At 39.6% G+C, this 72,089-nt stretch overlaps 1 protein-coding gene and 3 non-coding genes across 4 annotated transcripts; 2 read left to right on the top strand and 2 right to left on the bottom strand.

Annotated features, from left to right (window-relative positions):
• The first annotated feature begins 5,554 nt into the window (after positions 1-5,554).
• On the top strand, positions 5,555-5,662 carry LOC130949627 (small nucleolar RNA R71). The gene has a single exon (XR_009073428.1). It is a non-coding gene; the product is annotated as a small nucleolar RNA R71 (small nucleolar RNA).
• Positions 5,663-25,384: 19,722 nt separating this feature from the next.
• Positions 25,385-25,492, bottom strand: LOC130948551 (small nucleolar RNA R71). The gene has a single exon (XR_009073094.1). It is a non-coding gene; the product is annotated as a small nucleolar RNA R71 (small nucleolar RNA).
• Positions 25,493-34,355: 8,863 nt separating this feature from the next.
• On the bottom strand, positions 34,356-34,808 carry LOC130980831 (uncharacterized). The gene has a single exon (XM_057904474.1). The coding sequence runs from the start codon at positions 34,806-34,808 to the stop codon at positions 34,356-34,358; it is 453 nt and encodes a 150-aa protein (XP_057760457.1).
• An 18,618-nt stretch (positions 34,809-53,426) lies between these two features.
• LOC130949904 (small nucleolar RNA R71) lies at positions 53,427-53,530 on the top strand. The gene has a single exon (XR_009073485.1). It is a non-coding gene; the product is annotated as a small nucleolar RNA R71 (small nucleolar RNA).
• Positions 53,531-72,089: the final 18,559 nt, after the last annotated feature.

Below are 72,089 nucleotides of genomic sequence, written 5' to 3' on the forward strand. Positions count from 1 at the left end.
TCAGGCACGCATTCATAAGTGAGAATGATGATGAGCGTCACATAATCATCACATTCATCAAGTTCTTGAGTGCGAATGAATATCTTGGAATAAGAACAAGCTGAATTGAATAGAAGAACAATAGTAATTGCATTAATACTTGAGGTACAGCAGAGCTCCACCCCTTAATCTATGGTGTGTAGAAACTCCACCGTTGAAAATACATAAGAACAAGGTCTAGGCATGGCCGAATGGCCAGCCTCCCAATGATCTAAGAACTAGACGTCCAAAGATGATCAAAAGATCTAAAGATCCAAGGATGAAAATACAATAGCAAAAGGTCCTATTTGTAGAGAACTAGTAGCCTAGGGTTTACAGAAATGAGTAAATGACATAAAAATCCACTTCCGGGCCCACTTGGTGTGTGCTTGGGCTGAGCATTGAAACTTTCATGTGTAGAGACTTTTCTTGGAGTTAAACGCTAGCTTTTGTGCCAGTTTGGGCGTTTAACTCCCATTCTTGTGCCAGTTCCGGCGTTTAACGCCGGGCAGTTTTGAGCTGATTTGGAACGCCGGTTTGGGTCATCAAATCTCGGGTAAAGTATAGACTATTATACATTGCTAGAAAGCCCAGGATGTCTACTTTCCAACGCAATTGAGAGCGCGCCAATTGGGCTTCAGTAGCTCCAGAAAATCCACTTTGAGTGCAGGGAGGTCAGAATCCAACAGCATCTACAGTCCTTTTCAGCCTCTGAATCAGATTTTTGCTCAGGTCCCCCAATTTCAGCCAGAAAATACCTGAAATCACAGAAAAACACACAAACTCATAGTAAAGTCCAGAAAAGTAAATTTTAACTAAAAACTAATAAAAATATAATAAAAACTAACTAAAACATACTAAAAATATACTAAAAACAATGCCAAAAAGCGTATAAATTATCCGCTCATCACAACACCAAACTTAAATTGTTGCTTGTCTCCAAGCAACTGAAAATCAAATAAGAGAAAAAGAAGAGAATATGCAATGAATTCCAAAAACATCTATGAAGATCAGTATTAATTAGATGAGCGGGGCTTTTAGCTTTTTGCCTCTGAACAGTTTTGGCATCTCACTCTATCCTTTGAAATTCAGAATGATTGGCTTCTATAGGAACTCAGAATCCAGATAGTGTTATTGATTCTCCTAGTTAAGTATGATGATTCTTGAACATAGCTATTTTATGAGTCTTGGCCGTGGCCCAAAGCACTCTGTCTTCCAGTATTACCACCGGATACATACATGCCACAGACACATAATTGGGTGAACCTTTTCAGATTGTGACTCAGCTTTGCTAGAGTCCCCAATTAGAAGTGTCCAGGGTTCTTAAGCACACTCTTTTTGCCTTGGATCACGACTTTATTATTTTTTTCATTTCTTTCTTTTTTTCTTCTTTTTTTTCGTTTTCTCTTTTCTCTCTTTTCTTTATTTTTTTGAATATTCACTGCTTTTTCTTGCTTCAAGAATCAGTTTTATGATTTTTCAGATCCTTAGTAACATGTCTCCTTTTTCATCATTCTTTCAAGAGCCAACATTCATGAACAACAAATTCAAAAGACATATGCACTGTTTAAGCATACATTCAGAAAACAAAAATATTGCCACCACATCAAAATAATTAATCTGTTATAAAATTCAGAATTCATGCAATTCTTCTTTTTTTCAATTAAGAACATTTTTTTAAGAAAGGTGATGGATTCATAGGACATTCATAACTTTAAGGCATAGACACTAAGACACTAATGATCATAAGACAGAAACATAGATAAACATAAGCATGAAAATTCGAAAAACAAGAAAATAAAGAACAAGAAAATTAAAGAACGGGTCCACCTTAGTGATGGCAGCTTGTTCTTCCTCTTGAAGATCTTATGGAGTGCTTGAGCTCCTCAATGTCTTTTCCTTGCCTTTGTTGCTCCTCTTTCATGATTCTTTGATCCTCTCTAATTTCATGGAGGAGGATGGAATGTTCTTGGTGCTCCACCCTTAGTTGTCCCATGTTGGAACTCAATTCTCCTAGGGAGGTGTTGATTTGCTCCCAATAGTTTTGTGGAGGAAAGTGCATCCCTTGAGGTATCTCAGGGATTTCATGATGAGTGGGATCTCTTATTTGCTCCATCCTTTTCTTAGTGATGGGCTTGTCCTCATCAATGAGGATGTCTCCCTCTATGTCAACTCCAACCGAATAACAGAGGTAACAAATGAGATAAGGGAAGGCTAACCTTGCCAAGGTAGAGGACTTGTCCGCCACCTTATAAAGTTCCTAGGATATGACCTCATGAATTTCTACTTCCTCTCCAATCATGATGCTATGAATCATGATAGCCCGATCTATAGTAACTTCGGACCGGTTGCTAGTGGGAATGATTGAGCGTTGGATAAACTCCAACCATCCCCTAGCCATGGGCTTAAGGTCATGCCTTCTCAATTGAACCGGCTTCCCTCTTGAATCTCTCTTCCATTGAGCGCCCTCTTCACAAATGTCTATGAGGACTTGGTCCAACCTTTGATCAAAGTTGACCCTTCTAGTGTAAGGGTGTTCATCTCTTTGCATCATGGGCAAGTTGAATGCCAACCTTACATTTTTCGGACTAAAATCTAAGTATTTCACCCCAACCATTGTAAGCCAATTCTTTGGGTCCGGGTTCACACTTTGATCATGATTCTTGGTGATCCATGCATTGGCATAGAACTCTTGAACCATTAAGATTCCGACTTGTTGAATGGGGTTGGTAAGAACTTCCCAACCTCTTCTTCGGATCTCATGTCGGATCTCCGGATATTCACTCTTTTTGAGTTTGAAAGGGACCTCGGGGATCACCTTCTTCATGGCCACAACTTCATAGAAGTGGTCTTGATGCACCTTGAGATGAATCTCTCCATCTCCCATGACTCGGAGGAGGAGGCTTTTGCCTTCCCTTTCCTCTTTCTAGAGGTTTCTCCGGCCTTAGATGCCATAAATAGTTATGGAAAAACAAAAAGCAATGCTTTTACCACACCAAACTTAGAAGGTTTGCTCATCCTCGAGCAAAAGAAGAAAGAAGAGATTAGAAGAAGAAGAAATAGAGGAGATGGAGATGGCTTTATGGTTCGGCCAAAAGGGGGAGAAGTAGTGTTTATGTTATGTGAAAATGAAGGATTGAAGATGGGTTTATATAGGGGTGGAGAGAGGGGTAGGGTTCGGTTATGAATGGGTGGGTTTGGGAGGGAAAGTGGTTTGAATTTGAATGGTGAGGTAGGTGAGGTTTTATGAAGGATGGATGTGAGTGGTGAAGAGAATAGTGTGATTCGATAGATGAGGGGTTTTTGGGGAAGAGTGGTTGAGGTGATTGGTGAATGGGTGAAAAAGAAGAGAGAGGGATGGTGGGGTAGGTGGGGATCCTGTGGGGTCCACAGATCCTGAGGTGTCAAGGAAAATTCATCCCTGCACCAAGTGGCGAGCAAAAATGCTCTCTATGCCAATTCTGGCGTTAAACGCCGGGCTGGTGCCCATTTCTGGCGTTTAACGCCAGCTTCTTACCCTTTCCTGGTGTTTAACGCCAGTCTGGTGCCCCTTTCTGGCGTTAAACGCCCAGAATGGTGCCAGACTGGGCGTTAAACGCCCATTTGCTGCCCTTATTGGCGTTTAAACGCCAGCAAGACCTTCCTCCAGGGTGTGCTATTTTTCTTTCTGTTTTCCATTCTGTTTTTGCTTTTTCACTTGATTTTGTGACTTCCCATGATCATCAACCTACAGAAAACATAAAATAACAAAGGAAAATAGATTAAATATAACATTGGGTTGCCTCCCAACAAGCGCTTCTTTAATGTCAGTAGCTTGACAGAGGGCTCTCATGGAGCCTCACAGATGCTCAGAGCAATGTTGGAACCTCCCAACACCAAACTTAGAGTTTGAATGTGGGGGTTCAATACCAAACTTTGAAGTTGGTTGTGGCCTCCCAACACCAAACTTAGAGTTTGACTGTGGGGGCTCTGTTTGACTCTGTTTTGAGAGAAGCTCTTTATGCTTCCTCTCCATGGTGACAGAGGGATATCCTTGAGCCTTAAACACAAAGGATTCTTCATTCACTTGAATGATCAATTCTCCTCTGTCCACATCAATCACAGCCTTTGCTGTGGCTAGGAAGGGTCTGCCAAGGATGATGGATTCATCCATGCACTTCCTAGTCTCTAGGACTATCAAATCAGTAGGGATGTAATGGTCTTCAATCTTTACCAGAACATCCTCTACAAGCCCATAAGCTTGTTTTCTTGAATTGTCTGCCATCTCTAGTGAGATTCTTGCAGCTTGTACCTCAAAGATCCCTAGCTTCTCCATTACAGAGAGAAGCATGAGGTTTACACTTGACCCTAGGTCACACAAGGCCTTCTTGAAGGTCATGGTGCCTATGGCACAAGGTATTGAGAACTTCCCAGGATCTTGTCTCTTTTGAGGTAATTTCTGCCTAGACAAGTCATCCAGTTTTTTGGTGAGCAAAGGAGGTTCGTTCTCCAAAGTCTCTTTACCAAATAACTTGTCATTTAGCTTCATGATTGCTCCAAGGTACTTAGCAACTTGCTCTTCAGTGACATCTTCATCCTCTTCAGAGGAAGAATATTCATCAGAGCTCATGAATGGCAGAAGTAAATCCAATGGAATCTCTATGGTCTCATTATGAGCCTCAAATTCCCATGGTTCCTCATTAGGGAACTCATTGGAGGCCAGTGGACGTCTATTGGGGTCTTCCTCAGTGGCGTTCACTGCCTCTTCTTCCTCTCCTAGTTCGGCCATGTGGATCATGTTAATGGCCTTGCATTCTCCTTTAGGATTCTCTTCTGTATTGCTTGGAAGAATACTAGGAGGGAGTTCAGTAACTTTCTTACTCAGCTGTCCCACTTGTGCCTCCAAGTTTCTAATGGAGGACCTTGTTTCAGTCATGAAACTTTGAGTGATTTTGATTAGATCAGAGACCATGGTTGCTAAGTCGGAGTGGCTCTGCTTAGAACTCTTTGTCTGTTACTGAGAAGATGATGGAAAAGGTTTGCCATTGCTGAACCTGTTTCTTCCACCATTATTATTGTTGAAACCTTGTTGAGGTCTCTGTTGATCCTTCCATGAGAGATTCGGATGATTTCTCCATGAAGAATTATAGGTGTTTCCATAGGGTTCTCCCATGTAATTCACCTCTTCCATTGAAGGGTTCTCAGGATCATAAGCTTCTTCCTCAGATGAAACGTCCTTAGTACTGCCTGGTGCAGCTTGCATTCCAGACAGACTTTGAGAAATCATATTGACTTGTTGAGTCAATATTTTGTTCTGAGCCAATATGGCATTCAGAGTATCAATCTCAAGAACTCCTTTCTTCTGATTTGTCCCATCTTTCACAGGATTCCTTTCAGAAGTGTACATGAATTGGTTATTTGCAACCATTTCAATGAGTTCTTGAGCTTCTGCAGGCGTCTTCTTCAGATAAAGAGATCCTCCAGCAGAGCTATCTAATGACATCTTGGACAGTTCAGACAGACCATCATAGAAGATACCTATGATGCTCCATTCAGAAAGCATGTCAGAGGGACACTTTCTGATCAATTGTTTGTATCTTTCCCAAGCTTCATAGAGGGATTCACCTTCCTTCTGTCTGAAGGTTTAGACTTTCACTCTAAGCTTACTCAATTTTTGAGGTGGAAAGAACTTTGCCAAGAAGGCATTGACTAGCTTTTCCCAAGAGTTCAGGCTTTCTTTAGGTTGTGAGTCCAACCATATCCTAGCTCTGTCTCTTACAGCAAAAGGGAATAGCATAAGTCTGTAGACCTCAGAGTCAACCCCATGGTCTTGACAGTGTCACAGATTTGCAAGAATTCAGCTAAAAACTGATGAGGATCTTCCAATGGAAGTCCATGGAACTTGCAATTCTGTTGCATCAGAGAAACTAATTGAGGCTTAAGCTCAAAGTTGTTTGCTCCAATGGCAGGGATAGAGATGCTTCTCCCATAGAAGTCGGGAGTAGGTGCAGTAAAGTCACCCAGCACCTTCCTTGCATTGTTGGCATTGTTGTTGTTTTTGGCTGCCATGTCTTCTTCTTGTTTGAAGATTTCTGTTAGGTCCTCTACAGAGAGTTGTGCTTTAGCTTCTCTTAGCTTTCGCTTCAAGGTCCTTTCAGGTTCAGGGTCAGCCTCAACAAGAATGCTTTTGTCTTTGCTCCTGCTCATATGAAAGAGAAGAAAACAAAAAAATATGGAATCATCTATGTCACAGTATAGAGATTCTTTGAGGTGTCAGAGGAAAAGAAAAATAGAAGGAGGAGGTAGAAGAATTCGAACTTATCACCAAAGACAGAGTTCGAATTGTGCATTGAGGAGGAGTGTTAGTCCATAAATAGAAGGATGTGAGAAGAGGGGAAGAAATTGTCGAAAATTAAGTAAAAGATTTTAAAAACATGTTGAAAAAAACTAATTGATTTTCGAAAACTAAGAGTGGAAAAGAAATCAAGTGATTTTTGAAAAAGATTTTGAAATTAGAAATTAAAAAGATATGATTGAAAAGTTATGGTTTTTTTTGAGAAGATATGATTTGAAAAACAATTTAAAAATATTTGATTTTAAAAATTAATGACTTGGCTAACAAGGAAAGATATGATTCAAACATTAAACCTTTCTCAACAGAAAAGGCAACATACTTGAAATGTTGAATCAAATCATTAATTGTTAGCAAGTATCTTTGAAAAAGAAAGAAATTGATTTTGAAAAAATATGATTGAAAAGATATGATTTGAAAAAGATTTGATTTTGAAAAATTTTGAAAACTTGAAAAAAATTTGAATTAAAAACAGAATCTTCCCTCTTGTGCCATCCTGGCGTTAAACGCCCAGAATGGTATCCATTCTGGCGTTTAACGCCCAAAACACTACCCTTTTGGACGTTAAACGCCCAGCCAGGTGCCCTGGCTGGCGTTTAAACGCCAGTTTTCTTTCCTTACTAGGCGTTTTGAACGCCCAGCTTTTTCTGTGTAATTCCTCTGCTGAATGTTCTGAATCTTCAATTCTCTGTATTATTGACTTGAAAAGACACAAATTAAAATTTTTTTTGGATTTTTAATAATGAGGAATAATCAAAATGCAACTAAAATCAAATAACAATGCATGCAAGACACCAAACTTAGCAGTTTGTTTACTACTGACACTAACAAAATGAGAATGCATATGAGAAACAACAAAACATTCAAGACAAGAGAATTTTAAAGATCAGAGCAATGAAATCATCAAGAACATCTTGAAGATCACTTAAGACACATGAATGAACGCAAGAAGAACAGAAACATGCAATTGACACCAAACTTAACATGAGACACTAGACTCAACAAGAAACATACAATATTTTTGGTTTTTTTTTTTGATTTTGTAATTTTTTTTTTTGTAAAGATATCAAAATTCTTAATGAGAATTCCAGGAATCATGCAATGTTAGTCTAAAGCTTTAGTCTAAAGGAATTAGACATGGCTAGCCAAGCTTCAGCAGGACATTGCATTCAAGAGCTAAATTGATGAGAATCAATCAGCTTTGGTGATGATAAGAACATCACCTTGAAACACTAGAATTCATTCTTAAGAACTCTAAAGAAAAAAATGCCTAATCTAAGCAACAAGATGAACCGTCAGTTGTCCAAACTCAAACAATCCCCGGCAACGGCACCAAAAACTTGGTGCACGAAATTGTGATCATCAATGGCGCCATCAACATGGTACGCTTAATTGCAATCTCAACTCTTTATCACAACTTCGCACAACTAACCAGCAAGTGCACTGGGTCGTCCAAGTAATAAACCTTACGCGAGTAAGGGTCGATCCCACGGAGATTGTTGGTATGAAGGAAGCTATGGTCACCTTATGGATGATTTATGAATAAAGCATAAAGATAGAGATACTTATGTAATTCATTGGTGAGAATTTCAGATAAGCGTATGGAGATGCTTTGTCCCTTTCGTCTCTCTGCTTTCCTACTGTCTTCATCCAATCCTTCTTACTCCTTTCCATGGCAAGATGTATGTTGGGCATCATCATTGTCAGTGGCTACAGTCCTATCCTCTCAATGAAAATGTTCAACGCACCCTGTCACGGCACGGCTAATCATCTGTCGGTTCTCAATCAGGTTGGAATAGAATCCATTGATTCTTTTGCGTCTGTCACTAACGCCCAACCTTCAGGAGTTTGAAGCTCGTCACAGTCATTCAATCATTGAATCATACTCAGAATACCACAGACAAGGTTTAGACCTTTCGGATTCTCTTGAATGCCGCCATCAATTCTAGCTTATACCACGAAGATTCTGATTAAGGAATCCAAGAGATAAACATTCAAGCCTTGTTTGCTTGTAGAACGGAGGTGGTTGTCAGGAACGCGTTCATAAGTGAGAATGCTGATGAGCGTCACATAATCATCACATTCATCAAGTTCTTGAGTGCGAATGAATATCTTGGAATAAGAACAAGCTGAATTGAATAGAAGAACAATAGTAATTGCATTAATACTTGAGGTACAACAGAGCTCCACACCTTAATCTATGGTGTGTAGAAACTCCACCGTTGAAAATACATAAGAACAAGGTCTAGGCATGGCCGAATGGCCAGCCTCCCAATGATCTAAGAACTAGATGTCCAAAGATGATCAAAAGATCTAAAGATCCAAAGATGAAAATACAATAGCAAAAGGTCCTATTTGTAGAGAACTAGTAGCCTAGGGTTTACAGAAATGAGTAAATGACATAAAAATCCACTTCCGGACCCACTTGGTGTGTGCTTGGGCTGAGCATTGAAACTTTCATGTGTAGAGACTTTTCTTGGAGTTAAACGCCAGCTTTTGTGCCAGTTTGGGCGTTTAACTCCCATTCTTGTGCCAGTTCCGGCGTTTAACGCCGGGCAATTTTGAGATGATTTGGAACGCCGGTTTGGACCATCAAATCTCGGGCAAAGTATGTTCTATTATACATTTCTGGAAAGCCCAGGATGTCTAATTTCCAACGCAATTGAGTGCGTGCCAATTGGGTTTCTGTAGCTCTAAAAAATCCTCTTCGCGTGCAGGGAGGTCAGAATCCAACAGCATCTACAGTCCTTTTCAGCCTCTGAATCAAATTTTTGCTCAGGTCCCTCAATTTCAGCCAGAAAATACCTAAAATCACTGAAAAACACACAAACTCATAGTAAAGTCCAGAAAAGTGAATTTTAACTAAAAACTAATAAAAATATAATAAAAACTAACTAAAATATACTAAAAACATACTAAAAACAATGCCAAAAAGCGTATAAATTATCCGCTCATCACCCTTTTACCAATCAAAACCACCCTTTACCCCTTCATAGCTAATAATTGACCACTTCATTATAATTCCTCGTGAGACAACCCGGAGTCCAAAAACTCCGGTTAATTCTTATTGGGGTTTGTACTTGTGACAAAACCATAAATTTAATTTGATTTGAGAATTGACTATCGGTTTGGACTATACTAACAATGAAATTATTTTGTAGAATTCCGAACTGGTATCATTTCTTGCAATCAGAGGCCGAGCACGGCTTTCAAGGGCATTCAATAAGGCAGCTCGAATGTCTAAATTCTTGTGATGCAGGATGATGTCTAGTATTATTTCCAACCTGTATAACTTGAAGATGTCCTGCACATAAAAATCAATGTTAAAAAACTACTTTTAGGCACTGGTCTTGACCTGTGTATAAAAAATATGGTAATAAGGTATATAGGTTTAGAAGCTCACATAATGCCAGACATCTAGTTTCCCGTCTTCTTTCCAGTACTCCGTGTATTTTATTGCATACACACCACGGTCAAATCTAAGTGAACGGAAAAATGCAATTTTATTAGTGGAACATCTCAATGTAACTAAACAATTAATACATTGCGAGATTTTGGAGGGAAGAATCACCCATTTGGTTGTATTGGAACAGAGGCATAAGTGCAAGGCATCCTTTTTAGAGTAGACTTATAAGTCGGGATAGCCACCTGTGCAATCTCTTCAATGAGCCTCGCCTAAGACACAAACGACTAAAGTTAAATGGAATACAATAAAAATGGTTAAATAGAGCTTAATAGTGATGAGCTGTTGTGGTACCGCATATGAATCTAGCCTGCTTCGTGCTGTATCAGGTTTACTGTGTATGCTATCCAGTATGAACAGCCTTTTTCCAGAGACATCAAATGCATATACCCACAAGTGACGAGTGATACATACAGGGAAAAACCACTACACAACCAATAATTATAACTAGGTATATTTCTTGCATTTGCAAAGAAATATAAATAATCTATTGTGATGATCCTATGATTATAGTAACATATTACACTGCAAACATATGTACCCATTTTCTATTTGAAGCAATCTCTTTGTCAAAAAATCTAGTATCGGCACCAAAGTGTTGACCCAATCCGACATACGCTGGATTCGGTCCATCTTGAAAGTTTAGAAGATTCTTTGGGACTAATACCATCTCCTATACAATTACGAATTATCAAAAGTTCATAAACTTTACTGTAAACAACCCACAAAATACAAATTCAACGTGCGAATAAAAAGCTCATATAAACATTTCCATAAGAGCTAAATGTTAACAAAGGCCAGACAAATTATATAATAAAGTTGTACCAATGCAGTTGTCTGCTAGGTGAATCAACAATCAACCAAGTATTTAATAAAAAAACACAGACATCTCAATGCATTGCTCAAAATAAATACTCATTCTCAAATGAATTTGTTGCTTTGGGTGTGACATGAAAGTGCACCACAAGACACATTAAGCTACTATGAACAGGACACATTAAGCAAATTAAACTAGGAAAAAAATTAGGAAATATTGCTAAAATGAACAAGACACATCTGAGCCTAAGTTGGTGTCCATTCAACAAAAAATTAAGAGACCCACAAAATACAAATTCAATGTGCTAATAAAAAGCGCATATAAACATTTTCATAAGAGCTAAATGTTAATAAAGGCCACACAAATTATATGATAAAGTTGTACCAATGCAGCTGTCGGCTAGGTGAATTAAGAAGCAACCAAGTATTTAATAAAAAAAATGCAAACATCTCAATGCATTGCTCAAAAAACAATTCTCATTCTCAGATGAATTTGTTGCTCTGTGTGTCACAAGAAAATGCACCACAGAACACATTAAGCTGCTATAAACATGATGATGACCGGAATTCACAACTTTCAAAATTTTGATTATGAACCCGTTCTTTTGGCAAGCGCACCAAAATTATCGTCAAGTAATAACCCACAGTGGAGTGGGATTGTATCCACAAAGATTGGTAGATTTGAGCAATTTTAATCCACTGGTGAATTAGTCAAGATGAGAAATATAGAGTACGATTGTAGAATTGTAATTGAACAGGAAAGTAAATGACTCAAAAGTAAAGAGAAAGAGTAAAGTGCATAAAGGGAAATGGCAGTAATGTAAAGTGTAGAATCATAAATGACTTAATTGTAAATGGGAATGGGGATTAACATAATTTTAAAGAAGAGCTATAAAGAATGTGGAAAATAAGAATAGGGGAATTCATTGAGATTGGGAGATATTGTTCTCTTTGGATTAAATCCAGCTCATCTCATCTTCAATCATGCAACTCATTGACCTCTTGGCAATCATGATTGATTGAGCCCCAATCCCTTGGTGACTCAATCTCTCAAATCTTGATAATCAGCCAATTCCTTGGTCTAATTGTTCATGAAGAGAGATATGCTTGGCCCCTGATTATACCACACATCCTTGTAGATCCAGAATAGAGGGTGGATTATATGTCACCATATTCAATCACCAAAACCCAGATCTACTCATATGTGAGAAGGGATTTCAAGCATGGTTCTTTATTTCCTTTTCCTAGGTTCCCATGAAACCTATTTTGCATTCAACCTCTTTCCCAAGATGATTGAACACTAGCTTTAAAACAAAATTCCTTCTAGCAAATTAAGGAGAAGATGAAGAGAAGAAGAAATTCACTATCATTAATCCATCAAGTACAACAGAGCTCCCTCTATCAATGAGAGGAAATTTAGCTACTCATAGCTTAGAGAAGGTACACGAGATGGGAGAGATGATGTGAAAGTAAATCTAACTATTACTTTTACAAAACTACTTCGTAATCCCCCAATAACCACCCCCTTTCTCAGTACTTCCAGGGTTATTTATACTACTCCTACTACTAGAATTAAAAAAATACAAAAATAAAACAAAATTACAATGGGAGGGAAAAAGAAAACACAATAAACGTGACCTCCAGTGGCTGGCGTGTGACTGGCGCTTCATTGGCGTGCCACGCCCAGCTCAAATTTTGGCATGGCGTGCCACACCCAACTCTTTAAGTGGCACACCCCTAACATTGGTATCCTTAGCGTGCCACACCTTCGAGCTCAAGTGGCACGCCCAGGGTTCTTTATAGAAGCTCACATAATGCCAGTCATCTAGTTTCCTGTCTTCTTTCGAGTAATCCATGTATTTTATTGCATACACACCATGGTCAAATCTAAGTGAATGGAAAAATGCAATTCTATTAGTGGAACATCTCAATGTAACTAAACAATTAATATATTGCGAGATTTTGGAGGGAAGAATCACCCATTTGGTTGTATTGGAACAGAGGCATAAGTGCAAGACAGCCTTTTTAGAGTGGACTTATACGTCGGGATAGCCACCTATGCAATGTCTTCAATGAGCCTCGCCTAAGACACAAACGACTAAAGTTAAATGGAATACAGTAAAATTGGTTAAATAGAGCTTAATAGTGATGAGCTGTTGTGGTACCGCATATGAATCTAGCCTGCTTTGTGCTGTATCAGGTTTACTGTGTATGCTATCCAGTATGAACAGCCTTTTTCCAGAGACATCAAATGCATATACCCACAAGTGACGGGTGATACATACAGGGAAAAACCACTGCACAACCAACAATTATAACTAGGTATATTTCTTGCATTTGCAAAGAAATATAAATAATCTATTGTGATGATCCTATGATTATAGTAACTTATTACACTGCAAACATATGTACCCATTTTCTATTTGAAGCAATCTCCTTGTCAAAAAATCTAGTATCGGCACCAAAGTGTTGACCCAATCCGACATACGCTGGATTCGGTCCATCTTGAAAGTTTAGCAGATTCTTTGGGACTAATACCATCTCCTGTACAATTACAAATTATCAAAAGTTCATAAACTTTACTGTAAAAGACCCACAAAATACAAATTTAACGTGCTAATAAAAAGCTCATATAAACATTTCCATAAGAGCTAAATGTTAACAAAGGCCAAACAAATTATATAATAAAGTTGTACCAATGCAGTTGTTGGCTAGGTGAATCAAGAATCAACCAAGTATTTAATAAAAAAACATAGACATCTCAATGCATTGCTCAAAATAAATACTTATTCTCAAATGAATTTATTGCTCTATGTGTGACAAGAAAATGCACCATAAGACACATTAAGCTACAATGAACAGGACACATTAAGCAAATTAAACTAGAAAAAAATTAGGAAATATTGCTAAAATGAACATGACACATCTGAGCCTAAGTTGGTGTCCATTCAACAAAAATTTAAAAGACCCACAAAATACAAATTCAATGTGCTAATAAAAAGCGCATATAAACATTTTCATAAGAGCTAAACGTTAATAAAGGCCACATAAATTATATAATAAAGTTGTACCAATGCAGTTGTCGGCTAGGTGAATTAAGAAGCAACCAAGTATTTAATAAAAAAATGCAAACATCTCAATGCATTGCTAAAAAAAAATTCTCATTCTCAGATGAATTTGTTGCTCTGTGTGTCACAAGAAAATGCACCACATAACACATTAAGCTGCTATAAACATGATGATGACCGGAATTCACAACCCTCAAAATTTTGATTATGAACCCGTTCTTTTGGCAAGCGCACCAAAATTATCGTCAAGTAATAACCCACAGTGGAGTGGGATTGTATCCACAGAGATTGGTAGATTTGAGCAATTTTAATCCATTGGTGAATTAGTCAAGATGAGAAATATAGAGTACGATTGCAGAATTGTAATTGAACAGGAAAGTAAATGACTCAAAAGTAAAGAGAAAGAGTAAAGTGCATAAAGGGAAATGGCAGTAATGTAAAGTGTAGAATCATAAATGACTTAATTGTAAATGGGAATGGGGATTAACATAATTTTAAAGAAGAGCTATAAAGAATGTGGAAAATAAGAATAGGGGTATTCATTGAGATTGGGAGATATTGTTCTCTTTGGATTAAATCCAGCTCATCTCATCTTCAATCATGCAACTCATTGACCTCTTGGCAATCATGATTGATTGAGCCCTAATCCTTTGGTGACTCAATCTCTCAAATCTTGATAATCAACCAATTCCTTGGTCTAATTGCTCATGAAGAGAGATATGCTTGGTCCCTGATTATACCACACATCCTTGTAGATCCAGAATAGAGGGTGGATTATATGTCACCATATTCAATCACCAAAACCCAGATCTACTCATATATGAGAAGGGATTTCAAGCATGGTTCTTTGTTTCCTTTTCCTAGGTTCCCATGAAACCCATTTTGCATTCAACCTCTTTCCCAAGATGATTGAACACTAGCATTAAAACAAAATTCCTTCTAGCAAATTAAGGAGAAGATAAAGAGAAGAAGAAATTCACTATCGTTAATCCATCAAGTACAACAGAGCTCCCTCTATCAATGAGAGGGAATTTAGCTACTCATAGCTTAGAGAAGGTACACGAGATGGGAGAGATGATGTGAAAGTAAATCTAACTATTACTTTTACAAAACTACTACGTAATCCTCCAATAACCACCCCCTTTCTCAGTACTTCCAGTGGTTATCTATACTACTCCTACTACTAGAATTAAAAAAAATACAAAAAGAAAACAAAATTACAATTGGAAGGAAAAAGAAAACACAATAAACGTGACCTCCAGTGGCTGGCGTGTGACTGGCGCTTCATTGGCGTGCCACGCTCAGCTCAAATTTTGGCATGGCGTGCCATGCCCAGGTTTTCTTCTTGTTGATTGGTGGTGCTGGCCTGCCACGCCTGAGACTCAAGTGGCACGCCCAAGTATGAAATGATAGCTGGCGTGCCACGCCTTCGACACTAAGTTGCACACCCATATGGTTGGCCTCCTATCTCCCTTTCTGGAAAATGTAACTGGTGTGCCATGCACAGGGTCTGGCGTGCCACGCCCACTGTGCCTCTTCGTTCCAGTAGATGGCGTGCCACGCCCAGCATTCAAGTGGCACGCCCAGATAAACCATGAGGGATGGCATGCCACGCCTTGATACTCAAGTGGCACGCCTTAGTGAAGATGAGAGCTTGGCATGCCACGCCTTCGATCTCAAGTGGCACGCCAAGTTTTACTTTGCCTTCTCTAGTCATTAGCGTGGCATGCCTGGGTCCTCAAGTGGCACGCCCAAGTGATGGTTGGGAGCTGGCGTGCCACGCCTTCAACATCAAGTGGCACGCTGATGAGCGGATAATTTGTACGCTTTTTGGCATTGTTTTAGTATGTTTCTAGTAGGATTTAGTTAGTTTTTAGTATATTTTTATTAGTTTTTAGTTAAAATTCACTTTTCTGGACTTTACTATGAGTTTGTGTGTTTTTCTGTGATTTCAGGTATTTTTTGGCTGAAATTGAGGGACCTGAACAAAAATCTGATTCAGAGACTGAAAAGGACTGCAGATGCTGTTGGATTCTGACCTCCCTGCACTCGAAGTGGATTTTCTAGCGCTACAGAAGACCAATTGGCGCGCTCTCAACGGCGTTGGAAAGTAGACATCCTGGGCTTTCCAGCAATATATGATAGTTCATACTTTGCCCAAGATTTGATGGCCCAAACCGGCGTTCAAAGTCACCTTCAGAATTTCCAGCGTTAAACGCTGGAACTGGCACCAAAGTGGGAGTTAAACGCCCAAACTGGCACAAAAGCTGGCGTTTAACTCCAAGAAGAGTCTCTACATGAAAATGCTTCATTACTCAGCCCAAGCACACACCAAGTGGGCCCGGAAGTGGATTTTTATGTCTTTTACTCATCTTTGTAATTCTTAAGCTACTAGTTCCCTATAAATAGGACCTTTTACTATTGTATTTTACATTTTCGGATCTTCTTGATCTTAGGATCATCTTTGGACATCTAGTTCTTAGATTATTGGGAGGCTGGCCTCACGGCCATGCCTAGACCTTGTTCTTATGTATTTTCAACGGTGGAGTTTCTACACACCATAGATTAAGGTGTGGAGCTCTGCTGTACCTCGAGTATTAATGCAATTACTATTGTTCTTCTATTCAATTCGCTTGTTCTTGTTCCAAGATATCACTTGTTCTTCAACTTGATGAATGTGATGATCCGTGACACTCATCATCATTCTCACCTATGAACGTGTGACTGACAACCACCTCCGTTCTACCTTAGATTGGGTGAATATCTCTTGGATTCCTGATACACGACGCATGGTTGATCGCCTGACAACCGAGCGCTCGCCTGACAACCGAGCCAGCCATTCCATGAGATCAGAGTCTTCGTGGTATAGGCTAGAACTGATGGCGGCATTCAAGAGAATCCGGAAGGTCTAAACCTTGTCCGTGGTATTCTGAGTAGGATTCAATGATTGAATGACTGTGACGTGCTTCAAACTCGCGATTGTGGGGCGTTAGTGACAAACGCAAAAGAATCACTGGATTCTATTCCGACATGATCGAGAACCGACAGCTGGATAGCCGTGCCGTGACAGGGTGCGTTGAACATTTCCACTGAGAGGATGGGAGGTAGCCACTGACAACGGTGAAACCCTTGCATAAGCTTGCCATGGAAAGGAGTAAGAAGGATTGAATGAAGACAGTAGGAAAGCAGAGAGACGGAAGGGACAAAGCATCTCCATTCGCTTATCTGAAATTCTCACCAATGAATTGCATAAGTATCTCTATCTTTATCTTTATATTTTATTCATCATCTATACCCATTTGAGTCTGCCTGACTAAGATTTACAAGGTGACCATAGCTTGCTTCATACCAACAATCTCCGTGGGATCGACCCTTACTCGCGTAAGGTTTATTACTTGGACGACCCAGTGCACTTGCTGGTTAGTTGTGCGAAGTTGTGTTTATGCCATGGTATTGAGCACCAAGTCTTTGGGGCCATTACTAGGGATTATTTGAGTTGTGAAAAGTAGTGATCACAATTTCGCATACCACATGCCCAGCCTTACTTGGCCTTCTCTAGCATTGACGTGCCACGCCTGGGTCTTAAAGTGGCACACCCAAGTGATGGTTGATGGTCCTGGCATGTCATGCCCATCTTGGCGTGCCACGCCCCTCTTGTGGCTTCTAGCATTGCTCTCTGGAAAAGTGTACCAGCGTGCCACGCCCATGTACTTTCATGGTATTTGCCCCAAGTGGCACACCAGTTTCACACGCCTAGCTTTGTTTTGTTGTTTTCTTCCCTTTTTGTTGCACTTTTTACCTGAAATTCAGCACAAACCCATTTCATAGCAATGTACCATAATACTTATCATTTAGCTCATGAAATTGCATTGAAACAATGAATATGTGCTTTTTTTATGGTCCTTTTGCATAGGTAAAAAGGGTAAATGATGCAAGTCATCACAACACCAAACTTAAGCTTTGCTTGTCCCAAGCAAATCAATGTGAGTTTTTCTTAAATGAATTGAGACTTCAACCATGAATAAGTGCATTCATTACCAAGAATAAGGCTAAGTATTAATACATGCCTGAGTATTGTTGTTTCAATGCCACAATGAACTCCTAGACTCTTAAAGATTTTTCAAGTGTTTCTCTTAAGTGCCCTTTTTATTGATTGTCACCTTGAAGTAGCAAGAGTTGCTCCTTTTTCTTTTCTTTTCAATTGACCACAACTCTAAGTGTTTTGTCTCAAGACGACCCTTTAAGTTAGGCTTTCAATTAGCACTCCCAAACCAGTTGGCTTTAGGGTACTAGGTGTTGAAACACCCCTAAGAATTTACTTGCCCAGGTCTCTCTTCTTGACACATCTTCACCACAAGCATCTACTAGGATCTTTGATTCTTTTTAGTTAAATGAGTGCCTCCTTTTATCCTAGTAGGTGATGCTCAGAGTCTTGGGTCTTTTTGTTGCTTACTACTTCTTGGTTCTATAGATATTCAAGGGATATCCTTAGCTTTTACTTGTCACTTCCTCTAAGTCTAGTTACTTATCATGACTCATTTTCTTTTTAATTCATTCATGGTACTGCACTTAGTTTCTTTATCTCTTGGTTTTGAACACCCTTACTTGGTCTTAATCTCTTTTACTCTTATTTTTGCAACAACTCACCATAGACTCTTATGGAAACAAACTACTTCTTTTATTTGATGGTTCTAAAACTTAACAACATTGCATTTTCTTTCTTGAAAACATAAAAGACTCATAAAAGAAACTTCAGGGAAAAAAACTAAGCATTAAACATAAACTATCCTAACATTGCAACTTATTATCAAACAGAAATTTAAACATAAAGAGAACTAAACAGAATTCAGAAATTTAAAAGGAATGTCAACCATGGGACTTAACAACCTTGAACAGCCTCAGTTCATTGGCCATTTTCCCTTGTCCTTCTTCTTGGAAGGGGAAGAGTCATCACCATTCTTCTTGGAGGATCCTTCTTGTGCCTTTGTGTCCTTGGGCTTCCAAAATCCCAGCCTCCTCATGTAGTTCCTTTCATCCTCCTTATGCTTAGCAAGAATTTCCTCTTGTCTCACGCTTAGCTCCTCCATTCCTTGCATGAATGTTGGGTATCCAGGGTTCAAGGCTGCCACATCATTACACAAGTGATTCAGCTTTGCTTGTGTGTTGATACCATATTGCCTCCTTGAAATAGTCCTAGCATCATAAAGATGCCTGAACTCAGAAAGGTTCCTCTAATGCCATTTGTTTTGCTCCACTATTTTGTTGAGTGCACCTTATATTTCACCCCAGTCACATTGTTCTTGCAGCTCTTTCATTGACTTCATGCTTCCTTGGAGTTGTTGTATGCTCTCATTCACTTGGTCCCATTGTTGTTGTTGCTATTTGAGTTAGTTGACATCCTCTCTCAGGTGGTGTATGTCTCCTTTCATTTATTGTATGTCTCCTTGCAACTGCTCCCAAATGACTCCTTCAGAAAATTGTTGGTAATGGTGGTATGGTGGTGGTTGAAGTGCTAGGTAAAGTGGTTGATCTTCAGCCTCTTCTTTTTGTTGTGGTTGCCCTTGTGGTTCGTGAGCATGAGCTCTATGCTCACTGGCCCTTTGAAAAGGGTTAACAGCTACCACCTTGGCCATCTTCTTGGCAGTTATTGGCTTGTCTTGCTCCACTAGCACCTCATCAATGATCTTCTCAACCCCTACTTCATCACATAGCCTTTGGATGATGCTGGGAAATGCCAACCTTGAGCTATCTTTGGTACTTTTCAGTATTTTGTTGATGTTATTGGCAATCATCTCCCCAACATTGACATTTTCTCCCTTCATTATGCTGTATATGAGCACAGCCCTTTCTTTAGTTACCTCTGAAGTGTTGGATGTGGGAATTAGAGACCTTCTCACAAAGTCCAGCCACCCTCTAGCTTGGGGGCTCAAATCTCTTCTCCTCAGCTGGTTCAGCCTTTCATCTTTGTCATTAATCCACTGCACATTCAGCACGCAGATCTCATTGAGGATTTCATCAAATCCTGGGTCCTATTGCTTTATCCTCTCTTCAAAGCTCCAGGTGGATCTTGTTTGCTTCACCATCAACATCCTGTCTATGTTGGAGGGGTTGTAATCAATGGGCTTCTCCCTAACATAGCTCAGATAGCCATAAGGTTGCCCAGGTTAGGACACTGCATTGGCATAAAACTCTCTGACCAAGCTCTCCACCACCTTCCTTGGGGGGATGCATAAGAGTGCCCATCATCTGTTGTTGATTTCCCGATTGATCTCGGGGTGCTCATTCCTTCCAAGTTGGAAGCCAACTTCGGGAATGATTTGCCTCTCACTCACCCAACCATAAAATTGGTTTTGGTTGAATAATGAGAGAAACTTGTATTCATTGTAGCTTGCAGAGGATCCTGAAGTTGGTTCCTTGGTCTTTCTCTTCTTTGATAATGATGCTCTTGGTGGTGCCATTGGGTGAGAAAAGAAGTGTGAATGGTTAAAGAAATTGGAAGAAGGGGTAGCTGATGTGTGGAAAACGATCCAACACAAAACTCACCGGCAAGTGTACTGGGTCGCATCAAGTAATAAACTCACGGGAGTGAGGTCGATCCCACAGGGATTGAAGGATTGAGCAATTTTAGTTCAGTGGTTGATTTAGTCAAGCGAATCAAGTTTTGATTGAGTGATTTTGTATCCAACAGTAAGTAAATGACAGAAAATGTAAAGGGGAAGGGAAGAATTGCAGAAATTAAAGAAAACTGAAAGTAAAAGAGCCGAATCTTAAAGAACAAGAAATTAAATGACTGAAACTTAAAGTGCAAGAAATGTAAATTGCAGTAACTTAAAGTGCAAGAAATATAAATTGCTTGAATGAAAAAGGGATTTGAGGATTGGGGATTCAGAATTTGAGCAAAGGGAAATTGAATTGCAACAATTAATAAAGCAGAAGTTGAATTAGAAGTAACTAGAATTCAAATAGGAAGGAAATTGAATTGCAGCAGGGGTTCACAGAAGAACCAAAAGGAAAATGGGATCTCAGGACTCCAGAGACTAGATAGCAAAGTTTAGATCTCAATTGCCTTCCCAGATCCAAATTCACAAAGCAATTAACAAGAAATTAAAGAGGAAGCAGTAAAGGAAATTGGATTCAATTCAATTATGCAGTGAGATAATCAAAGGGATCTTAAATGGAGATTGAGACAGAAATTCCTCAATTCTTCACACTCAAGATTCAAACAAGAAAAATAAAAGTGCTCAATCAAGAACGAGGAAGAAGAGAGATCAATTCTCCTCCGCAATTCTCTGAAATCTCAGTTCCTAGCTCTCAATGAAGTCTCAAAATTTCAAAATCAAAAGAAGCTCTCAATTCAAAAGTGAAAAGAAAGGTTCCTAATTACATCAAACTAACTCCTATTTATACACTTTCTATTCTTGGATTTTGGAATTTGGATGGGCTTTTGATTTGGTGAAGAAAATGAATTTAATTGGATTTTTAATCCAATTTCAGCCCATGAAGAAGTAGCTCCCAGGAGGCTGCCCTGCCCTTGTGGAGGGCAGGGCAGGAAATGGTGCGTGCGGCCCTTGTTGCGTGCGAGTTTGGTGCGTGTTGTGCTGCAGGATGCTGCCCTGCCCTTGTGGAGGGCAGGGCAGAGTTTTCTTGGTGCGCCAGATTCTGCCCGCGCGCGCTGCTGCTGGCCGAGACTTCCCTGGTGCGTGCGTGTTGGTGCGCTGGCCATGCACCACAAAAATGCTGCCCTGCCCTTGTGGAGGGCAGGGCAATGTTGCCAATGGTGAGGTTCCAAGTTCGAAACTTGGTGGAGGCACACGCTGCTTCTTTTCCTTGGTTTTCTTGGCACCAAAGTAAGGCCTAGTTCCTTGCTTCCTCATGGTGCCGTGTTCGATCCTGGGAGAATGAAAGCAAGCTAATTTTTGCTTGATTTTATTGTGCTTGAGCGCTACTCCTTTCCTCTTTGTCCTTGGGTTCGAAACCCATAGGAAGCATTATGAAGCAATTCCTTTTGAATTTTTCTTGGTTGAAGCCCGATATTGCTCTTGAGGAGGGCAGGGCAGAGTTTTTGTTGGTCCTTGGCATCAAATTGTGCTCTGCCCTTTTTGTGGGCAGGGCAGTGATGCTTTTCAAGGTTTGGCTCATAATGTTGCTCTCCTGGAGGGCAGTGTGCCCTTGTGGAGGGCAATGTTTGCTTCCTCCCTTCCATGCACCACACTTCTTCTTCCCTTAGGCCACGCTTTCTTTAAGCCACTGATGAGCGGATAATTTGTATGCTTTTTGGCATTGTTTTTAGTAGGTTTTTGGTATCTTTTAGTTAGTTTTTAGTATATTTTCATTAGTTTTTAATTAAAATTCACTTTTCTGGACTTTACTATGAGTTTGTGTGTTTTTCTGTGATTTCAGATATTTTCTGGCTGAAATTGAGGGATCTGAGCAAAAATCTGATTCAGAGACTCAAAAGGACTGCAGATGCTGTTGGATTCTGACCTCCCTGCACTCGAAGTGGATTTTCTGGAGCTACAGAAGCCCAATTGGCGCGCTCTCAACGGCGTTGGAAAGTAGACATCCTGGGCTTTCCAGCAATATATAATAGTCCATACTTTGTCCAAGATTTGATGGCCCAAACCGGCGTTCAAAGTCACCCTCAGAATTCCCAGCGTTAAACGCCGGAACTGGCACCTAATTGGGAGTTAAACGCCCAAACTGGCATAAAAGCTGGAGTTAAACGCCAAGAAGAGTCTCTACACGAAAAATGCTTCATTGCTCAGCCCAAGCACACACCAAGTGGGCCCGGAAGTGGATTTTTATGTCATTTACTCATTCTTGTACACCTTAGGCTACTAGTTTCTATAAGTAGGACCTTTTACTATTGTATTTTCATCTTGGTTCTTCTGGTTCCCTCTCTGGGGCCGAAACCAATGATCACTTTTGTTCTTATGTATTTTCAACGGTGGAGTTTCTACACACCATAGATTAAGGTGTGGAGCTCTGCTGTACCTCGAGTATTAATGCAATTACTATTGTTCTTCCATTCAATTCCACTTGTTCTTTATCCAAGATATCACTTGTTCTTCAACATGATGAAGGTGATGATTGACGCCCATCACCATTCTCACCCATGAACAAGGTGACTGACAACCATTCTTGTTCTATAAGCATCTGAGGCTTAGTGAATATCTCTTGGATTCTTCGGAGTCTTCGTGGTATAGGCAGGACCTGATGGCGGCATTCAAGAGAATCCGGAAGGTCTAACCTTGTCTGTGGTATTCTGAGTAGGATTCAATGACTGAATGACTGTGACGTGCTTCAAACCCTGAGGGCGGGGCGTTAGTGATAACGCAAAAGAATCACTGGATTCTATTCCGCGCCTGATTGAGAACCGACAGATGAATTCCGCTATGCTGTGACGGAGCATATGCAATCGCTTTCACTGAGAGGATGGGAGGTAGCTGCTGACAACAGTGAAACCCTACACGAGCTTGCCATGGAAAGGAGTAAGAAGGATTGGATGAAGACAGTAAGAAAGCAGAGAGACGGAAGGGAAGGCATCTTCATACACTTGTCTGAAGCTCTTACACCAATGATATACATAAGTATCTCTATCTTTATCTTTTATGTTATTTTCGTTCATCACTATATCCCTTTGAGTCTGCCTGACTGAGATTTACAAGATGACCATAGCTTGTTTCATACCACCAATCTCCGTGGGATCGACCCTTACTCGCGTAAGGTTTATTACTTGGACGACCCAGTGCACTTGCTGGTTAGTTGTGCGAAGTTGTAGTGATCACAATTTCGCGCACCAAGTTTTTGGCGCCGTTGCCGGGGATTGTTCTTGTGTATGGACAACTGACGGTTCATCTTGTTGCTTAGATTAGGTATTTTTTATTTTTCAGAGTTCTTAAGAGTGAATTCTAGTGTTTCAAAGTGATGTTCTTATCATCACCAAAGCTGATTGATCATCATCAATTTAGCTCTTGAATGCAATGTCCTGCTGAAGCTTAGCCGGCCATGTCTAATTCCTTTAGACTAAAGCTTTAGACTAACATTGCATGATTCCTGGAATTCTCATTAAGAATTTTGATACCTTTATTTTCCTTTTCACTTAATTTTCGAAAAAGCACAAAAAATTTTACAAAATCATAAAATCCAAAAATATTTCTTGTTTGAGTCTAGTGTCTCATTTTAAGTTTGGTGTCAATTGCATGTTTCTGTTTTTCTTGCATTTTTCGAATTTATGCATGTGTCTTCACTAATCTTCAAGTTGTTCTTGATGATTTCCTTGTTTTGATCTTTGAATTCTATTGACTTGAGTGTTTTGTTGTTTCTCATATGCATTCTCATCTTGTTAGTGTCAGTAGTATACAAACTGCTAAGTTTGGTGTCTTGCATGCATTGTTATTTAGTTGCATTTTGATTATTCCTCATTATTAAAAATCCAAAAATATTTTTAATTTGAGTCTTTTCAAGTCAATAATACAGAGAATTGAAGATTCAGAACATACTGCAGAGGAATCACACAGAAAAAGCTGGGCATTCAAAAATGCCCAGTGAAGAAGACAGACTGGCGTTTAAACGCCAGCCAGGGTGCCTGGTTGGGCGTTTAACGCCCAAAAGGGTAGTAGTTTGGGCGTTAAACGCCAGAATGTGCACATTCTGGGCGTTTAACGCCAGGATGGCACAAGGGGGAAGATTTTGTTTTCAAATCAAATTTTTTTCAAGTTTTCAAAGCTTTTCAAAATCAAATCTTTTTCAAAACCATATCTTTTCAAATTGTTTTCAAATCATATCTTTTAAAATTGTTTTCAAATCATATCTTCTCAATCACATCTTTTTAAAACCATAACTTTTCAATCAAATCTTTTTAATCACATCTTTTTCAAAATAGTTTTCAATCAAATCTTTTTAATTTCTAATTTCAAAATCTTTTTCAAAAATCACTTTACTTCTTTCCCACTTTTGTTTTCGAAAATCAATTAGTGTTTTTCAAAATGTTTTCAAAATCTTTTACTTAATTTTCGAAAATTACTTCCCTTCTTCTCACATCCTTCTACTTTTGGACTAACACTATCTCTTAATGCAAAATTCGAACTCCATCTTCTTTGATAAGTTCGAATTTTCTACTTCTGTCTTCTACTTTTCTTTTCCTCTGACACCTCAAGGAATCTCTATACTGTGACATAGAGGATTCCATATTTTCTTGTTTTCTTCTCTTTCATATGAGCAGGAACAAAGACAAAGGCATTCTTGTTGAAGCTGACCGAATTCTTCAAAGAAGAAGAACACATGGCAGCCGAAAACAACAACAATGCAAACAATGCAAGGAAGGTGCTGGGTGACTTTACTGCACCTACTCCCGACTTTTATGGGAGAAGCATCTCTATCCCTGCCATTAGAGCAAACAACTTTGAGCTTAAGCCTCAATTAGTTTCTCTAATGCAACAGAATTGCAAGTTCCATGGACTTCCAATGGAAGATCCTCATCAGTTCTTAGCTGAATTCTTGCAAATCTGTGACACAGTCAAGACTAATAGGGTTGACCCTGAGGTCTATAGACTGATGCTATTCCCTTTTGCTGTAAGAGACAGAGCTAGAATATGGTTGGACTCTCAACCTAAAGAAAGCCTGGACTCTTGGGAAAAGCTAGTCAATGCCTTCTTGGCAAAGTTCTTTCCACCTCAAAAATTGAGTAAGCTTAGAGTGGAAGTCCAAACCTTCAGACAGAAGGATGGAGAATCCCTCTATGAAGCTTGGGAAAGATACAAACAATTAATCAGAAAGTGTCCTTCTGACATGCTTTCTGAATGGAGCATCATAGGTATTTTCTATGATGGTCTCTCTGAACTATCCAAAATGTCTTTGGATAGCTCCGCTGGAGGATCTCTTCATCTGAGGAAGAAGCCTATGATCCTGAGAACCCTTCAATGGAAGAGGTGAATTACCTAGGAGAACCCTATGGAAACACCTATAATTCTTCATGGAGAAATCACCCAAATTTCTCATGGAAGAATCAAGAGAGACCTCAACAAGGTTTCAATAATAGTAATGGTGGAAGAAATAGGTTTAGCAATGGCAAGCCTTTTCCATCATCTTCTCAGCAACAGACAGAGAGTTCTAAGCAGAATACCTCTAACTTAGCAACCATGGTCTCTGATCTAATAAAGACCACTCAAAGTTTCATGACTGAAACAAGGTCCTCCATTAGGAATATGGAAGGACAAGTGGGTCAGCTGAGTAAGGAAGTTACTGAACTCCCCCCTAGTACTCTCCCAAGTAATACAGAAGAAAATCCAAAAGGAGAGTGCAAGGCCATCAACATGGCCGAATTCTGGGAGGAAGAAGAGGCAGTGAACGCCACTGAGGAAGACCTCACTGGACGTCCACTGGCCTCCAATGAGTTCCCCAATGAGGAACCATGGGAATCTGAGGCTCAAAATGAGACCATAGAGATTCCATTGGACTTGTAGAGAATGTTTTGGTTAAGATTGAAGACCACTACATCCCTACTGATTTCATAGTCCTAGAGACTGGGAAGTGCATGGATAAATCCATCATCCTTGGCAGACCCTTCCTAGCCACAGCAAAGGCTGTGATCGATGTTGATAGAGGAGAGTTGATCATTCAAGTGAATGAAGAATCCTTGGTGTTTAAGGCCCAAGGACATCCATCTATCATCATGGAGAGGAAGCTTGAAGAGCTTCCCTCAAATCAGAGACAAATAGAGCCCCCACAGTCAAACTCTAAGTTTGGTGTTGGGAGGCCACAACCAAACTCTAAGTTTGGTGTTGAACCCCCACATTCAAACTCTAAGTTTGGTGTTGGGAGGTTCCAACATTGCTCTGATCATTTGTGAGGCTCCATGAGAGCCATCTGTCAAGCTACTGACATTAAAGAAGCGCTTGTTGGGAGGCAACCCAATGTTTATAGTTAACTATTTTGTTATTTTATCTTTTTTGTAGGTTGATGATCATGAGAAGTCACAAAATCCATTGAAAAAGCAAAAACAGAATGAAAAACAGGAAGAAAAACAGCACACCCTGGAGGAAGAACTCACTGGCGTTTAAACGCCAGTGAGGCTAGCAGTTGGGCGTTTAACGCCCAGTCTGGCACCATTCTGGGCGTTTAACGCCAGAAAGGGGCACCAGACTGGCGTTAAACGCCAGAAAAGGGCTAGAACCTGGCGTTAAACGCCAGGAATGGGCACCAGCCCGGCGTTTAACGCCAGAAATGGCTCAAAACGTGGATTTTGATGCTATTTGGTGCAGGGATGACTTTTCCTTGACACCTAAGGATCTGTGGACCCCACAGGATCCCCAAACAACCCCACCACTCTCTCTTCTTCTTCACCCATTCATCAATCACCTCAACATCTCTTTCTCTTCACCACTCACATCCATCCTTCATAAAACACCACTTCTTCCCCTCTTTGGCCTAACCACAAAGCCATCTCCCTCTCCTCCATTTCTTCTTCTTCTACTCTTCTTTCTTCTTTTGCTCGAGGACGAGCAAACCTTTTAAGTTTGGTGTGGTAAAAGCATTGCTTTTTGTTTTTCCATAACCATTTATGGCATCCAAAGCCGGTTCAACTGAGAAGGCATGACCTCAAGCCCATCACTAAGAAGAAGATGGAGCAAACAAGAGACCCCTCTCATCAAGAGATCCCTAAGATACCTCAAGGGATGCATTTTCCTCCACAAGACTATTGGGAGCAACTGAACACCTCCCTAGGAGAATTAAGTTCCAACATGGGACAACTAAGGGTGGAGCATCAAGAACACTCCATCATTCTCCATGAAACCAGAGAAGATCAAAAAATCATGAGAGAGGAGCAACAAAGACAAGGAAGAGACATTGAGGAGCTCAAGCACTCCATAGGATCTTCAAGAAGAAGAAAGAGCCGCCATCACTAAGGTGGACCCGTTCTTTAATCTCCTTGTTCTTTATTCTTCTGTTTTTCGAATTTTAGTGCTTTATGTTTATCCATGTTTGTGTCTTATGATCATTAGTGTCTTAGTGTCTATGCCTTAAAGCTATGAATATGAATCCATCACCTTTCTTAAATGAAAACTGTTTTTATCACAAAAGAACAAGAAGTACAGGATTTCAAATTCATCTTTAAAACTAGCTTAATTAGTTTGATGTGGTGACAATACTTTTTGTTTTCTGAATGTATGCTTAAACAGTGCATATGTCTTTTGAATTTGTGGTTCATGAATGTTAAAATTGTTGGCTCTTGAAAGAATGATGAAAAAGGAGACATGTTACTGAGGATCTAAAAAATCATAAAAATGATTCTTGAAGCAAGAAAAAGCAGTGAATACAAAAAAAAAAAAAAGAGAAAAAGAAGGAGAAAAACGAAAAAAAAAAGGGGAGAAAGAGAAAAAGAAAGAAAAAGAAAGAAATAAAGTTGTGATCCAAGGCAATAAGAGTGTGCTTAAGAACCCTGGACACCTCTAATTGGGGACTTTAGCAAAGCTGAGTCACAATCTGAAAAGGTTCACCCAATTATGTGTCTGTGGCATGTATGTATCCGGTGGTAATACTGGAAGACAGAGTGCTTTGGGCCACGGCCAAGACTCATAAAATAGCTGTGTTCAAGAATCATCATACTTAACTAGGAGAATCAATAACACTATCTGGATTCGGAGTTCCTAAAGAAGCCAATCATTCTGAATTTCAAAGGATAAAGTGAGATGCCAAAACTGTTCGGAGGCAAAAAGCTACTAGTCCCGCTCATCTAATTTGGAGCTTAGTTTCATTGATAATTTGGAGTTTATAGTATATTCTCTTCTTTTTATCTTACTTGATTTTCAGTTGCTTGGGGACAAGCAACAATTTAAGTTTGGTGTTGTGATGAGCGGATAATTTGTATGCTTTTTGGCATTGTTTTTAGTAGGTTTTTGGTATCTTTTAGTTAGTTTTTAGTATATTTTCATTAGTTTTTAATTAAAATTCACTTTTCTGGACTTTACTATGAGTTTGTGTGTTTTTCTGTGATTTCAGATATTTTCTGGCTGAAATTGAGGGATCTGAGCAAAAATCTGATTCAGAGACTCAAAAGGACTGCAGATGCTGTTGGATTCTGACCTCCCTGCACTCGAAGTGGATTTTCTGGAGCTACAGAAGCCCAATTGGCGCGCTCTCAACGGCGTTGGAAAGTAGACATCCTGGGCTTTCCAGCAATATATAATAGTCCATACTTTGTCCAAGATTTGATGGCCCAAACCGGCGTTCAAAGTCACCCTCAGAATTCCCAGCGTTAAACGCCGGAACTGGCACCTAATTGGGAGTTAAACGCCCAAACTGGCATAAAAGCTGGAGTTAAACGCCAAGAAGAGTCTCTACACGAAAAATGCTTCATTGCTCAGCCCAAGCACACACCAAGTGGGCCCGGAAGTGGATTTTTATGTCATTTACTCATTCTTGTACACCTTAGGCTACTAGTTTCTATAAGTAGGACCTTTTACTATTGTATTTTCATCTTGGTTCTTCTGGTTCCCTCTCTGGGGCCGAAACCAATGATCACTTTTGTTCTTATGTATTTTCAACGGTGGAGTTTCTACACACCATAGATTAAGGTGTGGAGCTCTGCTGTACCTCGAGTATTAATGCAATTACTATTGTTCTTCCATTCAATTCCACTTGTTCTTTATCCAAGATATCACTTGTTCTTCAACATGATGAAGGTGATGATTGACGCCCATCACCATTCTCACCCATGAACAAGGTGACTGACAACCATTCTTGTTCTATAAGCATCTGAGGCTTAGTGAATATCTCTTGGATTCTTCGGAGTCTTCGTGGTATAGGCAGGACCTGATGGCGGCATTCAAGAGAATCCGGAAGGTCTAACCTTGTCTGTGGTATTCTGAGTAGGATTCAATGACTGAATGACTGTGACGTGCTTCAAACCCTGAGGGCGGGGCGTTAGTGATAACGCAAAAGAATCACTGGATTCTATTCCGCGCCTGATTGAGAACCGACAGATGAATTCCGCTATGCTGTGACGGAGCATATGCAATCGCTTTCACTGAGAGGATGGGAGGTAGCTGCTGACAACAGTGAAACCCTACACGAGCTTGCCATGGAAAGGAGTAAGAAGGATTGGATGAAGACAGTAAGAAAGCAGAGAGACGGAAGGGAAGGCATCTTCATACACTTGTCTGAAGCTCTTACACCAATGATATACATAAGTATCTCTATCTTTATCTTTTATGTTATTTTCGTTCATCACTATATCCCTTTGAGTCTGCCTGACTGAGATTTACAAGATGACCATAGCTTGTTTCATACCACCAATCTCCGTGGGATCGACCCTTACTCGCGTAAGGTTTATTACTTGGACGACCCAGTGCACTTGCTGGTTAGTTGTGCGAAGTTGTAGTGATCACAATTTCGCGCACCAGCCACGTTTTTCCTCTTTTCTTCCTTTCTTCACCTACAAGAAACCAAAACAACCACTCAAAGTATCTCTAAACTCATAAGGTTTATAATTCATTAAAAATCAATTAATTCTTGCTTAAACCTCATGATTTAGCATCAATTTAATGGTGGTTGCTTGACTTAAAGAAGTTATGCATTTTCATTCCAAATTACTTACTTAGGATGCAAGAAAGTGTATAAAAACTAGTAGAACAAGTGAAATTAGCTTGAAAAATGGGTATATGATGACCTGTCATCAGTAGCGAACAAGGAGCAAAGCAAGGGTTTGCTCCACAACACCAAACTTAGGACTTGATTGTCCCTAATCAAGTAGAAGAAAAGAGAAAGAAAAGAGAGAAGAGGGTTCTTTCGCGTGTGAACTTTAGGGTGGGTTGAAGTGTGAAGAGTGGTGGGAAGTGTTTGGCTTTTATAGTGGTGAGAGGTGCTGCCTCGAAGGGAGGGTTGTGGTGGGATTTAAAAGCAATTTATCTTTTCCCACTTGGGAAGTGGTGCCTAGCGTGGGAAAAGGCACCAACCCTTCTTTTCTTTTGATTCTCTGCATGTGTTAAGTTCCAAAGTGCAAGTACACTTTGACTCTTTCCTTGATGAGCTATCAATCATGTGGGCCCCATCCTCTCTCCTGAAAGTGAAAACCAAAACACCATAAGTGAAAAGAACCTCTTCATATTTCTTTTCGTAACATATAATTGAAATGCATTCGATGAGTGTCCCTTGGGATACCAAACTTAATTTCTTTGCATCTAATAAATTGGGTTTATCATTAGGTCTTTAATGCGTTTATAAAGGTGAGATAAATTCATTTCTTTCACATTCTTTAACTCCTTCTGAACACATTAAAGTCACCTTATATGCTTAGCCAATTTACTTAATACGTTCAGATTAAGAACATGTTGGGCTTGCTATGTGGACATCATATGGTGGTGGCCACACCAAACTTAATCTCTGGGCTTACTCTCAAAATTAATTCATTCAAAGGGTTGTAATCTTAGATTAAGTGGGTTAGTGACCACACCAAACTTAGCTTTTTAGCTAGTTTTTGGCCCAATCATTCATCATCAATAAGTGTGTTCATCAAATTGCATTTTCAGAAAAAGAAAACAAAGAAAAAAAACAAATTAAAGAATTAATAACTGTCAGGCATTTGAGTGATATTTAAACTACCTAATCTATCACTTATAATCTACTCTTAGAAAGCAGAAGAAACAAAAGTATTAAACTGGAACTTAAACTGTCTAATTTGGAAATTCTGAAGCTACTTCTAGAAAGGAAGAGATCAAAAGGATATAGAGTGTTAGGGTGCCTCCCAACCAGCGCTTCTTTAATGTCATTAGCTTGACATTCCTCCATCTTTAGTTGAGGTTGTAGCTCACTCTCTGCTCCTCCAAAGAGTTTTCCAAGTAATGTTTGAGTCTATGGCCATTTACAGTGAAAGTTCTCTGAGTTTTTCCCTTCATGAGTTCTACATGACCATAGGGGGGATACTTTAAGGATGGTAAAAGGTCCTGACCATCGAGACTTAAGTTTCCCTGGGAAGAATTTAAGTCTTGAGTTGTATAGTAGCACCTTTTGACCTTCTACAAACTCTCTTCTTGCTATCTTTTGATCATGCCACCTCTTAGCTTTTTCCTTATAGATTTTGGCATTTTCATATGCTTGAGATCTGAGTTCTTCTAATTCTTGCAGTTGCAAGATCCTTTTCTCCCCAACAGCATTACTATCAAAGTTTAGTAGCTTGAGTGCCCAAAAAGCTTTGTGTTCAAGCTCAAGGGGTAGGTGACATGCCTTCCCATACACCAGCTGATATGAGGTCATCCCTATTGGTGTTTTGAAGGTTGTCTTATATGCCCAAAGAGCATCGTCCAGCCTCTTTGACCAGTCCTTTCTTGACGCTCTCATAGTTTCCTCTAGGATCCACTTTAGCTCTTTGTTGGATACCTCTGTCTGCCTACTTGTTTGAGGGTGATAAGGTGTTGCAACCTTATGTTTCACTCCATATCTCAAGAGGAGGGCTTCCAATGGTCTGTTGCAGAAGTAGCTCCCTCCATCACTAATAAGAGCTCTAGGGACTCCAAATCGGCTGAAGATGTTCCTCCTAAGGAAGTTCATGACTACCTTGTTATCATTTATCAGTGCTGTAATGGCCTCTACCGACTTAGATACATAGTCCACTGCCACTAGAATGTACTTGTTTGAGTATGAGGTAGGGAAAGGACCCATGAATTCAATTCCCATACATCAAACAACTCAAGTTCTAAGATAAACTGCTGTGGCATCTCATTTTTCTTGGGTAGATTGCCAGCTTTTTGGCATTCATTGCACCTTGATACCAATTCCTTAGCATCTTTGAATACTGTTGGCCAAAAGAATCCACATTGGAGCACCTTTGCTGCTGTTCTTTCTCCACTAAAATGGCCTCTATATGCAGATCCATGGCATTGCCACAACACCTCTTGCCCTTCTTCTTGTGAAATACATCTCCTCAAGATTTCATCAACACCCTTTTTGAACAAGTATGGCTCATCTCAGATGTAGTGTTTAGCATCATTGAGTATCTTCCCCCTCATGTGTTTGTTGATGTTGGTGGGCAACTCCCCAATAGCCTTGAAGTTGGCTATGTCAGCAAACCAAGGGCTTTCTTGAATCATCATCAACTGCTCATCAGGGAAGCTTTCATTCACTTCAAATTGTTGTGCTTCATCTTCTTTTTGTAGAATTCTTGAGAGGTGGTCAGCCATCTTGTTCTCTGCCCCACTTCTATCTTTTATCTCTATGTTGAATTCTTGAAGTACCAAGACCCACCTAATCAACCTAAGCTTGGATTCTTACTTGGCCAACAAATATTTGAGGGCTGCATGATCAGTGAAAACAGTAACTTTTGAGCCAATAATATATGATCTAAACTTATCAAAAGCAATAAACAGTAACTTTTGCATCACACATCAATTCAAAGGGTAGATCCCAGCTAGGTGGTGCTATAATAGGTGCAGAGGAAAGTCTATTTTTTAGTTCATCAAAGGCTAACATACACTCTCTATAAAAAAACAAAGAGAGTATTTGAGACAAGTAGGTTGTTGAGGGGTTTAGCAATCTTTGAAAAATCTTTTATAAACCTCCTATAGAACCCAGCATGTCCTAAAAAGCTTCTAATTGCCTTGACATTGCAAGGTGGAAGCAAATTCTCAATTACTTCCACCTTTGGCTTGTCTACTTCTATGCACTTTTTAGATATCTTATGACCAAGAACCACCCCTCCAGTTACCATGAAATGGCACTTCTCCCAATTTAAAACCAGGTTGGTTTCTTGGCATCTCTTTAGCACCATGGCAAGATGATGTAGGCAATCAGAATATGAATCCCCAAACATAGAGAAGTCGTCCATAAACACTTCAATGAACTTCTCAATCATGTCTGAAAAGATGGAGAGCATGCACCTTTGGAATGTTGCAAGTGCATTGCACAATCCAAAGGGCATTCTCCTATAAGCAAAGACTCCATAGGGACAAGTAAAAGAGGTTTTCTCCTGATCGTTTGGGTCTACAACTATTTGGTTGTAGCCAGAGTAGCCATCCAGGAAGCAGTAATATTCATGTCCTGCGAGTCTTTCAAGCATCTGGTCCATGAAAGGTAGGAGAAAGTGGTCTTTCCGGGTGGCTTCATTAAGCTTTCTATAGTCAGTGCACATGCGCCATCCGGTCACTGTTCTTATAGGTATTAGTTCATTCTTCTCATTTGGTACAACAGTGATCCCTCCTTTCTTAGGAACCACTTGGACAGGGCTTACCCAAGGACTGTCTGAGATAGGGTAAATCACCCCTGCTTGCCATAGTTTCAACACCTCCTTTTGGACTACCTCATTCATTGTTGGGTTCAGCCTTCTCTGTTGCTGCCTTGAGGGCTTAGCACCTTCCTCAAGTAGGATCTTATGCATGCACATTGAAGGACTAATTCCCTTTAGATTCGCAAGTTTCCAATCTATAGCATCCTTATGTTGTTTCAGCACTTGGATTAACTCTGCTTCTTGTTCCTCTTTCAGGTTTGAGTTAATGATTACCAGGTATGTGTTGTTATCACCCAAATAAGCATATTTCAAACTTGGGGGTAGAATTTTCAATTCCAACTTTGGTGCCTCCAAGTCCATCTTGCTTGGCCTATCCATCATGACTGATTTGTCCATAGCCTCCAGTGGTAGCTCACCACAGGAGACTTGTTGATCTTGCTCCTAGGTTTCTTCACATTGTTCTTCCTCCAGGACTCCTTGAACCAAGTTTTCAATGGTATCCACGATCATGCACTCATTAATGGCTTCCTTGGGGTAGCTCATTGCCTTGAAGACATTGAAAACTATCTTCTCTTCATGTAATCTCAAGACTAGCTCCCCTTTTTGAACATCAATTATGGCTGCAACAGTAGCTAAGAATGGCCTTCCTAAGATGATTGATGTGTTGGCTTTTTCCTCCATGTCAAGCATAACAAAATCAGCTAGGAAGATGAATTCCCCCATCTTCACCAATAGATCTTCCACCACACCATGTGGGAATTTAAACGTTCTGTCAGCCAATTGGAGTGACATTCTTATTGGCTTGGCTTCCTCTATTCTCATTCTTTTCATCATGGCCAAAGACATGAGGTTTATGCTTGCTCCGAGATCACATAATGCCTTCTCAATGTTCATTTCCCCAATGATACAGGGAATTTGGAAGCTCCCAGGATCTTTCAATTTCTGGGGGAGCTTCTTTTGTATTATAGCACTGCACTCTTCAGTAAGTACCACAGTTTCTTTCTCACCCCAATTTTTTTTCTTGTCATAAGTTCCTTTAAGAACTTGGCATAGAGTGGCATTTGTTCTAGTTCCTCAGCAAAGGGTCTATTGATCTGGAGCTTCTTGAAGATTTCTAGGAATCTAGAGAACTAGCTGTCTTTTCCATCCTTCCTCAGTCTTTGTGGGTAGGGCGCCTTTGGCACATAAGGCTTCAGGACTTGCTTTGGTGGGGATAATGCAAGGGTCTCTTCTTCCTTCTTGGTTTCAGGTTCCCTTGCTGCTTCTTCTTGGTGGCTTTGACTGGGGGTGTTTCTTCTACAACCTTTCCACTTCTTAGTGTTATGGCCTTGCACTCTCCCATTGGGTTAGCCATGGTGTCACTAGGAAAGGTGTGTGTAGACATGGGTATTTGCTTAGACAAGCTCCCTAATTGTGCCTCCAACATTGAAATTGCTACCCTTTGATTCTTTATGTTGGATCTGACCTCTTCTTGGTTAGCATCTATCTTTCTGTCAGCTTGCAGCTGTCTCTCCATAATAGTGGAGATAGTTCCGGTCAGTTATGTTGACAATTGTGCTATGGCTGCCTCCAATTTTGAGAAACTGTTGCTGGTTTCGCATGGTTGCATGGTGGGGTTAATGTATCTTGGGGGTGGCTGTTGTGTGTTTACTGTGTGGGGTGATATGATGTGTTTTGTGAGTTATAGTAGGGTCTGTTGTTGATTGATTGGTGGTTGGGGTTGTGGTTGTTGTGATGATTGGAGTGGTATAGTTTGTGGTCTTGTTGATTTTCCCACCCAAAATTTGGGTGGTTCTTTGATAAACCCATATTTTATGATATATTTTGTGCTTAATCTGAGTGATTTATTCAATCCTTCACCCACTTATTCATATTAATTGTATGGTTTTTCTTTCCCTTCCTTATTATGTGATGTATGTGAAAAACATGTTTCCTATGCTTTAAAATTAATTATTTTAATTACCTTTATTTCCATTCGATGCCGTGATTAGTGTGTTGAGTAGTTTCAGATCTTCTAAGGCAGAATGACTTAAAGGATGGAAAAGGAAACGTACAAAAATGGAAGGAAAGTGCAAAACGGAGTTTTGAAGAAACTGGCATCCACGCGATCGCATGGACGACGCGATCGCGTGCCAAGAGCGAAGAAGCATCGACGCGGCCGCATAGCTGACGCGACCGCGCGACTTGAGCGAATCGCATACGACGCGGACGCGTGACCCACGCGACCGCGTGATAAGAAGAACTCCAGGTGACGCGACCGCGTGACCCACGCGGACGCGTGACAGAGGCCACGCACTAGAAATTGCAGAAAATGCTCATAGCGGATTCTGAAGCCCTTTTTGGCCCAAATCCTAGTCCAGAAGTCATAGACCAGAGGTTATGAAGTGGAGGAATGCATCCATGGGGAGAGTATCTGAACTTTTAGTCATTTTCCATGATTTAGGTTTAGTTTGGAGAGAGGTTCTCTCCTCTCTCTCTTTAGGATTTAGGATTTAGGACTTCTCTTAGTTTTAGGAGTAACTCTCGATCCCAGGTTCAATGTTCTTTTACTTTATATTGATTTCCTATTTTCAGATACTTTATTGCTTGTATTAGTTATGTTGCCTATCTGGCCAATGCCACTTTCATGATGATTTTCTTATTTAATGATATTTGAGGTATTTCAGTTTATGATTGTTCCTTTTTATTATCCCCAATCTGAAGACAATTTTTATTCCAGTAGATACAATTTCCTTTCCTTTTGGTCTTGGTTAAGAAATCAGTAACTCAGGAGTTATCTTAGCTCAACATAATTGATAACTGTTATCTTTGCTAATTGAACTGAACTTCAATAATCCCAACCTTTTTCTTAGGAAATAAATAGGATTCGAAGGTCAACTAATTAGTCCCTTGATTTTCCTTTGCTTTAGTAAAGGTTAACTAAGTGGAATTAAAATTCAACTTTCATTATTATTGATAAGAATAACTAAGTCTGGATTTCCAATTTCTCCTACCTTACCAAAAGTCTGCTTTACAGTATTTATTTATTCTAATTGCTATTTAAATTAATTGCCATATTCACTCCTCACTCTTGAAGCCCCACATTTACAATCTCTATAACCAATAATAAGAACATACCTCCCTGCAATTCCTTGAGAAGACGACCCGAGGTTTAAATACTTCGGTTATCAATTTATTTAGGGGTTTGTTACTTGTGACAACCAAAACTTTTGTACGAAGGGATTTTTGTTGGTTTAGAAACTATATCTACAACGCGACTATTCTTATAAAATTCTTTACTAGCAAAAATCCTAACGTCAAAATGGCGCCGTTGCCGGGGAATTGCAAACGTGTGCCTTATTATTGGTTATTGTAAATATTTTTCAAAAAAAAAAATTTTCTTTTACTTGTTTATTTGTTTTTCCTTTTTCCCCCTTATTTCTGATAACTACTATGAATTCTCACCCCTCTCGCTTTGAGTTTGGTTCTAACTTTGTTGAAGGAAATAGAAACCACAGCAGGAATATGCATGAAGGTCAAGCCAATCAAGGATGGATGGAGCCAAGAGGATTTAATCAACCCTTTAGGCAACAACACCCTCCAAGATATCATGGACAACGACCATTCTACAATGCATACCCAGCTGAAAGATATGGTGGACGACCTTGTAACTACCAACAAGCCCCACCCTGTGCTCAGAGACCATCCTCTTGACACCTTTTTTTTATGTAGAAATGCAAAATGCAATGCTAATATGAATGCAGATGCAATGAATGTTATGTAAGTTTCCAGGTTCAATCAAAACTCAAGGACAAACAAAATAGACAAAGGTGAAAACTGAAAAGGGACGATCATACCATGGTGGGTTGTCTCCCACCTAGAACTTTTAGTTAAAGTCCTTAAGTTGGACATTGGATGAGCTTCCTGCTATGGTGGCTTATGTTTGAATTCGTCCAGAAATCTCCACCGGTGTTTGGAATTCCAGCATCCTCCGGGGTCCCAAACAAAGTACGTAAAGCCCTTGTGTGAGTTCAAACAGGCTTGCAGGCTCCTGGAGTATTGAATGTCAGAATAGACTCCAGGATCCCAAACTTTTCTTCTACACCAGTCTTTGTCTTGATCTACATTGGTCCAGTCGGGTGATGAGTAATCTGAATTCTGCGATCGCGTCAGTTGCGATAAAACACCTCCCACGCATCCGCGTCAATCACGCGGTCGCGTGACCTGGAAATCGGCGTAAAGATCCAACGCCCAGAAAGTTGGGCTGGAATCGTGTGGCCATTATGCGTTTCGTACAAAAGACCCACGCGATCGCATCCCTAACGCGGTCGCGTCACATGCACATACACTAATCCCACGCGACAGCGTGAGCGACGCAATCGCGTTGCCCGGATTGCACACCACCCCAAAGGAGACAGAGAGTTGTGCTGAAGCGACGCTGGAATCGTGCGTTTAGCACAATTTCAAGCGATGCGATCGCATGCCTCATGCGATCGCGTCACCCCTCTTCTATCTGTTCCATGCGTTCGCGCGACCCAAGCGATCGCGTCAGCCCCATTTTCACCCCCACCACGCGACCGCGTCCCCCACGCGATCGCGTGGATTTGAAAATATAACCCCCCTGTCACGCGAACCCTATCAGTCGCGCCACCCCCCAAACCCTCTCCTCCCTCTATTCCCCCCCAACCCACACAACCACCACCCACCCACCACCGGCGGCCACCACCGCACCCGCCGACCACCCAGAACCCGCCGCCACACCACCCACCTCCCTCCTACCCCCACTTTCTCCTTCTTCTTCCCATCTTCTCCCACCACCGCCGCTGCCCCCCACCCATCCGCGATCGCCGCCACAGCAGCTGCACCACCTCCAACCACCACCGCCACCCCCAGTCGCCTCTCTGCCCCATTCCCCTTCTTCGCCCACCAGGTTCCGCATCACGTCCCATTCTATCCATTCGTAGTTCGTTCATATCTTTCTGTTTTTTGTTCATCATTAGGATAGATAGATATGCATGTTGTAGTGGATTTTTAGGTTGTTAGGTAGCTTAGGCTATGGTTAGTGGATTTAGGCCTGATAATTACACCGTTCGTGTTTATTGCTTTCTGTTTTTGCAATCCTGTTGCTACTCTGATGTTAGTTCATATGCTGCAAATTCTTATTTCATACTGCTCTTTACACTGAATTTTCATGCTTATATTTCTTATATGTAATTCCAAGCTTTAATTTTAATTCATATGAACTATTTGATTGCTGTTTATTTTTCGGGAATATCCAATTTTAAGCCGGAATGCTGTCCAAATTTCTGTAAAATATTCTTATTCATGTTTTGGTTTGCAATTTTTGAACTCTGTTTTCCTCTGCTTTACCCAAACCATTTCATGAATGCCAAGGCAAGCTTCATTATCCTTTTTGATTTCCTGGTTCATAACCTGCTTCTGTGATGTTTGATTCTAATTTTTACTTCCTTTATATCTACTTGAATCAGCATCAACCTGTTTCCCTTGTTTGGTTATGAGTTCCTTATAGTTCCTACTTGTGAACCCTTGTTACTTGGAATTTTTCATTATGTCACTTACCTTAACCCAATTTTTATCAAACTTTTTCAACACTAACCAAACTAACCTTTTGAAAAAAAAAATTTCTCTAGCTTTTCACTTTCTTTTAACCTTCTAACCATGGCATAATGATAATTTTTCTTTTTATCCTGAATTCAATTATAATTCCTTATTTTATCTCTCCCTTGCCACTTTGTGTTTTCTTTGACTATATGCTTATTTGCCTTCCTATTTTTATATATCCTGGTTTTCCCATTTTTCAGGATGTCTGCCTCCCAGAGGAAAGGAAAAGGCAAGGCTACTACTGGCAAGCGTAAAAGAGGAGAATCCTCCATGTCCATCATTGATCTGATGCATGACTCCTCCTGGAGGGAAAAGAACTTTACCCAACAGGAAAAAGCTGACCAGCTGCTCCCTGCCAATGATCCAGTGAAATTTGCAAACTGGTACTGTGAGCTGAAGTATCCGGTGTTTGCAACCTCCAGGAACCTATACCTGGAGAGGACTCTGAAGATCCCATGAGAACTCCAGCAATACACCACTGAGCAAATCAAACAAAGAGGCTGGTTCTTTCTGGAGAGAAATTTGGCTGAGGTTAATGCATCTTGGGTAAGGGAATTCTACTGCAACTACTTCTTGACTTCCCTGGATACAGTACACCTTAGGGGAAAGCAGATTCTGGTCACTGAAGAGGCCATAGAGGACATTCTACAGCTCCCACCTAAGTCCGATCAGCCTAATGGCTACAAAAAGGCTGAAGAGGACATGCGCTTGTTGAAGTTTGATTGGGATGCTGTTAAGGCGAGGATAGCCTTGGACCCGACTGTTCCTTGGGAGATGGGTCAGGACACCACCTTGCCCAAGGGAATCAAGAGAGCATACTTAAATGATGAGGCTCGGTTATGGCATCAGATCCTGCGTAATTATGTGATGCCGAGTACTCATGAGACAGAGATTCCAGCTGCTATGATCACCCTCCTATGGTGTGTGATGGAGGGTAAGGACCTGTACTTGCCATGATTTATCCGGACCTACATGGCCAGGGTCCACATCCGAGGCACTCTCCCCTTTCCCTATTTGGTTACACAGATGGGCCGTCGAGCTGACGTGCCTTGGGAGGATGCCGATGAGAGACCACCGGCTGCGAACTGTAGGAAGATCATTCCTCACAGTAAAAACTTCCTAGCTTTGGGCTACAGACCACCACCCTTCACCGCTACTGATGAGACAGCCCCACCGTCCGCCGGATCCTCTTCCTCCACAGTTGCCCCTGCTACCACCACTGCACCTCCACCTACCTCAGAGCCAGTGTACCGCCTCGTGCATCGCTTGTTCTGACAGTTAGATCAGATGGAGCGCTGTAACCGGCGCCGGTATGAGAGATCAGAGCGTCGCAGCAAGTGACGCTATGAGCATCTGAAGCTGATGATCCGACAAGGCAGTGACATCCCCTTCGAGCCTGACTCACCATCAGAGCCATCAGAGGAGGAAGCGGATGAGCACGAGGAGGAGACTCATTCCCAGGAGGAGACCCATCCGTAGGCAAGCACAGAGCAGGCTGCTCCCCAGGCAGAGGTCCCACATCAGATTGAGGCTGCAGATTCTGAGATCCCGGTCCAGTCAGCACCTCCTCTACAGCAGTCTGATCCTCAGCCCACCACCACTGAGACTCCAGCTACCATTCCTACCAGTGATGACACCCCTTCACACCCAGCTTGAGTGTGCATCGAGGGCGATGCTTTATTTTAAGTGTGGGGAGGTCGCCATTTCTGGCGTATTATCTTGGTGAACCACTACAGACTCTTTTCTTTTATTTTGGATATTTTTCTGTATTTTCTCTTTATTTTCATTTTTCTTTTTATTTTCTTAGTACTTATACATTGCTACTTTCATGTATTTTTACTCTATTTCTGCATTTTGCACTTTAGTTCATATTTTAGCCATTTAGTTTAGTTTGCAGTTCTAACTTATTAGCTATAGAGTAGGTGGATTAATTAGTATAGTTTACCCTTTTAGTATATTATAGTTGACTTAATTGAAAATTAAAAAGGAAGTAAGCTAGAGACTTTAACAAAGTTATAAACAATCCACACCTTGTATATATAGCATTACATGTTAGTTAGTTAACAGCATTTCATCAAGGAGAAACACTAAAACCTTAAAGGCCACCTAAAACAATTTTTTATGAGAATAATGGGAATTTTTAACTAAACCTCCATGACATACATGAGTGATATATGATTTATGATTTTGAGAACATACAGCCTGTGAGTTTCGAGCTTAATTGTATGGTTACATTTAAACCATAATATTTTATTCCTGTGTGTTCCACTCTTCTTTTTTATTCTGGTGTTCTTTGCTCTGTTTTAATCTATGTGTCCAGTTATAGAATATAGATACATGCCAATAGAGTGATTGAGGCCTTGTTTGATTTTAACTCACTATCCCAAATAAAGCCTACCTTTTATGCCATCATTGTTAGCCCGTTTGAACCTTTTAATCCCCTCTTGTTCTATAACCACATTACTAGCCTTAAGTAGAAAAACAAATAAAAAACCCCAAGTTGAATCCTTGGTTAGCTTAAGATAGAAATTGTGTAATTAATTAAGTGTGGAGAAACTTTATGGGAACATGGATAACATAAACAAGGGTAAAAAAAATTTTGAAAAGAAATTAAGAATTTTTCGGAAACATGCTCATGTGAAATTAAAATAATTAAATACCATGTGCATTAAAAAAAAGTTTTTATTTTCAATAAGAGGGATACAAAAGAATTCCCCAAAAATGTAAATTAAAGCAATTGCACATGGTATAAGAACAAAATATGAGCATGTGACATAAAAAGTGGGAATTATAGGAAAATGGGTAAAGAAGCTTTACTTTAGAAATTATGTATGTTAGGTGAGATCTTAGACTAATTAAAGATTCACTTATTAGCTCACTTAGCCTTATACATATACCCTTACCTTTACCTTGACCCCATTACAACCTCAATTAAAGACCGCATGATTTTTGGTATGTCTATATTTTATAATTGTTGATTGGTTAGATGAAAAACAAAGTTATAGAAAGTAAGGATAAAAAGAAGAATAGAGTGATTAACCCAATAAACACTGAGTGACTAAAGAGTAAACACAAAATCCAGTGAGGGTTCACTAACTCATTAACATATATCTCTGCTTAAATTACTAATTGTCTTGCAAGTTTATTAAATGTTTTTTCTCTCCCATCTCAATTGTAAAAGTGCTTTATCATTATCTAAGGTTGGCTCTATATATATATGGATCCTTGAGAATGTGAATTGATTTAACTACATGTAAGCTTTATATATGAGTGAATAAAATTAGAATTGCATCATGCATTTAGTTAGTTGCATTTAGATTAGAATTGCATTGTATGGCATTCAACCACTTCAACCTTACTTTTTACCTTGGACATAGCATGAGGACATGCTATTACTTAAGTGTGGGGAGGTTGATAAACCCATATTTTATGATATATTTTGTGCTTAATCTGAGTGATTTATTCAATCCTTCACCCACTTATTCATATTAATTGTATGGTTTTTCTTTCCCTTCCTTATTATGTGATGTATGTGAAAAATATGTTTCCTATGCTTTAAAATTAATTATTTTAATTACCTTTATTTCCATTCGATGTCGTGATTAGGGTGTTGAGTAGTTTCAGATCTTCTAAGGCAGAATGACTTAAAGGATGGAAAAGGAAACGTACAAAAATGGAAGGAAAGTGCAAAATGGAGTTTTGAAGAAACTGGCATCCACGCGATCGCATGGATGACGCGATCGCGTGCCAAGAGCGAAGAAGCATCGACGCGGCCGCATGGCTGACACGATCGCGTGACTTGAGTGAATCGCATACGATGCGGACGCGTGACCCACACGACCGCGTGATAAGAAGAACTCCTGGTGACGCGACCGCGTGACCCACGCGGACGCGTGACAGAGGCCACGCACCAGAAATTGTAGAAAACATTCATAGCGGATTCTGAAGCCCTTTTTGGCCCAAATCCAAGTCCAGAAGTCATAGACCAGAGGTTATGAAGTGGAGGAATGCATCCATGGGGAGAGTATCCAAATTTTTAGTCACTTTCCATGATTTAGGTTTAGTTTGGAGAGAGGTTTTCTCCTCTCTCTCTTTAGGATTTAGGATTTAGGACTTCTCTTAGTTTTAGGAGTAACTCTCGATCCCAGGTTCAATGTTCTTTTACTTTATATTGATTTCCTATTTTGAGATACTTTATTACTTGTATTAGTTATGTTGCCTATCTGGCCTATGCCACTTTTATGATGATTTTCTTATTTAATGATATTTGAGGTATTTTAGTTTATGATTGTTCCTTTTTATTATCCCCAATCTGAAGACAACTTTTATTCCAGTAGATACAATTTCCTTTCCTTTTGGTCTTGGTTAAGAAATCAGTAACACTTGCTAATTGAACTGAACTTCAATAATCCCAACCTTTTCTTAGGAAATAAATAGGATTCGAAGGTCAACTAATTAGTCCCTTGATTTTCCTTTGCTTTAGTAAAGGTTAACTAAGTGGAATTAAAATTCAACTTTCATTATTATTGATAAGAATAACTAAGTCTGGATTTCCAATTTCTCCTACCTTACCAAAAGTCTGCTTTACAGTATTTATTTATTCTAATTGCTATTTAAATTAATTGCCATATTCACTCCTCACTCTTGAAGCCCCACATTTACAATCTCCATAACCAATAATAATAACATACCTCCTTGCACTTCCTTGAGAAGACGACCCAAGGTTTAAATACTTCGGTTATCAATTTATTTAGGGGTTTATTACTTGTGACAACCAAAACGTTTGTACGAATGGATTTTTGTTGGTTTAGAAACTATATCTACAACGCGACTATTCTTATAAAATTCTTTACTAGCAAAAATCCTAACGTCATTCTTCCAACTTGGGTTGTATGTTTTTGAGTTTGGATCATATGGTGGTCTAGAAGGATTGTTCACATAGTTTGCCTGCTCCCATTCACATTCAACTTTTGGTGCATCTTCTTCTTATGGTGGTGCTTGAGCTTGGACAATTGAGACTTGGCTTGCCTCTACCTTCTTTGTTAAGGCTGCTAATTGTGCTGCGATTGCCTTGTTTTGTGCTAACAAGGCGTCCATAGAGTTGAGTTCCAGCACTCCTCTCTTTTGAGCTCTTTCTGAAGCATAGAAGTACTCATTTTCGGCTACAATCTCAATAACATCTATGGCCTGTTCAATAGTTTTCTTCTTGTTGAGTGAACCCCCTGAAGAGTGGTCCATAGCTTTCTTTGCTTCATATGATAGCCCTTCATAGAAGATGTGTAGTTAAACTCATTTGTTGAACATATCCGGAGGGCACTTCCTTGTCAAGTCTTTGAACCTCTCCCAGGCCTCATAAAGTGTTTCACCATCTTGCTGCCTAAAGGTTTGCACCTCAGTTCTCAACCTATTGACTCTCTGGGGAGGGTAGAATCTTGCTAGAAATTTATTCACAACCTCCTTCCAAGTGGTCCAGCTCTCCTTGGGGAATGCATCCAACCACTTTGTTGCCTTTTCTCTGAGTGAGAAAGGGAACAATAGTAGCTTGTAGGTGTCAAGGTGTACACCATTGGATTTTATAGTGTCGCATATCCTCAAGAATGTAGTGAGATGTTGGTTTGGGTCGTCTTGGGCACCCCCTCCATATGAATAATTATTCTGGACCAGTGTGATGAGTTGAGGTTTCAACTCAAAGTTTTTAGCATGGATTGTTGGCTTTAGAATGCTGCTGCCACAGTTTCCTGGATTTGGGTTGATGTAAGAGCCTAAGACTCTTCTCTCTTGCCCAACATGATTGCCAGCTTCCTCTCCAACATGGTTATGCACTTCTTCCTCCATAGTAGCTCCCAGATCTTCCTCCACTACTTCCTCTCCAACTATTCCTTTGCCTCTTGCTTCCCTCCTTAATCTAAGGAAGGTCCTCTCAGGTTCACTATCAAAGAAGGATGAAGTTTCTCCACTTCTACCTGTCATACATTCAACAAATAGCCAGCAGAGGACAAGTAAAGTAAAATTTCTTATTGAAGTTAGCGATTAGCTTGGTTGATGCAATTGATCAAACAGTTAATATGGCAGTAAGAAGACTTGAAATATGAACAATGAGTAAAAAAATTATTAAAGCAAAAACAAAATAGAATAAGAAAGAAGAGAAAAGAAACTGAAAAGGAATTAACAAGGTAATTAAAATGCTTAATCTAGCTCCCCAATCAATTTAGTAATTGTCAAATTCAAACCAATCCTTGGCAACGGCACCATAAAACTTGATGACCGGAATTCACGCCCTTCAAAATTTTGATTATGAACCCGTTCTTTTGGCAAGCGCACCAAAATTATCGTCAAGTAATAACCCACAGTGGAATGGGATCGTATCCAAAGATATTGGTAGATTTGAGCAATCTTAATCAATTGATGAATTAGTTAAACTGAGCAATATAGAGTACGATTGCAGAATTGTAATTAAACAGGAAAGTAAATGACTCAAAAGTAAAGAGAAGTAGTAAAGTGCATAAAGGAAAATGGCAGTAATGTAAAGTGTAGAATCATAAATGACTTAATTGTAAATGGGAATGGGGATTAACAGAATTGTAAAGAAAAGCTATAAAAAAATGTGGAAAATAAGAATAGGGGAACTCATTGAGATTGGGAGATATTGTTCTCTTTGGATTAAATCCAGCTCATCCCATCTTCAATCATGTAACTCATTGACCTCTTGGAAATCATGATTGATTGAGCCACAATCCCTTAGTGATTCAATCTCTCAAATCTTGATAATCAGCCAATTCCTTGGTCTAATTGCTCATAAAGAGAGATATGCTTGGTCCCTGATTATACCACATATCCTTGTAGATCCAGAATAGAGGGTGGATTATATGTCACCATATCCAATCACCAAAACCCAAATCTACTCATATGTAAGAAGGGATTTCAAGCATGGTTCCATGTTTCCTTTACAAAGGTTCCCATGAAACCGATTTTGCATTCAACCTCTTTCCCAAGATAATTGAACACTAGCAATAAAATGAAATTCCTTCTAGCAAATCAAAGAGAAGATAAAGAGAAGAAGAAATTCCCTATCATTAATCCATCAAGTACAACAGAGCTCCATCTCTCAATGAGAGGGAATTTAGCTACTCATAGCTTAGAGAAAGTACATGAGATGGGAGAGATGATGTGAAAGTAAATCTAACTATTACTTTTACAAAACTACTACGCAATCCCTCAATAATCACCCCCTTTGTCAATACTTCCAGGGGTTATTTATACTACTCCTACTACTAAAATTAAAAAAATACAAAAAGAAAAGAAAATTACAATTGGAGGGAAAAAGAAAACTCAACAAACGTGACCTTCAGTGGCTGGCGTGTGACTGGCGCTTCATTAGCATGCCACGCACAGCTCCAATTTTGGCTTGGCGTGCCATGTCCAACTCTTCAAGTGGCACGCTGATACACAAATTCGTGAGTTCACACTTTTCTCACAACTCCGCACAACTGACCAGCAAGTACACTAGGTCGTCCAAGTAATACCTTACGTGAGTAAGGGTCGATCCCACGGAGATTGTCGGCTTAAAGCAAGCTATGGTCATCTTGTAAATCTCAGTCAGGCGGATTCAAATGGTTATAAGGTTTTGATAATGAATAGAGAAATAAAACATAAAATAGGATAGAGATACTTATGCAATTCATTGGTGGAAATTTCAGATAAGCGTATGGAGATGCTTTGTTCCCTCTGAGCCTCTGCTTTCCTATTGTCCTTATCCAATCATGCGTACTCCCTTCCATGGCAAGCTGTATGTTGGGGGATCACCGTTGTCAATGGCTACCGTCCGCCCTCTCAGTGAAAATGGTCCGGCTACGGGTTACGTAGGGCTAATCATCTGTCGGTTCTTGATCGTGTCGGAATAAGATCCATTGTTCCTTTTGCACACTGTCACTGTGCCCAACAGTCACGAGTTTGAAGCTCGTCACAGTCATCCCATCCCAGATCCTACTCGGAATACCACAGACAAGGTTTATACCACGAAGACTCTGATCTCACGGAATGGAAGGCTCTGTTGTCAGGAGAGGCAACCATGCGTCATGGACCAGGAGGCCAAGAGATATACATTCAAGCTTGTTTTCATGTAGAATGGAAGTGGTTGTCAGGCACGCGTTCATAAGTGAGAATGGTGATGAGTGTCACTTGATCAACATATTCATTATGTTGAGCTGCAAATGAATATCTTAGAACAAGAATAAGAGTGAATTGAAAAGAAAAACAATAGTACTTTGCATTAATACATGAGGAACAGCAGAGCTCCACACCTTAATCTATGAGGTGTAGAAATTCCACCGTTGAAAATACATAAGTGATGAAGGTTCAAGCATGGCCGAATGGCCAGCCCCCTAAACATGATCAAGAAATCAAAAGTGATCCAAAGATAGTCTCAAAAATGATCTAAAGGTATGAATACAATAGTAAAAAGTGCTATTTATACTAAACTAGTAAACTAGGTTTACAGAAAATGAGTAACTAAGTGTAGATAGTGCAGAAATCCACTTCCGAGGCCTACTTGGTGTGTGTTTGGGCTGAGCAATGAAGCTTTCACGTGCATAGGCTCTTCTTGGAGTTTAAATGCCAGTTTTGGTGCTAGTTTGGGCGTTTAACTCCAGCTTTGGTGCCAGTTCTGGTGTTTTATGCCAGAAAAGGGTCTCTGGTGGGCGTTTGGACGCCAGTTTGGGCCATAAAATCTCGGGTAAAGTATGAACTATTATACATTATTGGAAATCCCATGATATTTGCTTTCCAATGCAATTAAAAGCGCGCCAATTGGGCTTCTGTAGCTTCAGAAAATTCACTTTGAGTGCAGGGAGGTCAGAATCCAACAGCATCTTCAGTCCTTTCTTAGCCTATGAATCAGATTTTCGCTTAGGTCCCTCAATTTCAGCCAGAAAATACCTGAAATCACAGAAAAAATACACAAACTCATTGTAAAGTCCAAAAATGTGATTTTTGCATAAAAATAATAAAAATATACTAAAAAGTAACTAAAACATATTAAAAACTACCTAAAAACAATGCGAAAAAGCGTATAAATTATCCGCTCATCACAACACCAAACTTAAATTGTTGCTTGTCCCCAAGCAACCGAAAATAAAATAGGATAAAAAGAAGAGAATATACAATAAATCTCAAAATATCAATGAAACTTAGTCCCAATTAGATGAGCGGGGCTAGTAGCTTTTTGCCTTTGAACAGTTTTGGCATCTCACTTTATCCTTTGAAATTTAGAATGATTGGAATCTATAGGAACTCATAATTAAGATAGTGTTATTTCTTCTCCTAGTTCAGTATGTTGATTCTTGAACACAACTACTTTATGAGTCTTGGCCGTGACCCTAAGCACTTTGTTCTCCAGTATTACCACCGGATACATGAATGCCACAGACACATAACTGGGTGAACCTTTTCAGATTATGACTCAGCTTTGCTAAAGTCCCCAGTTAGAGGTGTCCAGAGTTCTTAAGGACACTCTTTTGCTTTGGATCACGACTTTAACCACTCAGTCTCAAGCTTTTCACTTGGACCTTCATGCCACAAGCACATGGTTAGGGATAGCTTGATTTAGCCACTTATGCCAGGATTTTGTTCCTTTGGGCCCTCCTATCCATTAATGCTCAAAGCCTTGGATCCTTTTTACCCTTGCCTTTTGGTTTTAAGGGCTATTGGATTTTTCTGCTTGCTTTTTTTGCCACTTTTTTTTTGCAAGCTTTGTTATTCACTGCTTTTTCTTGCTTCAAGAATCAATTTTATGATTTTTCAGATCATCAATAACATTTCTCTTTTTTTCATCATTCTTTCAAGAGCCAACAAATTTAACATTCATAAACTTCACTATAAAAAATATGCATTGTTCAAGCATTCATTTAGAAAACAAAAAGTATTGCCACCACATCAAAATAATTAGACTAATTTCAAGATAAAAGTCGAAATCCATGTACTTCTTGTTCTTTTGTAATTATGAACATTTTTTATTTAAGAAAGGTGAAGGATTTATGGGACATTCATAGCTTCAAGGCATAGACACTAGACACTAATGATCATGTAATAGAGATACAAACATAGACAAACATAAAGCATAAAAAATCAAAAAACAGAAAAACAAATAACAAGGAAATTAAAGAACGGGTCCACCTTAGTGATGGCGGCTAGTTCTCCTTCTTGAAGATCCTATGGAGTGCTTGAGCTCCTTAATGTCTCTTCCTTGCCTTTGTTGTTCTTCCCTCATGGCACTTTGGTCTTCTCTAATTTCATGGAGTATGATGGAATGCTCTTGGTGCTCCATCCTTAGTTACTCCATATTGGAACTCAAATCTCCTAGAGAAGTGTTGAGTTGTTCCCAATAGTTGTGTAGAGAAAAATGCATCCCTTGAGGTATCTCAGGGATTTCTTGATGAGGGACTTCCTCATGCATTTGTTGAGGTCCATGAGTGGGCTCTCTTTTTTACTCCATCCTCTTTTTAGTGATGGGCTTGTCCTCTTCAATGAGGATGTCTTCCTCTATGACAATTCCAGCTAAACTGCATAGGTGACAAAATGAGATGAGGAAAGGCTAACCTTGCCAAAGTGGAGGGCTTGTCAGCCACTTTGTAAAGTTCTAGAGGTATGATCTCATGAACTTCCACTTCCTCTCCAATCATGATGCTATGGATCATAATGGCCCGAACCACAGTTACTTCGGATCGGTTGCTAGTAGGAATGATAGAGCGTTGGATGAACTCCAACCATCCTCTAGCCATGGGTTTGAGGTCAAGCCTTCTTAGTTGAACCGGCTTGCCTTTGGAGTCTCTCTTCCATTGGGCTCCTTCCATACAGATGTCCATGAGGACTTGGTCCAACCTTTGATCAAAGTTGACCCTTCTTGTGAATGGATGAAGATCTCTTTACATCATTGGCATGTTGAACGCCAACCTCACATTTTCTGGACTGAAATCTAAGTATTTCCCCCGAACTATTGTGAGCCAATTCTTTAGGTTTGGGTTCATACTTTGATCATGGTTCTTGGTGATCCATGCATTAGCATAGAACTCTTGAACCATTAAGATTCTGACTTGTTAAATGGGATTGGTGAGAGCTTCCCATCCTCTTCTCCTAATCTCATGTCGGATCTCTGGATATTCACTCTTTTCGAGCTTGAAGGAGACTTCGGGGATCACCTTCTTCTTGGCCACAACTTCATAAAAGTGGTCTTGATGGACCTTTGAGATGAACCTCTCCATCTCCCATGACTCGGAGGTGGAAGTAATTGTCTTCCCCTTCCTCTTTCTAGAGGTTTCTCTGGCCTTAGGTGCCATTAATGGTTATTGAAAACAAAAAGCAACGCTTTTTCCAACACCAAACTTAAAAGGTTTGCTCGTCCTCGAGCAAGAGAAGAAACAAGGGAGGAGAAGACGAAGAAAACGGAGGAGATGGAGAGGTGTGAGTGGTTCGGCCAAGGAGGGAAAGAAGTGTTTATGATGTGTGAAAATGAAGGAGGGATGAGGGGTTTATATAGGAGTGGAGAGAGGGGTAGGGTTCGAGTAAGAAGGGGTAGGTTTGGGAGGGAAATGGTTTGAATTTGAGTGGGTGGGGGTAGATGGGTTGTATGATGGGTTTATGGGAATTAGGGAATGGATGTGAGCGGTAAAGAGAATATGGGGAAGAGGGTAAGATTTGATAGGTGAGGGGTATTTGGGGAAGGGTGTTATTGGAATTTGTGAAGAAGAGAGAGAGTGAGTTGAGGTAGGTGGGGATCCTGTGGGGTTCATAGATCCTGAGGTGTCAAGGATTTCTCATCCTTGCACCTTTCAAGCGTTAAACTCCCTCCATGTGCCATTCCTGGCGTTTAAATGCCGGGCTGATGTCCTTTTCTGGTGTTTAAACGCCAGTTTGCTGCCTTTTTCTGGCGTTTAAACACCCAGAAAGGTGCCAGACTAGGCATTTAAACACCCATTTTTATACCTTTGCTGGCGTTTAAACGCCAGTTTGCTTGTCAGTTCTGGTGTTTAATGCCCAGAATGGTGCCATGCTGGGCGTTAAATGCCCATTTTGGTATCCTTATTGGCGTTTAAACGCCAGTAAGCTCTTCCTCTAGGGTGTGCTATTTTTTATGCTGTTTTTTATTTTGCTTTAATTTTTGCAGTAGTTTTTGTGACTCCACATGATCATGATCCTAAAGAAAACATAAAATAACATAGATAAATAAAATAAAATTGGGTTTCCTCCCAATAAGCGCTTCTTTAATGTCAATAGCTTGATAGTGAGCTCTTTTTAGAGCTTCACAGATGCTCAGAGCATGGTTGTGGCCTCCCAACACCAAACTTAGAGTTTGAGTGTGGGCGCTCTATCTGACTCTGTATTGAGAGAAGCTTTTCAAGCTTCTTCTCCATGTTTACCGAAGAAGATCCTTGAGCCTTAAACACAAGGTAGTCCTCATTCACCTGAAGGACTAACTCTCCTCTGTCTACATCAATCACAGCCTTTGCTGTGGCTAGGAAGGATCTTCCAAGGATGATAGATTCATTTTCATCCTTCCCAGTATCTAGGATTATGAAATCAGCAGGGATGTAAAGGTCTTCAACCTTTACCAAGACATCCTCTACAAGTCCATAAGCCTATTTCTTTAATTTGTCTGCCATCTCTAGTGAGATTCTTGCAGTTTGTACCTCAAAGATCCCTTGTTTCTCCATTACAGAGAGTGGAATGAGGTTGATACTTGGTCCTAGGTCACACAGAGCCTTTTCAAAGGTCATGGTGTCTACGGTGCAAGGTATCAAGAACCTTCCAGTATCCTCTTTCTTTTGAGGTAACTTCAGCTGAACCAATGCACAAACTTCATTGATGAGCAATAGAGGTTCATCCTCCCTAGTCTTATTACCGAATAATTTGGCATTCAGCTTCATGATTGCTCCTAGATATTGAGCAACTTGCTCTTCAATAACATTTTTGTCCTCTTCAGAGGAAGAATATTTGTCAAAGCTCATGATTGGTAATAGTAGGTTCAGTGGAATCTCTATGGTCTCTAGATGAGCCTCAAATTCCTGTGGTTCCTCAATAGGGGACTCCTTGTAGTCTAGCAGACGTCTCATGAGGTCTTCCTTACTATGAATCACATCCTCCTCCTCTTCTATAGGTTCGGCCATTTTGGTCATATTAATGGCCTTGTAGTCTCTTTTTGGATTCTCTTCTTTATTTATTGGGAGAGTACTAGGAAGGGTTTCAGTAATTCTTTTACTTAGCTAACCCACTTGTGCCTCCAAATTTCTTATGGAGGACCGTGCCTCGATCATGAAACTGAGGGTGGTCTTAGATAGATCAGAGACTATGTTTGCTAAGCTAGAGAGGCTCTGCTCAGAATTTTCTGTCTGTTGCTGAGAAGATGATGGGAAAGGCTTGCTATTGCCAAACTTGTTTCTCCTACCATTATTGTTATTGAAGCCTTGTTGAGGCTTCTATTGATCCTTCCATGAGAAATTTGGGTGATTCCTCTATGAAGGATTATAGGTGTTTCCATAGGATTCTCCCATGTAATTCACCTCTTCCATTGCAAGATTCTCAGGGTCATAAGTTTCTCCTTCAGAAGATGCGACTTTAGCTTGCAATCCAGTCAGACTCTGAGAAAAAATATTGACTTGCTGAGTCAATATTTTGTTTTGAGCCAATATGGCATTCAGAGTGTCAATCTCAAGAACTCCTTTCCTTTGAGTCACCCCATTATTCACAGGATTTCTCTCAAAAGTGTACATGAACTGGTTATTTGCAACCATTTCAATGAGTTCCTGGGCTTTTGCAGGCATTTTCAGATGAGGAGATCCACCAGCAGAGTGGTTCAATGACATCTTGGATAACTCAGATAGACCATCATAGAATATACATATGATGCTCCATTCTGGAAACATGTCAGAAGGACACCTTTTGGTTAATTGCTTGTATCTTTCCCAAGTATCATAGAAGGATTCACCTTCCTTCTGTCTGAAGGTTTGGACATCCACTCTGAGCTTACTCATCTTTTGAGGTGGATAGAATTTGGTCAAGAAAGCATTGACCAGCTTGTCCCAAGAGTTCAGGCTTTCTCTAGGTTGTGAGTCCAACCATGTCCTAGCTCTGTCTCTCACAGCAAAGGGAAAAAGCATAAGTCTATAGACCTCGGGATCAACCCCATTGGTCTTAACAGTATCACAAATCTGCAAGAATTCAGATAAGAACTGATGAGGATCTTCTGATGGAAGTCCATAAAACTTGCAGTTCTGCTGCATTAGAGAAACTAATTGAGGCTTAAGCTCAAAGTTGTTTGCTCTAATGGCAGGAATTGAGATGCTTCTTCCATAGAAGTTGGAAGTTGGTGCAGCATAGTCACCAAGCATCTTCCTTGCATTGTTGGCATTGTTGTTATTTTCGGCTACCATGTCTTCTTCTTTTTTGAAAATTTCTGTCAGGTCCTCTCCAGAAAGTTGTACTTTAGCTTCTCTTAGCTTCCTCTTCAGAGTTCTTTCAGGTTCAGGATCGGCTTCAACAAGAATATCCTTATCCTTGTTCCTGCTCATGTGAAAAAGAAGAGAACAAAAAAGAAGAGGAATCCTCTATGTCACAATATAGATATTCCTTTATGTGAGTAGAAGAAGAGAAGAAGAGAAGAATGAGGTAGAGAGAAAATAAAGAGAATTCAAACACAGAGAGGGAGAGAGGGATCGAATTTTAAGAAGGAGAGAAGTGTTAGTAAATAAATAAATAAATAGGAAGAGATGAGAGAGAGAGAGGGGAAATTCGAAAATATTAGAAGAAATAAAATTAGAATTTAAAATAATTAGTTAATTAAAAAGGTTTTTGAAAAAGTTGTTAGTGGTTTTCAAAAATTAGAGAGAGAAAAGTAGTTAATTGAAAAAGATTTGAAAATAAATTATGAAAAGATAAGAAGTTAGAAAAAGATTTTGAAATTAAGTTTTGAAAAAGATATGATTGAAATCTATTTTGAAAAAGATTCAAAAAAGAAATTTAAAAAGATTTGATTTTGAAAATTGAAATTGATGACTTGACTAACAAGAAACTAAAAGATATGATTCTAGAATTTAAAGATTGAACCTTTCTTAACAAGACAGTTACAAACTTGAAATTTTTTGAATCAAATCCTTAATTATTAGCAAGGTTTTTGAAAATATGAAATAAAAATAAGAAAAAGGTTTTTGAAAATCAATTTTTAAAATTTTCGAAAATATTAAGAAGAAAAATGAAAAAGATTTGATTTTTGAAAAAGATTTGAAAAGATAGAATTTTTAAATTGAAATTTTGACTTGACTAACAAGAAACAACTAAATTTTAAAAATCTTTGACTAAGTCAACCCAAAATTTCAAATTTTATGAGTGAAATAAGGAAAAGATATTTTTTATTTTTGAATATTAATGAAGAAAGAGAAAAACAACAAAATGACTCAATACATGAAAATTTAAGATCAAAACAAAGAAAACATGCAAGAACACTTTGAATATCAAGATGAACACCAAAAACACTTTGAAGATCATGATGAACATCAAGAACTTATTTTTTTGAAAAAATTTTTAAGAAAAGAAACACATGCAAGACACCAAACTTAGAAATTTTTATACTTTTGATTCTAAAAATTCGAAAATGCATATGAAAAACAAGAAAAGACACAAAACAAGAAAATCACAAGATCAAACAAAGACAATCATCAAGAACAACTTGAAGATCAAGAAGAACATATGCATGAGTTTTCGAAAAATGCTAGAAAAATAAAAACAGGAAATTGACACCAAACTTAAAATTTGACTTTAGAATCAAACAAGAAACACAAAAAATTTTTTGGTTTTTATGATTTTATTAAATTTTTTTTTTGAAAAATTTTTGGAAATTAGAAAAAAAATTTTTGAAAGATTTTTGAAAATTTTTGAAAATAGAACAAGAAGAAATTTACCTAATCTAAGCAACAAGATGAACCGTCAGTTGTCCAAACACGAACAATCCCCGGCAACGGCGCCAAAAACTTGGTACACGAAATCGTGAGTTCACACTTTTCTCACAACTCCGCGCAGCTAACCAACAAGTGCACTGGGTCGTCCAAGTAATACCTTACGTGAGTAAGGGTCGATCCCACGGAGATGTCGGCTTGAAGCAAGCTATGGTCATCTTGTAAATCTCAGTCAGGCGGATTCAAATGGTTATAAGGTTTTGATAATGAAAAGAGAAATAAAACATAAAATAGGATAGAGAAACTTATGCAATTCATTGGTGGGAATTTCAGATAAGCGTATGGAGATGCTTTGTTCCCTCTGAGCCTCTGCCTTCCTATTGTCATTATCCAATCATGCGTACTCCCTTCCATGGCAAGCTGTATGTTGGGGGATCACCGTTGTCAATGGCTACCGTCCATCCTCTCGGTGAAAATGGTCCGGCTACGGGTTACGTAGGGCTAATCATCTGTCGGTTCTCGACTATGTCGGAATAATATCCATTGATCCTTTTGCACACTGTCACTGCACCCAACAGTCACGAGTTTGAAGCTCGTCACAGTCATCCCATCCCAGATCCTACTCAGAATACCACAGACAAGGTTTAGACTTTTCGGATCTCAAGAATGCTGCCAATTGATGCTAGCTTATACCACGAAGACTCTGATCTCACGAAATGGAAGGCTCTGTTGTCAGGAGAGGCAACCATGTGTCGTGGACCAGGAGGCCAAGAGATATACATTCAAGCTTATTTTCATGTAGAACGGAAGTGGTTGTCAGGCACACGTTCATAAGTGAGAATGGTGATGAGTGTCACTTGATCATCACATTCATCATGTTGAGGTGCGAATAAATATCTTAGAACAAGAATAAGCGTGAATTGAATAGAAAAATAATAGTACTTTGCATTAATTCATGAGGAACAGCAGAGCTCCACACCTTAATCTATGAGGTGTAGAAACTCCACCGTTGAAAATACATAAGTGATGAAGGTTCAGGTATGGCCGAATGGCCAGCCCCCTAAACGTGATCAAGAGATCAAAAGTGATCCAAAGATAGTCTCAAAAATGATCTAAAGATATGAATACAATAGTAAAAAGTGCTATTTATACTAAACTAGTAAACTAGGTTTACAGAAAATGAGTAACTAAGTGTAGATAGTGCAGAAATCCACTTCCGGGGCCCACTTGGTGTGTGTTTGGGCTGAGCAATGAAGCTTTCACGTGCATAGGCTCTTCTTGGAGTTTAAATGCCAGTTTTGGTGCCAGTTTGGGCGTTTAACTCCAGCTTTGGTGCCAGTTCTGGCGTTTTACGCCAGAAAAAAGTCTCTGGTGGGCGTTTGGATGCCAGTTTGGGCCATCAAATCTCAGGTAAAGTATAAACTATTATATATTGCTGGAAAGCCCAAGATGTCTACTTTCCAACGCAATTAAGAGCGCGCTAACTGTGTTTCTGTAGCTCCATAAAATCCACTTCGAGTGCAGGGAGGTCAGAATCCATCAGCATCTTCAGTCCTTTCTCAGCCTCTGAATCAGATTTTTGCTCATGTCCCTCAATTTCAGCCTGAAAATACCTGAAATCACAGAAAAACACACAAACTCATAGTAAAGTCCAGAAATTTGATTTTTCATAAAAACTAATAAAAATATACTAAAAAGTAACTAAAACATATTAAAAACTACCTAAAAACAATGCCAAAAAGCGTATAAATTATCCGCTCATCACAAACACCCTAACATTGGCATCCTTGGCGTGCCATGCCTTCGAGCTCAAGTGGCACACCCAGGGTTCTTTAAGCACTTGTTTAGCCTAGCGTGCCACGCCTTCGAGCTCAAGTGGCACGCCCAGGCCATTTTAAAACCATGGTTAGCCTAGCGTGCCACGCCTTCGAGCTCAAGTAGCATGCCCAGGCCTTCTCCTTGTTTTTGGAAAGTTGAACCAGCGTGGCACGCCCAGGGTTTGGTGTGCCATGCCCATTTGTGTGCTTGGTTCCTTCTTTGGCGTGTCACACCCAGAACTCAAGTGCCACGTGATAAACCCCATTTGTAGGTCTTATCTTATGCTTGATTTAGGGGATTTTATAACCTTTTACCCACATTTATGCAATGAAATAGCATGGATTTTGTATATTCTCCTTTAATTGTGCTTAAGAGTGAAAACATGCTTTTTAGGTCTTAAAATAAATAAATTTAATTCACCTTGATTCCATTAGATGCCTTGATATGTTTGTTAAGTGATTTAAGGTTTAGGAGGCAAAAGTTGGATCAAGGGAATGAAGAAAGAAAGCATGAAAAGTTGGAGAACTCATGAAGAAATGAAAGAACCAGAAAGCTGTCAAGCCGACCTCTTCGCACTTAAACGTTCATAACTTGAGCTACAGAGGTCCAAATGATGCGGTTCCAGTTGGGTTGGAAAGCTAACATCCGGGGGCTTCGAAACGATATAAGATTTGCCATAGTTGCATCACGCATAGGGGCGCGCATGCGCACGGTACACGGATGCGCCGATGGTGGCACATGACCCACTTAATGCAACACGTGGCCAGCGATTTTAGAAGCCTTGTGGGCCCAATCCAGCTCATTTCTAATGCTATTTAACCCAAGGACTGAAGGAAAAACACAAGTATTGAATATGTTAGTTACCATTAGTTTAGTTTAGCTTAGTTTTAGTTTTAGAAGTAGTTTCTAGAGAGAGAAGCTCTCACTTCTCTCTAGGATTAGGATTAGGATTAGGTTTAGTTCTTAGATCTAGATTTTAATTCATCTTCTTCTACTTCTATCTTCTCAATTCCTTGTTGTACATTCATCTTCCTCTATTCTTTTGTTGTAATTTCCTTTATGTTGTTCTTATGTTTTGGTGTAGATCTACTATTGTTCCTTCCATTTTCTTTCAATTCAATAAGAGGTAATTCATAATAATTGTTCTTCTTTGCTTTTCTATTGTTGATATCTTGCCTTTGTAGTTAGATCTTTCTTTAATTCTTACAATTTATGTTGTTTACTTTTATTGCCTATTATGTGTTTGTTGAAATTCCTCTTCTAGATATAGTATAGATTTTGTTCCTTTTGGCCTAGGTAGAGTAATTAGTGACACTTGAGTTATCTAATTCCTTTGTTGATTGGTAATTGGAGAGATTGCTAATTGGTTTGGAGTGCACTAAAGCTAGTCTTTCCTTGGGAGTTGGCTAGGACTTGTGGCTCAAGTCAATTCATCCACTTGACTTTCCTTTATTTAGTAAGGGTTAGCTAAGTGGTAGCAATGAACAATTCTCATCACAATTGAGAAGGATAACTAGGATAGGACTTCTAATTTTCATACCTTGCCAAGAGCCTTTTATAGTTGTTAGTTTATTTTCATTGCCATTTACTTTTCATGCTTCTTATCCAAAACCCCAAAACACATTTCTAACCAATAACAAGACACTTTATTGTAAATCCTAGGGAGAACGACCCGAGGTTTAAATACTTCGGTTTATAGATTTTAGGGGTTTGTACTTGTGACAAACAAATTTTTGCATGAAAGGATTATTGTTGGTTTAGAGAATATACTTCAACGAGATTTCATTTGTGAAATTCTAAACCGTCAAAAATCCATTCATCACCACGCCCAGGTCTTCTTCTTGTTGATTGGTGATGCTGGCGTGCCACGCCTGAGACTCAAGTGGCACGCCTAGCTTTACTTTGCCTTCTCTAGTCATTGGCGTGCCATGCCTGGGTCCTCAAGTGGCACGCCCAAGTGATGTTTGGGAGCTGGCGTGCCACGCCTTCAACATCAAGTGGCACGCCCAGCTTTACTTGGCCTTCTTTAGCATTGGTGTGTCACGCCTGGGTCTTCAAGTGGCACGTCCAAGTGATGGTTGATGGGACTGGCGTGCCACACCCATCTTGGCGTGCCACGCCCCTCTTGCGGCTTCTTGCATTGCTCTCTGAAAAATTGTACCGGTGTGCCACGCCCAGCTCCTGGCGTGCCACGCCCATGTACTTTCATGGCGTTTGCCCTAAGTGGCACGCCAGTTTCACACGCCCAGCTCTGTTTTGTTTTTTTTCCTTTTTGTTGCACTTTTTACCTGAAATTCAGCACAAACCCATTTCAAAGCAATGTGTCATAATACTTATCATTTAGCTCATAAAATTGCATTAAAACGATGAATATGTGCTCCTTTTATGGTCTTTTTGCATAGCTAAAAAGGGTAAATGATGCAAGTCATCAAATGACACATTAAGCAAATTAAACTAGGGAAAAAAATCAGGCAATATTGCTAAAATGAACAAGGCACATCTGAGCCTAAGTTGGTGTACTCTCAAAAAAAAATTAAAAGACCAACAAAATACAAATTTAATGTGCTAATAAAAAGCTCTTATAAACATTTTCATAAGAGCTAAATGTTAACAAAGGCCACAACTGAATAATTTATATTACTAAATTATGTTAGAGTTGATAAATTATATTATCACATGCTTCTATCAGGAATAAATTATCATTATATTACTAAAAGTACATGAAACAATATTAAAACCCAAAGATGAGAAAAAGGTACTTCAAAAGTATGACAGCGACAAGAACTTTGTCAGGAACGGTGACCAAAGAGTCACTAAACCAAACAATATTTTCCAATTTCCAAATAACACAACACAGCCACAGGAGAAAAAAATGAAAATCATCACAAAATACAAATTCAATTTGCTAGTAAAAAGCTCATATAAACATTTCCATAAAAGCTAAATGTTAACACAGGCCACACCAATTATATAATAAATTTATCCCACTGCAGTTGTCGGCTCGGTGAATCAAGAGGCAACCAAGTATTTAATAAAAAAACATATATCTCAATACATTGCCAAAATATATACTCATCCTCAACTGAATTTGTTGCTATGTGTATCACAAGAAAATGCACCACAAGACACATTATGCTACTATGAACAATACACATTAAGCAAATTAAACTGGAAAAAAAATTCAGGGAATATTGCTAAAATGAACAAGATACATCTGAGCCTAAGTTGGTGTACTCCCAACAAAAATTAAAAAACCCACAAAATACAAATTCAATGTGCTAATAAAAAGCGCATATAAACATTTCCATAAGAGCTAAATATTATCAAAGGCCACACAAATTATATAATAAAGTTGTACCAATGCAGTTGTCGGCTAGGTGAATCAAGAAGCAACCAAGTATTTAATAAAAAGACATAGACATCTCAATGTGTTGCTCAAAATAAATACTCATTCTCAAATGAATTTGTTGCTCTGTGTGTCACAAGAAAATGCGCCACAGGACACATTAAGCTACTATGAACATGACACAGTAAGCAAATTAAACTAGAGAAAAAAATCAGGGAATATTGCTAAAATGAACAAGACACATCTGAGCCTAAGTTGGTGTACTCTCAAAAAAGAAATTAAAAGACCCATGGTGGACGAAATTGTGATCATCAATATTGGCTCTTTGGTATGTACACAAAAACTATTGTGTCTCTTGGTTAAATTCACAACTCCGTTCAACTAACCAGCAAGTGTACTGGGTCGTCCAAGTAATAAACCTTACGTGAGTAAGGGTCGAATCCACAGAGATTGTTGGTATGAAGCAAGCTATGGTCACCTTGTAAATCTCAGTTAGGCAGATTAAAAAGTTATGGGTTTCGAAAATTAATAATAAAAGGAAATAATAAAAGGGATAGAATACTTATGCAGATTCATTGGTAGGAATTTCAGTTAAGTATATGAAGATGCTGTATGGCCCAAGGACGCCTGCTCTCCTACTGCTTCTACTCACTCCTTCTTACTCCTTTCCATGGCAAGCTGTGTATAGGGGTTCACCATCAGCGGTGGCTACTTTCAATCCTCTCGGGAAAATATCCTATGCGGCTGTCACTTGCACAGCTAATCATCTGGAGGCATCACCCATGGTTGATGGCTACATCCCATCCTCGCAGTGAAAACTAATGCTCACGCACTCTGTCACAGTACGGCTAATCACTGGTTGGTTCCCGCGCCTACTGGAATAGAATCCCTTGATTCTTTTGCGTCTGTCACTAACGCCCAGCACTTGCAAGTTTGAAGCACGTCACAGTCATTCATTACCGGAATCCTACTCGGAATACCACAGACAAGGTGAGACTTTTCGGATTCCCAGGATCCTACTCGGAATACCACAGACAAGGTGAGACTTTCCGGATCCTCATAAATGCCGCCATCTATCTAGCTTATACCACGAAGATTCTGTTGGGGAATCTAAGAAATATTCATTCAAGCTCGGTTTGCATGTAGAACGTAAGTGGTTGTCAATCACGCGTGTTCATAAGTGAGAATAATAATGAGGGTTATCTGACTCATCACATTCATCATGTTCTTGGGTACGAATGAATATCTTGGAATAAGAATAAGAGAGATTTGAATAAAAGAAAATAGAACTTCATTAATACTTGAGGTACAGCAGAGCTCCACACCCTTAATCTATGGTGTGCAGAAACTCCACCGTTGAAAATACATAAGTGAAAGAGGTTCAGGCATGGCCGAATGGCCAGCCCTCTCCATGATCAAGTGACCGAATGAATAAAGAGATTAAAGTGGTCAAAAGATGGTCAAAAGATGTCTAATACAATAGATAAATGTCCTATATATACTAGACTAGCTACTAGGGTTTACATGAGTAAGTAATTGATGCATAAATCCACTTCCGGGGCCCACTTGGTGTGTGCTTGGGCTGAGCTTGATCTATCCACGAGCTGAGGCTTCTCTTGGAGTTGAACTCCGAGTTATGACGTGTTTTGGGCGTTCAACTCCGGATCATGACGTTTTTCTGGCGTTTAACTCCAGACAGCAGCATGTATTTGGCGTTCAACGCCAAGTTACGTCATCATTCTTCGAATAAAGTATGGACTATTATATATTGCTGGAAAGCCCTGGATGTCTACTTTCCAACACCGTTGAGAGCGCGCCAATTGGAGTTCTGTAGCTCCAGAAAATCCATTTCAAGTGCAGGGAGGTCAAAATCCAACAGCATCAGCAGTCCTTTTGTCAGCCTTCTTCAGAGTTTTGCCCAAATCCCTCAATTTCAGTCAGAATTTACCTGAAATCACAGAAAAACACACAAACTCATAGTAAAGTCCAGAAATGTGAATTTAACATAAAAACTAAGGAAAACATCCCTAAATGTAGCTTAAACTTACTAAAAACTACCTAAAAACAATGCCAAAAAGCGTATAAATTATCCGCTCATCAACCCACCAAATACAAATTCAATGTGCTAATAAAAAGCTCATATAAACATTTCCATAAGAGCTAAATGTTAACAAAAACCAGACAAATTATATAATAAAGTTGTACCAATGTAGTTGTCGGCTAGGTGAATCAAGAAGCAACTAAATATTAATAAAAAAACACAGACATCTCAATGCATTGCTCAAAATAAATACTCATTCTTAAATGAATTTGTTGCTTTGTGTGTGACAAGAAAATGCACCACAAGACACATTAAGCTACTATGAACAGGACACATTAAGCAAATTAAACTAGGAAAACAAATCAGGGAATATTGCTAAAATGAACAAGACACATCTGAGCCTAAGTTGGTGTCCTCCCAACAAAAATTAAAAGACCCACAAAATACAAATTCAATGTGCTAATAAAAAGCACATATCAACATTTCCATAAGAGCTAAATGTTAACAAAGGCCACATCTGAATAATTTATATTACTAAATTATGTTAGAGTTGATAAATTATATTATCACGTGCTTCTATCAGGAATAAATTATCATTATATTACTAAAAGTACCTGAAACAATATTAAATCCTAAAGATGAGGAAAAGGTAATTAAAAAGTATGACAGCGATAAGAATTTTGTCAGGAACGATGACCACAGAGTCACTAAACCAAACAATATTTTCCAGTCTCCAAATAATACAACACAGCCACAGGAGAAAAATTGAAAATCATCACAACGACAAAACTATTGAATAACTGATAACACTATTTTTGACAAAAAAGATAGAAACGAGGAAATGATGAGCGGATATTTTATACGCTTTTTGGGGGTGTTTTCATATAGTTTTTAGTAGGATCTAGCTACTTTTTAGTACATTTTTATTAGTTTTTATGCAAAAATCATATTTCTAGACTTTACTATGAGTTTGTATATTTTTCTGTGATTTCAGGTATTTTCTGGCTGAAATTGAGGGACCTGAGCAAAAATCTTATTTAGAAGCTGAAAAAGGACTGCAGATGCTGTTGGATTCTGACCTCCTTGCACTAGAAATGGAATATCTGGAGCTACAAAAGTCTAAATGACGCGCTCTCAATTGCGTTGGAAAGTACACATCCAGGGCTTTCCAGCAATATATAATAGTTCATACTTTGCCCAAGTTTAGATGACGCAAATTGGTGTTCAACGCCAGCTTTCTGTCCTATTCTAGCGTTAAACGCCAGAAACAAGTTACAATCCAGAGTTAAACGCCAAAAACAGGTTACATACTGGTGTTTAACTCCAAGAATAGCCTATGCACGTGAAAGCTTCAATGCTCAGCTCAAGCACACACCAAGTGGGCCACAGAAGTGGATTTCTGCACTATCTATCTTAGTTTACTCATTTTTTGTAAACCTAGGTTACTAGTTGAGTATAAAAACTACTTTTAGAGATTTATTTTGTACCTCATGACATTTTCACGTTTTGCATTGTATCTCTATGGCATGAGTCTCTAAACTCCATTGTTGGGGGTGAAGAGCTCTGCTGTGTCTCGATGGATTAATACAATTACTACTGTTTTTCATTCAATCACGCTTGTTTCTATTCTAAGATATTCATTCGCACTTCAACATGATGAATGTGATGATCCGTGACACTCATCACCATTCTCAACCTATGAACGTGTGCCTGACAACCACTTCCATTCTACCCTAGATTGAATGTGTATCTCTTGGGTTTCTGGTTCACGAGTTTGATTGCCTCTCCTGACAACAGAGCATTCAAACCCATGAGGCCAGAGTCTTCGTGGTATAAGCTAGAATCAATTGGCAGCATTCCTGAGATCCAGAAAGTCTAAACCTTATCTATGGTATTCCGAGTAGGATCTGGGAAGGGATGACTGTGATGAGCTTCAAACTCACGAATGTTGGGCGTAGTGACAGACGCAAAAAGATCACTGGATCTTATTCCAGCACAAGTGAGAACCGACAGATGATTAGCCATGTATATGGACCTTTTTCACTGAAAGGATGGATGGTAGCCACTAACAACGGTGATTCACCAACATACAGCTTGCCATGGAAGGAACCTTGCGTGCGTGAAGAAGAAGACAGTAGAAAAGCAGAGATTCAGAAGACATAGCATCTCCAAAACTCCAACCCATTCTCCATTACTGCATAACAAGTATTTATTTCATGCTCTTTTATTTTTCGCAATTAAAACCAAAACCATTATTAATATCCTGACTAAGATTTACAAGATAACCATATCCTGCTTCAAACCAACAATCTCCGTGGGATCGACCCTTACTCATGTAAGGTATTACTTGGACGACCCAGTGTACTTGCTGGTTAGTTGTGCGAGATTACAAAGTGTGATTGTAATTTTCATGCACCAGGGAACAAGTTCAACAAAAAGAAAAGCACTTCATTCACCAATTTTCAAGTTTTTTCACAGCCAACAGTCACAAACCCATGTGTAATCATTCTCAATCCAATTGTAATGCTCAGAATTAGAAATATATACAAGCATCTAATTTAAATCTCAAATACCCACTAACCTTGTAGTGTGGCTGTGGTGCCGAAGGGAAGACACGCTTCTATTCGGGCTCGTCCACGAGTGAAGGAGTGGCACACGGTGGGAGGCTCAAATCTAGAAAGCCACGGGGTTTCTAGCGAACCCACACAGCCCGATGAATTCAGCTGTGGAGGTGGTGCTTGGCTGCTGCATGTTGTTCAAGGCTGGACAGCCAGATGCATCTTCGAGACACCTCTGATGATAACATGCACCAGACCCGGCGGTTTCACAGCGACTATGGGATCGTACGCTTGACGTCGTGGTCAGGTGGTCCACCGGCGTTGACTTACCTTGACTGTGGAGACCGGTGAAGACGGAAACAATGGAGGCTATATGGCGCTGGATGCAGATAGGGGGGTTGGGAGAAAACGTCCAAGGTAAGTCAAAATGTGTCTATGGCAAATTAGGTTGAACAGGGTAAATTAGGTTTAACCCGGGTTAACTTGAATGTGGCTTTTGTAAGTGAATGGGCTTGGTGTCCAGCCCAACTATAGTTGACAGATCTTGGCAGATAGAATGTTTGTATATATATATATATATATATATATATATAACTTGACACCTTTTGCCTTTATTACCGATCATTGATAAACCCCTATTTTATGAGTCATCTTGTGCTTAAATTGAGTGTTTTTATCAAATCTTCACCCACTTATTCATGTAAATTGCATGGTTTTACTACTCCTTCCTTATTTTATGATATATGTAAAAACATGTTTCCTATGCTTTAAAAATATTAAATTTAATTATCCTTTATTACCATTCGATGCCGTGATTTGTGTGTTAAGTATTTTCAGGTTTCATAGGGCAGGAATGACTTAGAGGATAAAAAGGAGACATACAAAACTGGAAGGAAAGCACAAAAATGTTCTTTTGAAGAAAAAGCAGCGATGCAAACTCATGGACGACTCGGACGCATGCCTTGAGCAAAACGCAATTGACGCGGACGCGTGATTGACGCAGACGCGCGGAAGAGCAAAACTCCAAATGACGCGAACGCGTGACCCACGCGTACGCGTGACAGACGCCACGTGCAGAAATTGCAGAAAACGCTCCTAGCGATTTCTAAACCCTCTTTTGGCCTAAATCCAAGGCCAAAAGCACAGATTAGAGGGTATAAAGTGGGGAATCCATCCATTTATCAATAACAATCGATACAAATTCACAATTTTAGGTTTTTAGATGTAGTTTTTAAAGAGAGAGGTTCTCTCCTCTCTCTTAGGATTAGGATTTAGGATTTCTATTATGTTCAGACTACTTCTCTTCATCACAGGTTCAATGTTCCTTTAAATTATTTTCTACTTTTATTTATTCTATTACTTTAATTTATGAACCCTTATGTCAGACTTGATTTCTCCTATTTATGAAAATTGAGGTAATTCATATTTATGACTTTAATTTAGCTTTTTACACCCTTTGGCCTTGGTTGAGTAATTAGTAACACTTGAGTTATCAAACTCAGCTGTTGATTGAAATCCGAATTCTTTGCTGATTAATTTGTGCTCCAATAACTCTAGTCTTTCCATAGGAGTTGACTAGGACTTGAGGATCAAATTAATTAGTCCGCTTGACTTTTCTTTATTTAGTAAGGGCTAACTAAAGTGGGAGCAGAGTCCAATTCTCATCACACCTGATAAGGATAACTAGGATAGGACTTCAATTTCTTATACCTTGCCAAGAGATTTTATAATTATTAATTTATTTTCCTTGCCATTTAAATAACTTGTTCCTTATTTTAAAAAACCCAAAAATATACTGTTTTCTTTAACCAATAATAAATCATACCTCCCTGCAATTCCTTGAGAGACGACCCGAGGTTTAAATACTTCGGTTATTTATTTTTATTGGGTTTGCTTAAGTGACAAATAAAACTTTTGTACGAAAGGATTCTCTGTTGGTTTAAGAACTATACTTACAACACGATTATATTTGTGAATTTCTTTACCGATAGAAAATCTGTTCGTCAAAATGGCGCTGTTGCCGGGGAATTGCAAACGTGTGCCTTATTTTTTATTATTGTAAATATTTGCTTTTGCTTGTCTATTTATTTTTTATTTTAATTTTTATTAACTACTATGAATTCTCACCCCTCTGGCTTCATGTTTGATTCCAATGTTGTTGTAAGGAATGGAAGCTACAATAAGAACAGGCATCAAGGTTGGAAGAATCAAAGATGGGAGGAGCCACAAGGATTTGATCAACCCTCTTGGCAACAACCCCCTCCAACGCGCTATCACCAACAACCATTCTGTGATGCATACCATGACAATAGTTATGGTGGACCCTTTCGTGACAATCAACCTCCACCGAATTACTATGGTCAAGAGCCATTCCGAGGTGCCTACCAAGATGATAGATATGGTGGACCCCCTTGTAGTTAGCAACAAGTCCCACCCTATGCTCATGAATCACCTCCACAACATACATTTGAACCACCATACTCACAAGCCACCTACAACCATTCACCTCCATATGACCCTAATCCTTATCCACCACACCAACCGCTATATGAACCACACCCAGAACCACCACCTCAATATTCACCATCTCCATATCCTTGTCAAGAAGAACTACCTCCGTACCATGAACCCTTCCTCCCAAATAATGAACCCTCATATCCACTCCAATCTCCAATAGATAACATCCTTCGTGGTCTTCTTCAAGGGCAAGCGAAGATGAAAAAGGATGTACTAGAATTCGCGACCGCCTTAACCGAGGTAGTAAATCGATTAGCTTCCCAACATCTGAGCACTCAAAGTACTCCCATGGCTACATGTGGAGAATCGAAAGAAGAGCGTAGCATGAAAGAGACACTAGAAACTCCGGTGGACAATGAGGAACATGTCTTTGTATTGGAACAAGTGAAGGAAGCCATAATAGTTGTAGTGGAAGAATTAGTTGAAGATTTAGGAGACACTGAACCTCCATGGGAATCCAGAGTTGTGGAAAATTCCGTCAAGGACGTTGCGATTGATGCTAAGAAGGAGAGTGCACAACCCCTAAAGCAGGTATCTTATGAAGAACTGGATGGAACAACTCAAGAAGCAGGTTTCCTTGAGAATAACAGTCACGAGTCAAGTTCTCATAGTAATGAACTTGCATCCGCAAGTGAATTCTTTGAGACTGAAGAATCTTCCCCAAGTGAATACGAAGATGATGCAGAGGTAGACTTTTCTCAACCTCCCAATTATGACTCAAGTGATGAGGAAGATATCGAAGACTTTGATCAAGACGTGGTTGCAGTTGAAGAAATTCGCAAAAAAGGGGAAGAATTCACAGAAAACTACAAGGGAGTAGAGCTTGCAAAACCACTGGACACACATATCCCAAGGCCATTACCGCCCAATACAAACTTCAAGTGGGTAAAATCCTTAGCTTTTATCTTTACTTTTCTACTTGAATATGGTTTACTTGAAGCAAATGGCCAGCTTAGAGCTCTTTGCGGCTTTAAGAGCAAAAGGGAAATGACTCGCACTCAGAGTTGGTATGCAAGATTCAATGAGGTTTTACACTTCAATTTGAGGAGCAAGGATTGGTACAAAGTTCGATTAATTGGGTCTCGGAAGATGTTTGGTCATCTTGGTGAGAATACAACTTCCAAACCACCTAGCTAGAAAAATATAAATCGAGACAAAGACGGGTGCATAAGCAAGGTTTGGGATCCTGGAATCTGTTCTGACATTCAACACCCCGGAAGCCTGAGAACCTGTTTGAAACTGCTCAAGGGATTTACATGCCTTGTTTGGGACCCTGGAGGCTGTTGGAATTCCAAACACTGGTGGAAATTTTTGGATGAATACAAGCACAAGCCACCATAACAGGAAGCTCATCAAATGTCCAACTTAAGGACATTAACCAAAAGTGCTAGGTAGGAGACAACCCACCATGGTATGATCGTTCCATTTTCAATTTTATTTCGTTTTGTTTGTTTTTGAGTTTTCTTTTATTTTATTTTATTGAACCTGGAATTATTCATAGCATCCACATTAGCATTTTATTTTGCATCCTGCATATAAAAAAAACCCACGCGAGCGCGCAAGCCACGCGTGGGCGTCGAATGGTAATCGGCGTAAAGATCCAATGCCCAGAAAGTTGGGCTGGAATCATATGGCTGGTGTGCATTAGGCACTAATTGGGCCATGCGTTCGCGTCTATAACGCGAACGCATCACTTTCACTTCACACACACCACACGAAAGCGTGGGCGACGCGTACGCATCGCGTGAACATCATTGCCCCCCTAAATGGACATAGAGAGTTGCGCCAAAACGACGCTGGAATTGTGCATTTAGCATAATTCCAAGCGACGTGTTTGCCTGTTTCACGCGGACACATCACTTCACTCACGCGATCGCGTTAATGACGCGTTCGCGACATTCCCTTTCCACCTCAATCACGCGATCGCGTGCACCACGCGTTCGCGTGGATTTGAATCCTCTAAACCCAACCTACGCGAAACCCTAACCCAATTCGTGTCACTTTCCCCCCAACCCCCATCTGCACTCTCTCCTCCTCCCCTCAACCACCACATCACCACTGCCCCATCTTCACCAAGCCACCACCACCATCGCCGACCAGGACCGCCGCCCCCACCCTCGTCAAAACCCCCTCCCATCTCTTCTTTTCCTTCTTCTCCCCCACCCGACGTGCCTTCTCCCTCCACTGCCGCGCTCCCTCACCGAACCGCCACCACCGTCGCCCTGCCCCCGCCAACCACGAGCACCACCCCCAAACCCTCGCCCCCTTCTTCTCTCCTTCCCCTCCATACCCCTAACCCGACCACCGAACCGCCCTGCTCCACCGCCGAACCGCCACCGTGCCGCCTCACCGCGCCGCCGCGTCACCACCATCATCTCTTTGTTCCCTGATCATTGTTCATACACACACCAGGTTTTGCTGAACACCATTTCCTCTGTCATAGTTAATAGGTTGCATATTTTTCAGTTTTTGTTCAAATTAGGATAGTTAGAGATGCATGATTGTAATGGATTTTAGGTGGTTAGGTAGCTAGGATGTGGTTAGTGGATTTAGGCCTGATAATTGTGTCGTTCTTGTTACCTGTTTTATCTATTTCGCAATTCTGAATTTGCTGTGATGATGATGCTGTTCATATGTTGTTCTTTCATGTTTGATGCTGATGTTAAACTGTTCTCTAATGTTCTTGCTATTTCTTAATCTTTTCAGCACTATTTAATGACATATGAACTGATTTCCTTGCTATTTATTACCTGGAAACATCCAATTTTAGCCGGAATGTTGCTCAAATTTTTTGTAGCAAATTGTTTCACTCAACTCCATTCATGTATTGGTTTTGGCTATTTAGAATTTTGCACTAATTGGCTATAACCAAACCAATTCATGAATGCATGGGCTAACATTCTTATTTCTTTCTAGTTTTCTGGTTAATAAATTGCATTATTGATGATTTCATTTTAATTTTGCAATTATTTTATCTATTTGAATTATCATCAATAAACTGAAATCTTTTCTTGAATATAAGTTGATTGTTCTTTAAATTTGTGAATTTATTGTTAATTAGGAAACCTATTTTCATGCCACTTACTTCAACTTTCTTTTTACTAACTAACTGCTTTAACTTTCTAACTTCCTTTTTACCTACTAACCATTTTAACTTTCTGACTTCTCTTTTTACCTAACTACTTTAACTTTCTAACTCAAGGCATGATTACTATTTTTTCTAATCACTTGAATTCCACTTATAATATATTTTGGATTGTGATTTTTATTTTCAGACTATTAACTCGAATACAATCCAAACTGTTCATATATTTCACTCATTTCATTATTCTACTGCTCTTTTGCCTTTGTGCTTATATTGATAAATCCTACTTGCCTACTTGTTTTCCTACCTTCGTTCTTTAATTATATCCTGCTACTTCTGCTTTTCAGGATGTTTGATCCCAAAGGTAAAGGAAAAGGCAAGGCTACTATAGGCAAACAAAAAAGAGGCGAATCCTCCAGCACTATTTTAGATATCCTCCACGATGATTCCTGGCATACGCGTACGCATGACAGACGCCACGTGCAGAAATTGCAAAAAAAATGCTCCTAGCGATTTCTGAACCCTCTTTTGGCCCAGATCCAAGTCCAGAAGCACATATTAGAGGCTATAAAGTGGGGAATCCATCCATTCATCAATAACAATCGATACAAATTCACAATTTTAGGTTTTTAGATGTAGTTTTTAGAGAGAGAGGTTCTCTCCTCTCTCTTAGGATTAGGATTTAGGATTTCTATTATGTTCAGACTACTTCTCTTCATCACAGGTTCAATGTTTCTTTAAATTATTTTCTACTTTTATTTATTCTATTACATTAATTTATGAACCCTTATGTCAGACTTGATTTCTCCTATTTATGAAAATTGAGGTAATTCATATTTATGACTTTAATTTAGCTTTTTACACCCTTTAGCCTTGGTTGAGTAATTAGTAACACTTGAGTTATCAAACTCAGCTGTTGATTGAAATTGGAATTCTTTGCTGATTAATTTGTGCTCCAATAACTCTAGTCTTTCCATAGGAGTTGACAAGGACTTGAGGATCAAATTAATTAGTCCGCTTGACTTTCCTTTATTTAGTAAGGGCTCACTAAAGTGGGAGCAGAGTCCAATTCTCATCACACCTGATAAGGATAACTAGGATAGGACTTCAATTTCTTATACCTTGCCAAGAGATTTTATAATTATTAATTTATTTTCCTTGTCATTTAAATAACCTGTTCCTTATTTTAAAAAACCCAAAAATATACTGTTTTCTTTAACCAATAATAAATCATACCTCCCTGCAATTCCTTGAGAGACGACCCGAGGTTT

This window comes from Arachis stenosperma, chromosome 1, assembly GCF_014773155.1.
Source record: "Arachis stenosperma cultivar V10309 chromosome 1, arast.V10309.gnm1.PFL2, whole genome shotgun sequence".
NCBI lineage: Eukaryota > Viridiplantae > Streptophyta > Magnoliopsida > Fabales > Fabaceae > Arachis > Arachis stenosperma.

Bases quoted from the DNA above. Each gene is read 5' to 3' on its own strand.
- LOC130980831 (XM_057904474.1), bottom strand. From the start codon at position 34,808: ATGAACATTGAGAAGGCATTATGTGATCTCGGAGCAAGCATAAACCTC.